This window comes from Aythya fuligula, chromosome 4 (assembly GCF_009819795.1).
Source record: "Aythya fuligula isolate bAytFul2 chromosome 4, bAytFul2.pri, whole genome shotgun sequence".
Taxonomy (NCBI): domain Eukaryota; kingdom Metazoa; phylum Chordata; class Aves; order Anseriformes; family Anatidae; genus Aythya; species Aythya fuligula.
In genome coordinates, this window is record NC_045562.1 from 50,683,778 (window position 1) to 50,755,866 (window position 72,089).

At 37.0% G+C, this 72,089-nt stretch overlaps 1 protein-coding gene across 1 annotated transcript; it reads left to right on the forward strand.

The window, feature by feature from the left end:
* The first annotated feature begins 767 nt into the window (after positions 1-767).
* On the forward strand, positions 768-58,899 carry GABRG1 (gamma-aminobutyric acid type A receptor subunit gamma1). Its single transcript, XM_032186525.1, is given in 10 exon segments — positions 768-1,068; positions 22,047-22,195; positions 30,043-30,095; positions 30,097-30,111; positions 43,030-43,250; positions 46,039-46,121; positions 47,324-47,461; positions 47,599-47,751; positions 51,294-51,505; positions 57,471-58,899. Coding segments are annotated over 10 exon segments (1,395 nt in total). The 5' UTR covers positions 768-976; the 3' UTR covers positions 57,750-58,899.
* Positions 58,900-72,089: the final 13,190 nt, after the last annotated feature.

Genomic DNA, 72,089 nt, shown 5'->3' on the forward strand with positions numbered 1-72,089 from the left:
TTTTTTTTTTTTTTTTTTTTCCCGCCTACTCTTCCCCGCAGGTCTCCCGAGAGGGGCAGGAGGAAGAAGCAACAAGGGGAAGGAGAGGTGGAAAAAAAATAAAGATAGCTCGTTTTTCATTTTATGGCAAGCCCTACGCATTTTGTAGCATCGTCGGCTTCAGCCCCCGGCCTCCCTTCCCCACCCCGGGGCGCTCTGCGGCCGCGCAGAGCCGCCTGCAGCCTCCGGGCTTGCGCGGCTCTCGTATTGGGGTGCGCACAATTACCGCGGTTGCATTTGCGCGCCGCCTGCCTCCAGCGCAGCCCTAGGGGGCCGCGGTTTAGAGGGGAGGGTCCCTGGGGACGGGCGAGGGGCTGGAGGCTGGAGGCTCCCCCGATGCCTGCAGCTGGTTGCCTCTCTCCCCCAGAATCGCGGTCGAGCTGGACCGCGCAGTTCTCGCGGGTCTCCGCGCAAGGGGACCCAGCGCATCCTCTCCCGGCCGCGAGTCTCCGTTTGCCAGGGCCGAAGTGCTGCCCCTCAGGCTAAAAAAAAGACTAACATATATATTAAAAAGCCTAATATATATTATATATAGCTTTAAATAGATATTAAATATTTTTATACATCACACACATATATATTAAAGATGTTTTATTTCCCTCTTTGGAGAAAATAGCAAATCAATGCCACCCTTTCCTCCAAGCATGTTTCCCTTCTAGTAAGGGAGGCTCCACCTCTGCTAGAGATTGATTCGCCCGGCGGTTTTTAGGATAATTTATGGAGCAACCTGATGAGCCTATTGGGCGAGTTGCTCGGTTCCTTGTAGAGTGGGTTCCTACCTGTTTGGGTGTTTTATTTATTTTTCCCCCCTTTTCCTTCCCCTCCCTTTTGCCTGCCGTGTGCCGCGAAGGGGGGGGGGGACGGTGGGATTGGCAGGGTCGCCGTTCCCCAGCCTCTCCGGAGAAAAGTCGGGGAAAGGAGAAGCTCCCGCACGCCCATGGATGCGTGGGGGGGCTCCGCGCCCCTCTGGAGCCGCCGCCGCGGGGCCCGGCTGCTGCTGCTGCTGCTGACCGTGAGGCTGGGGAGCGGGTGAGTACGGCCGGGCACCGCCCACCGCCAGCCCGTCTCCTCCCGGGGAGGGTGCCGGCCGGGCTTGGGGAAGGGAATGAGGCGTGCTGAGAAACTTAAATAAATAAATAATAATAATAATAATAAAATTTTAAAGGTGCTTCCTTTAGATGCGGGGGAAGCCGGCACCGGGAAAGTAAAAGTTCTGCCGCATCCCACTTGTTTCGTGGGAGCGTCGCATCACCCGGCCGGCGCAACAAACAGCCATCCCCGACCCGGCTGCGCTCCCACGGGTGGGGAGAATCTGCCCCGCCGCGGATGGCAGGGTGCTGGCACCGCTCGTGGTGCTGCTAGTGCTGCTACTTTTTTTTTTTTTTTTTTTCTTTTCCCCCAGCCAGTGGGGTGCTCGCAGCCGGGAGTGCCTCCTGGCCTTGATCCTGCCCAGCCCCAGCTTGCGGGATCGGGCCCACGCGTGCGGGCTGCTGCTGCTCAAGTCCGCCAAGTTGGAGATGTGCCCTCCGAGGGAGAGTTGCGAAATTTGGGCTGGAGGGTTCTCAAGACACAACAGTTTGGTGCTGTTGTGTGTTAGTAGTGCCCGTAAAAAAATAACAAAAGGCAATCTGATCGTTCAACGGCTTTAATAATTCAGAAGTAATGTGCATCTTCCACAGGTTATACTGTCCTTAAAAACAAAGCAGTATCGAAATGGTATTCAGTTGTTGCTCAGTTTCTTCATAAAGGAGACCAAAATTGTCATTCCAAGAGGCTATATCAGATATGTAGTATAAAGACTGGCTGAAAAAGAAAAAAGAATCCATAAACCTTTTTTAAAAGTCTATTAGAATGTAGACCCCTTCCTCATGTTGAATGATCATTTATCAATCGTGTGAAGTGTGTTCATCTCAGCTCATCTCTCATCTTCCGAAGGCTGCTGTGTTATCCTATTTAGAAACCCTACTGATTATACTTTTCTTATTCTGTCTTTTAAAACCTTGGCATATTATGGAAATATTTTTCAAAAGCATTGATGGAAATTATACCAGTGCAGCTGTGCATCTTCAGAATGCTTCTTAATGAACATATTGTACCTCAGGTATGAAAGAAATTATCAAGTGGTTTGAGAGAAAAGAATATGCATGCTAAATATCAGTTCAAAGGCTTGGTTACAAAGGAGAAGGACTAGCTTAAAAAAAAAAAAAAGTTTTTGTTGTTGTTGTTGTTGTTGTTTTGTTTGTCAAAGTGTGGTTGTGATTATAAGACTAGGTGTTAGATTATTATGTTTACATCTCATTAATGGTCGCATTTATAAAGAAGTTGATGAGAAGTCTTCAGTGAGAGAAAGGAGTAACTTACATGCATCTTTTTATTTTGTGCTTCAGAACATCTCAGATAAAATGCGCCCGTTGGTTTAAATAGGCACTTATCTGAATCAACGTTTTCAGCCTTGCCTTTCATCCAGAGAATACATAGGAAAACAGTGTCCTCTGTTGAGAGACTTTTTTTTTTTCTTTTTTTTTAACGTAACCACAAATGGACATGTTTTTCAGATCCCGATTCTCTGATGTGTATTGCATTACAACTCAGGGTGTTTGCAGAGAGCTTGCAAGCTCTAGCACCTTTTAGCAGCCTGCCACAAAGTATGATGGAAATACTATTTCTCTTCTCTGGCTGCCTTTCTGTAGTTTCAGCCAGAGCTTTTCATTGAAGTCCAAATGAAAAAACATAGAAGCAATGCTTTTCTCAAGAATAGACTAGGCTACACCAATTCTAGCTGGTTTTCCAAAAACATCCTACAGGAGCCAAAACATCTTTCAAGCCACGGTTTTAAAGGCTGCAAATTGCATAACTTTTCGTATGCATTTCATAGAATGGTTTGGGTTGGAAGAGACCTTAAAGACCATCTAGTTCCAACCCTCAGTATATATGTTGTTTTGTGTCGAGTGTGGGTAAAAGTTACTGCAGATATGACATGTGGAACTAAAGCCTAAGAAAGGAAATCTGAAGTTGATTTCAACCATTTTTAGTGTATTGCCCCAACGCCATAGCACACCTTCACTGAAGGAATTTGCAACAGTTGAATTCTGATCTGTAAAACAGTTGTTTTACCCTAGTTCTGCACACACACCACAAACAGACCAGAATTGTCATTGCACTCGGTGTAAGTTCATGAGCTGGTATTTTGAAGAGGGATGTCTTCAATAGCTTGTCTACCTTCTACAGAAGTGATCCTTTCCAGGTATGGGCAAGAAAAAAGTAGTTACCCAGCAGTCACCACAGTCCTACAAGTTCAGCAGTTCAGCACACTCATTATACTTAGTAATCTCAAATAAACAGATATTTCTTGGGGAGACCATAAGGGCTGATAATAAAATTAATATTGTTTTCCTAGTTCTAAATATACAGGCACAGCTAAACTGTCACTTTTTTTTTTTTTTTTTTTTTTTTTTTTTTCTACTGAGTAGAGCAAGAGTTCAGTTGGAAGGGACCTCAAAGATCATTGAGTCCAACTTCCTGACCTCTTCAGGGCTAACCAAAGATCAAGCTTATTAACGAGGACATTGTCTGAATGATATCTGTCGGTCAGCATATATAACAGTATATGTAAGGTTTACTTATTTTGCCATACATTCTCTTTAGTTTTGGCGGTGGCTGTTCTAAAAAGCAGTTATAAATGCCCCATCACAATGGGACTGTCAGCAGGTGCAAATGTCAACTAATATTTTCTTTTCCATTTCATAGCATCTCGTAGGAAAATACTTATATAATACAGCCTACATTTTCTTCTTGGATAAATTCATGGATCAGAGTTAAGCCTGTCATAACAACATGGGTTTCTTAATGCTTGATAATAGTGATTTAGTGTTTCATTTTGAACATCTGCGATGTTTATTCATTATTATCCTTACTCATATATGCTTTTTTCATGACGTGACAGTGAAGAACTTGTTATTTAGTAGAACCAGTTGTTTAAAAAGTTCTTTATTTTATTAATAGTTCATAATCTTTTTTGGCAGAGTTAATATAAAATTTAACTAGAAATAGTTAAATATCAAGAATGACTATTATTTATGCATAATTTTCTGTTCCTTATTGGATTTAAAGGAAATCTTCAAAACTATGGCAATCTGAAAATGATCTCATAGTAAATTAAACAACATTTTCATTTGCTTTTAACTTTCTGCTTGTTAAATATTGTTGCTTGCTACCAATTAAAAATTTTTTTTTTTTTTTTTTTTTTTTTTTTTAAGCTGGGTAGAAAATGTTAAAGGTGAGCACTCATTGACTTTGGTCAACTTTTTAATGGATACATGTCTGACCACGTAAATTACAAGGGGATAAAAGGACTAGTTTTTTTCTTTGAAGTTACAGAGGAACAAAATTTGGGTTTAATGCAACACCTAGTTTCTATGGACAGTATGTAGGAGTACCTTGGCATATGTGCAGTTGGAAAGTAAGTTGCACTGGTTTGTGCTATCATATATAGCTGAAGAGGTCATGTATTTGAACTCACAGAAAAAAAGATAAGAGTCTGCAAGTTGCCAAGATGAACAAACAACCTTTTTTTTTTTTTTTTTTTTGATAGTAACATTTATGAGAGAAGAGTGTCTGGGCTTTTAAATTACTTGCTTAGTCCTCTTTTGCATGGCCATACTAAATGATTATGCACTTAAATAATATCATAACGTGTGGTAAAAGTGACAGAGAGAAATTATGATTACAAACAATAGTATGTAGCACACTGACAAGAGTCTTTGAAAGGGTGGTGGATGGCAGTGGTGCTAAGCTTTATTTCTGACCAATTTCACTTAATAGTAAAATTTGTAAGGAAGAATAGCTCAAATGCAATTGATTAATCTGCTGATGACATGGAAATCCTGATTTTGCAGTTTTTACACATGTGAGTGCTTCTATTAATAAATCTAAAAATAGTGTGTGTGAGTTCAGGGCCTACTGGCCTATGTAAAAAACCTGATTCTACTATTTAGACTTAAAAAGGTAAATCATGCACTGAAAAAGATGTTGTGATAGAGGTGGCTGGAAAGACTAGATATGTCTCTCCAGTGCTCCAAGAAGTTGAACAGAATGGAATTTGCTTCAAAGAGGGAAATCCTAATGATTGGCAAAGATGAAAATAAATACTCATAAAATTGCTTTCATTGATGTATGTTCAAGTCCTGGCAGGATCTGTTATGATAATCTGGTCCAACATAAGAATAAATGAAGATGCAGAACTTAACTTCTGCATCAGGTTTGTTGCTTCAGTATAACTGTTTTTTAAGCCCCTGCACACACACTCAACAAGAAGTAAATCCAGTGAAGTATTTTTACAATATTTCTAGTCTGAGGTTTTTCTAGTTTCCAGCCACTGGATTTTCTGCCTTCTTCTGCTAGATGAAAAGTCTCTGCTCTTCCTTTCTCTTCCTCTCTTTCTCTCTCCTCTCTTCCTTTTTTTTTTTTTTTTTTTTTTTTTTTTTTTTTTTTTTTTTTTCCTCTTTCATTTACCACATGCTACAACTGTCCCAGCCACTTTTGAATCTGATGTGCTTCAGTCCATCTCTTGGGAAAACCGTGACCCTGTTTGTACCTCTGATTCTTGTACCTCTGTGAGGGCAACCTCACAGTGTGGACCCATGGCTGCAGATGCTCTTAGGGAATGGAGCATGGTCTGCAGCACCTTGAAGAAATCTCAGAGCACCTCAAATTAATCCTGAGATTCTTAAGGGAATCACTATCTTGATTATAAAACATCCAAAGGAATCACTATCTTGATTATAAAACATCCAGTTTTCTGTTTCACCATTGTCTTTCATGACATGTTTGGATTACTTCCTTGCTTCGAAAAACTTCCTCACCTCTCAGAGATGAGAAACTGATGTGCAGTTACGTCCATAGCAGTATTTATGGGGTGAGTGATCTAGTCCAAAATGAAAGTTTTATACAAATGTGTGACAATCAGAGATATTCAGCACAGGGTGGAATTTTCCATTAAATTGGATTTACCCAAGCTACAGCTGGAATTATTTCCTTGGTATATATAGTTTAAGAGGCAACTTGATAGCAGCTTACATTTTTCTCTCAGATAAGTAAACTGAGCTACTTAAATTTCTTCAGCAAATATTGAATTATTCGTTTAGACATTTTTTAAACCCTTTCAATTTTTCTTTGAAGAGCAGACCTCAAAAATGGGTAGATTATACAAATATTAGCCTCACTAATGGTATATACACACAGAATATTACTTCCCTACTCCTGCTTAATACTGCTGAGATAATATATCCCCGGATTAGCTCCAGTACTGCCCTGGTGTACTTCGTGTTCTTTTTTGATTTTGCCTTGATCTCAAATCCTTTTCAGTGCTACTGCATTCCTCATTCCTGGCCGGGTGTGAATGTCTTTCCATGGTCCTAAATTATATGCAGTCATTCTTCTTGTTTTCAAGAAGATAGACAGAAATTGCAGGTAGAAAAGATCTGAGGTAACACAAGATACATCCCCACTGGATGAAATTATTCGAAGGCTTAAAAGTAGCTGATTGCCCATATAATATGGTTTTTATTCTTATTTAAGGCAGTGTACCATGAGGGATTAAGTCTTCTTATTAATAATGTAATATTATAGTCCAATTTATCTTTCAGAATAAAGTTCAGCGGGGTGGAATTTATATTAGGAAAAGTGTAATATTAAGTATTAATTTAGGTTGCTAACTCTGGCACTGTAAGTCATGACAAATTTTTTGTTTCTCTTCATTGTGCAATGTCACATTTACATTGTAGAATAGATTATGTAGATGTTTTTAAAAATAAACTATTCCCTAAGTTTTCCTTGAGGGAGAAATGTACTTGACCTCACCAACATATAGACATTGAATAGTACCAGATTGTGTCAGACCTGCTGCAGGTGAGCTATGGAGCCATATCTTAAGATCTAGATTTTTGATGAAGATCTGATGGCCAGCAGGTTTCATCCAGCAGGGGATATTTCTGACAGTCATAAAATTTATTCACCATCTGTCAAGAGGTGGTATGCTTCTCTTGTAAAATACATGTGTTATATTTAATACACAATAAATTACACTGGGGAAGAGAGAATTTTGCTTGCAGAGACAGACAGCAAATTTATCTTGCATGGTTTAGGTATTGTCACTAGCCCTTAAAGAGCATATTTGCCTCTTTGTATGATTATTCATTAATTTCATTGACCTTTGGATTGAGTCCCACAATTGCCTAATAACAATTACACAACAATTACACAAAAAATTCAGAAGAACCCATTGACTCTCTTTCTCTTGGGTATAAGTTGTCATTGCCTAGTTATAGAAGGTGTATAGCTTTTTCTATGTTATTGAGCCAGATTCACCTATACACTGCAGTTATGGTATGCAGTTCAATACAAGTCTCTAGTTCTGTTGCTACTACAGCCCTATATATATTCTTAAACTCCCAGGGAAGAAGACTGGTGCTTGCTCAGGTGTGTGTCATTACTTGGAAGTATTTTAAGAGCTAGTTTTTGTGAAGGGCTATAGTAGATTCCTAGTTACCTGAAGATTTTGCAGGAATATGCTATGAATTGCGTTAGAACACATGTTTGCATGAGTATGCATAAATATCAGTAGCTTATATAACTGAAACTACCTCATGAAGGAGAACTTGTTTTATATATTTCTTGTGATGCAGGAGACATTTTAAAGTTGAAATCTAACACTGTTGACTTTGTGATTTGATTAATGTTATAGTGGCTGTGGGGTGCATTTAATTAGGGTAACTGCTTTTTATTAAGGTTATGGATCTCAGTATTCATTTATGTTAGGTTTGTTTTAGGTCTAGTTCTACTCTGGAAAACGTTTCTTCAATCAAAGCACTTAACACACCAAAAATACATCAGTTCATTCTGAACCTGACGATAATTAACCTTTCATCAGTCAACTGCAGATAAAGATCTGCAGTCTCTTGAACTGGGATGCTGACATGTGGCACATGGATTTATGTCTGTTTGTCTCTGTGTGATGATTCTAGTCTGAAACTCCGAGGAGGTCTGATACTGTTGTGCTTATGTGCTCCAGATATCCAGAGGTGATGCCTTTTCATCATCATGTCCTTTCTTAGTAATTTGGGAACATTTTGTCCTTTACTTAGTGCCATTTGTCTCTTTTCAGTCATATCTACTTAGACTCTATAATTTGCTATGGTTATCCTTTATCTTCTGTTCTCTGAAGCTCAATTTCTTCCCTGCTATTTGGTCTGAAGGAGCACTGGAATATGGCGTTTTATGTTGTAATTGCTTGATTGCATGGTCTGACCAAAACCCACAAAAAAGGTGAGACTTACCAAATGAGAAGGCAAAACTTAACAATGTCCATTGCTAGGTTTCATTCAATCCATCTGAAATAAATCTCCTAAGAATTTTAGTAATTTACACTTCAGTTTTCAGTCAAGGCAGTATCAATTTTCTTAAAAACTACTTTATCTTCTTGATAAGTTTTATTTTCTTTTGCATATAATGGTGGGAAGACTCTCCTTAGAAGGACAATTGGTAGGAGAACATAAATGCATATTTCTCTAAAAAAAATATAATGGCAGAATGCACTTTATGCCTAAGAGGTTTTGTTGGCCAAAACAAACACACAACACATTCTGCAAGTTGTAATCAGAACATAGAATAATTGGTGTGAAGAGGACTAGTGATAAAGTGTCCTGGTTTCTCACTTGTCTGGGGCAGAAAAAGAGCTGCTCAGAGCATCAGGAACAATGATGTTAGTATAGCCATTGCTGAAGAAAAATTATGTATTTTTAACTTGTTGAAAGATTGCTTATGTTCATATGTTTGATGGCAGTGCTGCCATTCAGAGGGCCCCAGAGATGATGGTAGAATGGTTGAGACGGAATATTATGAAATTTGTGAGGATGAATAAAAAGTTCTGCAGCTGGGCCAGAAGCCCCCCCCCCCAGGCAACAGAACAGGCTGGGGACTGCTATCTGAGGAGCAGCTTTGCCAGAAAGGACCGGAACTTGTGGTGGACATCAGGGTGCCTTAGCAGCAAAGGGGGCAGCAACATTTTGGGCTGAACAGGCACGTACTCAGGAGGTTGAGGGAAGTGACTGTCTCACTCTTGCTCAGCACCTGCCAAACCACATATAGATACTGCATCCACTTTTGGGTCTAAACAGGAGAGCAACTCAGCAGCGGGCTGTCAAGCTGGTCAGGCAGGAAACCTTTCCCTGTGATTGAGAGGTGAGAGGCTGTGGGACTGGGGCTTGTTCAGCCTGCAGAAGAAGTGGCTTTGAGGGACCCAACAGGAACCCTAGCACTTACAGGAAGGTGATTAAGAAGACAATGATAGCCTCTTCACAGTAATGAGTGGTAAGAGAATAAAGAACAATGATGAAGAATTGCAACAGGACAAGACCCAATAAGGTGTAATGAAAAAAAACACCACACTATAAGGATAGATAAGCTGTGGAACATGTCCATTAAGGCTGTGGGATTTCTGTCCTTGGAGTTTTCAAAGACCCAAATGGGTTAAGCTTTAATCATCCTTTTCTGAATTCAGTATGAGCCCTCCTTTGAGTTGATTTGACTTCCCAAGGTCTTTTCTAAAGTGTGTGATTCTGTGGGAAATAGCAAGAATTAGCAAATTACATTTTTTTTTTTTTCACCCAGTATTGTTTGCTATCTCACTCATATGAGGTTCTTGCTCTCTGTTTTATAGTGTAAAAGAAAAGGGGTGCAGAGGTGCAGAAACAGCTACTTGTCCCAATCAGATTTACAAAACTGGGAAGAGTATTTTTGTGACCACATATGAAGGTAAACTACTATTTTTACTAAGGTGGTCAAAATGCTTTTATCAAACTTAATATGTTTGAGAAACCAGTAGCTCTGAACTGGCACAGAGAATTACCTGTATGTGGATAGATAGATGTGTGGAAAAATTTTCAATTAATTTTTGGACAGTAACTTGGTAGAAGCAGAGATGGCAGTTATACTGGTTTGAACATATCAATAATTGGATGAACTTTCAATGAGAGAAAATTAACTCAGTGTTATGTGTAAGGGACTGGTGGATAAAGAATAACTGCGATGCTTTGAGTCCAGATGATAATTTCCTGTGAGAACTTTGAAGTCATTTGAATTAATAAGAACAAATTTGACAAGTGTCATTTGAAATAATATAACATTACATGAAAGTTGACATAGGAGGAGAGCAATTTGTGTTGGTCTCAGAAAAAAAATCTTCTGTATCATATCTTTAATAATACCTGTTGTTCTGAACTTCAGAAAATCATGTTTCTATAAATGTTCTTTGGAGTCAGGTAGTGCTTTTGTTAAGTGTTCAGAGTTAAGTCTAGTTGTATTGTTCATATTAGTTTTTGTTATACTAGTATACCACCGAGATGTTGAAGATCATTTTACAAGAAATGTGATAATGCTTTTAAGTGAAGGTCTTACCGAGACTAAAATTAATTGTACTGAACTTATTGTGTGTGGGAGAAAAGTTTCATATCTTTCAGAGGTGCACTTCAAAGCTGTAATGACTCAGAAAAGCTTGATCACCTGATGCTTGTGATATGCATTAAGATGCCATGAGTCTGGTAGTCTAAACACTCAAATTTGTAGCAACACTTTCGATTATATGAATTGTTGAAATGCCAGCTTTTGTTTTGTTAGGTGATTTTCTTAACACAAAACTTTACCAGTTATCAAATAGGTAAGTAAACTTACTTCTTTATTAAGTTTAACCTAAAAATTGAGTGTTTTTTTCTCTATGATAAGATCTTTTTTTTTTTTTTTTTAATTATTATTATCATTATTATTTTCCCTGATAATTTTAATGCTGGTTTCAGGGAAAATTCATCCCTTCAGTCAAAACTTGTGAAGGAGAAGGGAAAGAGGAAACAAGGCAAGAAATTATGAATAGTCAGAAACATGATACTAGAGAAAGCGAAGAACATAAGTAAGCATGTATATACAGAAGAAGAATCAGCCTAATGGTATCTGGTAGGAAAACTGCAAAAATATTTAAAAAGCTATATTAAGTAAAACAGATACTTTTTTGGGATAGAAATGGATACAGTGGGATAGAAATGCATTTTGACACACAACGAGATGCCAGACTCTGGGAAGGCAAAAAAAAAAAAAAAAAAAAATAACAACAGGAGGAAAGGAATAAATTGATAAAAGCACCTTGAGATGAAATGGACGGGGAAAAAATAAAAGAGATGTTTTTGTCAAGAGAATGTCAAACCACTTTAAGAAGAATGAAGATGAAGGAATATGCCAGTGAGTCTATATCTCACAGGATTAGAAAGAGCTAGTAACGCTTCCCAGATACATGTTTTCAGTAGCCACATTTCTTTGTTTGCAGTTCCAGTATTTTCCCAGGAATTTTCTGCCATGAATAAAGCATACCGGTGAGAAGCTGATGATGAAGTGCAAAAGAGTTCTGCAGAAACTTCATATACCAAATGAGTATGAAGTCAGTCATCAAGTTTTGAAGTTTTGGAGAGATGTCTAAAAAAATACAGTACTCGTAGAAGCAGAAGAAAAAATTCAGGAAAGTCCTTGAGGAAAAAATGTTGTTGTGTCCTATTCTAGCAGTCATTCCCCAGGGACATAGTCACTGCACCAAGCCTGTCTGAATTTAAGGAGCAATTGGACTATGCACTTAGTCACATGGTCTAAACTTTTGGGCAGACCTGTGTGGTGCCAGGAGTTGGACTGATGATCCTTATGGGTCCCTTCCAACTCGGGATATTCTACATGTATAATTCTATGATTCTATGACTATGTGGTTCTGCTGCTATTGGTATTGCTGTGAAAAAGTGATATTCCTTGTATGTGCAGGACTCAGAGTCCTGAAGGATACTGCAAATCTGTTCAGGTTCTTGTTTTATCTTAGGTAGATCCAAAAAAATATGCTATTATATATTTTAAATTGCTCAGATAAGAGCAATTATTCTTTCCTACCATGTTGAAGTTGTACATGTATTTTGCACTATTTGTAATGAAGTCTCTTCTGTCTCGGGCAATGTTTAAACTTGTCATCCTTCTACAGTTCAGATTTTCTTCTATACCTGGCCCTATGCCTTGGTCATTCATGTGAAACATATAAGAACTTGCCTTTTACCTTCAGAATTAGAACCAGCACCTGTAAAAGTGCTTGGCTCTGAATACTGGGTTGTCAATCCCATGCTTTGTTTTTTGGCAATGCTTTAGGTCTTTTTTCATAGTTGACTAGGTCATCTGACATCTGAACTCTTACTGATGGGGCCATGAAATACACTTTTGTATTGTATCCAAGCTTATCATGTTTGGTGTTCTGGAGCAAAATCATGTCTGGTTAGATGTCTGAGAGTTGGAAGCCTGACCTGGAAACCTTTGTCTGGACTAATTTATTGTGAAACATTGTCTGGTTAATTGTAGGATATTGACAGACTTCTGAAGTCGTATTTTTACCATGAGTGTATTCTTTCATGTTTGTAGTTTGGGAAACATTACCATTTGTCTGAAAGTTGAAAATCATTTATTTATTTATTTTTGAAGTACTGTAAATAGAAGTTAAATTGAATTATACTTAGAGGAGATACAACTAATATGCTGGGAAGCACATACAGTGAATAACAGCTGTCTTCAAGCATTTTTTATGATTTGTTAGTTGCTTCTTGCATTAAATATATCAAAATATATAGGCTGCTAGGACCTTACATATAAGAAGCAGAAAAGTGCTATTACTGATTGTGGAATCGTTTAAGTTTTTAAACTTTCTGTTGTGGACTTTATTATTGTCAAGATGAAGATGTCTTGTGAAGACATGGTCTTCACATTTGTGCTCTATCTATCATTATGCAACCTTTTGAAAGCTGTGCAGGCAATGTGTGCTGGGAACTTCCTTTCTCAGGTTCCAGTCACTACATCCAGTGTCAGACATCTATTAGTTGGCTGTGGTTTGTGAACACTGATTTCCTCCCCTTATCCTTTCCTTTTCCTTTGTAAAGCCTCTGCATGCATCTTTAGCTGCTGAACCAGTTCATTGTCAGCCAGAAGAGCAGACTTGAGACTGGTCTTTTAGAAATGGAAATGTTATTTCATCTGCTCATTAAAAGGAGCTTTCTCTTTCATCCTCAGCTTTGACTTCTGTTCTTCTTTAATTTGTCTCAGAGAGGTCAGATGAGTGGAATGCTCTGTGCAAGGCAGTGTGTCCAGTTTACCAACAGGAGAGAGTTAGCAGTGCTTCTAGAGTAAAATGGGATTATGCTCATTTTACTCAGAGGAAAGTGAAGGCATGAAATGTCAGTGGAGATAATACAGATTTTCTGGCCATTCTCTATTGCTTCTCCAAAAGTCTATAGGTTCCCCATAGATCAACCCTACCTGGAGGACTGTGAACCCTTGTGTGTGTTGGGTGAGAAGAAGAGCCTGGGACGTGGGTAATGAAATTGATTCTCAGCTGTGTTTAAATACCCTGTCTATGCTATCCATGTACTTCTATGTGTAATACTTTCATATGCTGATGCAAATGGCAGTAGCAGCAGTCTCACTATATCCTTTTTTTTTTTTTTTCAGTTCCTTATATAACCTGACAGATGTTAATTGCAAGTTAAAGCTCATCTGATTGTTTTTTCTCATACTTAAAGTAGAACAAAGACCTGTGATATTAATGTCTGAAGATGTGCATGCTGCCTGATGTTGAAAAGACTTATTCATTCATTATTTGCTTGTGCTGGGGGATTTATTAGTCATGGTAATGTCTCCAATTAGTTGAAGGACAGAGAGCATAATTAGGGCACTTTGTGCCTAATTACTGTTCACTGTATACATGCAGTTACTGTTAAGTTTATGAGGCTAGCTGAAATGTTATAACAACAAGCATGTTAAGAAGTTAAGACTTTCATACTTAGAGAATTATAAAAATTAGGGTCAACCTAGAAATATTTGAATGTAAAGATGTAATATATTTGCTCTGAATCTTTGTCTCTCCAGACAGTCTGAAAAAGACCTACTGAGTGAAATTTGTTGAAAAAAATATAGTTTATAGTAAATGGAGAGAGGATCAAGTGTGATGATCTGTGTACAGTGAAATAATCTTTAGGTAAACTGGGAAAGGAAAAGAACTCTTCTTTAATTAAGTTTGCCTTTCTCCCCTGGGTTATGAGAGAGAGAGGAAAGTACTATTGTTAAAGTTAGGGTGGAGTTAATTAGCATTAGTCTTCATGGGTTTGTAAGATTTATTTCAACTGCAAAGAAGTAAAATAGTGTTAAGCTGAAGTTAACTGTTGTTATATTTCAATGGCATACCTGAATTTAACACTTTATCTTTTTAGTTTGGAATTAAATTTATAACCTTCTATCTTGCTCTTTATCCCATTCCAAAAGCTGGGGAAAAAAATGGCCTTTGAAAAGTGAATTAAGAGGCACAGAGACTTACTGAGGCAATCGGCTCTGGGTCAGACGCGTTCTGCAGCAGAGTGGGGGATTGGGCAGGCAGGACTAATTTTTCCGGCACCAAGCCCACTCGAAGCAGCCGCCAAGACCCGGCAGCCCTCGTGAGGGAGGTGAATGAGGCCAGAACGAGGCATAGGCGGAGCCAGCAGCAAAGGCGGAGCCAACAGCGCCCTCCCGCCCCCCAGCCGTTCATAAGGTGCCCCTAGGAAGCGCGAGCAACCAGGAGTGTGGTGACCAGGATGGGCAAATAGGGTGTGGCATGTCAGAAGGGAGTGGTGCGGCAGCTAACAGGATGGGCAAACAGGGTGTGGCGTGGCGCAGCAGAAGGGTGAGGCACAGCAGTTGGCGCAGGCAGGGCGAGCAGGAAGAGGTAGAAAGTCTACCCAGGAGGATGCCTAGGGCGAAGAAGTCAACTCCATGCCTCAGGACCGCCTCCACCAGGACAGAAAGAAGGGTGCTTGTTGTGGGTGACTCCCTTCTCAGAGGAATAGAGGGACCTATTTGTCAGCCTGATCCTACCCGTAGGGAAGTCTGCTGCCTCCCTGGGGCCAGGATCAGGACACTGCCAGAAAGCTTCCCAACCTGGATCGCCTCTCTGACTATTATCCTTTTTTAATAGTCCAGGCTGGCAGTGATGACATTGAAGAGAGAAATCTGAAGACCATCAAACGGGACTTTAGGGGACTGGGATGGTTAGTAGATGGAGCGGGAGTACAGGTGGTATTTTTGTCCATCCCTGCGGTGGCAGGGAGGGGTACAGGGAGGACACGGAAAGCCCACCTGATAAACACGTGGCTCAGAGGCTGGTGCCAACATACAAATTTTGGGTTTTTTGATCATGAGGCACTTTACTCGGCACCCAGCCTGATGGCTGCAGATGGGTCCCTATCTCTAAGGGGAAAACAGATCCTAGGCCAGGAGCTGGCAGGGCTTATTGAGAGGGCTTTAACCTAGGTGAGAAGGGGGACAGGGCTGAAACAAGGCTTGTTAGAGCTGTGCCAGGGGGAACAATGGCAAGGCTGGGAGAGAAGGCAATGGTCCAACTGAAGTGCATCTACACTAATGCATGCAGCATGGGTAACAAACAGGAGGAGCAGGAAGCCATCGTGCGGCAGGCAGGCTACGACTTGGTTGCCATCACGGAAACGTGGTGGGACCACTCTCATGACTGGAGTGCTGCAATGACTGGTTATAGGCTCTTCAGAAGGGACAGGCAGCATGGAAGGGGTGGTGGTGTGGCTCTCTGTATCAGAGAGAGTTTTGATGTTGTGGAACTTGAGGCTGGGAATGATAAGGTTGAGTCCCTATGGGTTAGGATCAGCGGGAAGGCCAACAAGGGAAGCATCCTGGTGGGGGTCTGTTATAGACCGCTGAACCAGGATGAGGAAACTGATGAAGAATTCTACATGCAGCTGACAAAAGTTGTGAAATTGTCAGCGCTTGTTCTTGTGGGGGACTTCAACTTCCCAGATATATCCTGGAAGCACAACACAGCCCAGAGAAAGCAGTCTAGGAGGTTTCTGGAGAGCGTGGAAGATAGCTTCCTGACACAGCTGGTTAGTGAGCCTACCAGGGGAGGTGCCACGCTAGACCTTCTCTTCACAAACAGAGAAGGACTGGTGGGAGATGTGGTGGTTGGAAACTGTCTTGGGCAGAATGACCATGAAATGGTAGAGTTCTCCATTCTTGGAGAAACCAGGAAGGGGACCAGTAAAACCACTGTATTGGACTTCTGGAGGGCTGACTTTGAACTGTTCAGGACACTGGTTAGTAGATTCCCTTGGTAGGTAGTTCTGAAGGGCAGAGGAGTCCAGGAAGGCTGGGTGCTCTTGAAGAAAGAAATCTTAATGGTGCGGGAGCAGTCTGTCCCCACGTGCCCAAAGACGAGCCAGTGGGGAAGAAGACCGGCCTGGCTGAACAGAGAATTGTGGCTTGAGCTTAAGAGGAAAAAGAAGGTTTACAATCTTTGGAAAAGAGGGCAGGCCATTCAGGAGGACTATAAGGATGTTGTGAGGCAGTGCAGGGATAAAATTAGAAAGGCTCGTCTGGAGTTCAATCTGGCGACTGCCGTCAAAGACAACAAAAAATATTTTTACAAATACATTAATGCAAAACGGAGGGCTAAGGAGAATCTCCAGCCTTTACTGGATGCAGAGGGAAACCTAGTTACAAAAGATGAGGAAAAGGCGGAGGTGCTTAATGCCTTCTTTGCCTCAGTCTTTAGCGGCAAAACCGGTTGTTCTCTGGATACCCAGTACCCTGAGCTGGTGGAAGGGGATGGGGAGCAGAATGTGGCCCTCACTATCCATGAGGAAATGGTTGGTGACCTACTACGGCACTTGGATGTATGCAAGTCGATGGGGCCAGATGGGATCCACCATATGGGTGGACCAGATGGGATACTAAGAGGACTGGTGGAGGAGCTGGCCAAGCCACTTTCCATCATTTATCAGCAGTCCTGGCTATTGGGGGAGGTCCCAGTTGACTGGCGGCTAGCAAACGTGACGCCCATCTACAAGAAGGGCCGGAGGGCAGACCCAGGAAACTATAGGCCTGTCAGTTTGACCTCAGTGCCAGGGAAACTCATAGAGCAGATTATCTTGAGTGTCATCATGTGGCACTTACAGGGCAACCAGGTGATCAGGCCCAGTTAACATGGGTTTATGAAAGGCAGGTCCTGCTTGACGAACCTGATCTCCTTCTATGATAAAGTGACGCACTTGGTGGATGAGGGAAAGGCTGTGGATGTGGTCTACCTTGACTTCAGCAAGGCTTTTGACACCGTTTCCCACAGCATTCACCTCAAGAAACTGTCTGCTTGTGGCTTGGACTGGTGCACGCTTCGTTGGGTTAGAAACTGGCTGGATAGCCAGGCCCAAAGAGTCATGGTGAATGGAGTCAAATCCAGTTGGAGGCGAGTCACCAGTGGTGTTCCCCAGGGCTCAGTACTGGGGCCTGTCCTCTTTAATATCTTTATCGATGATCTGGATGAGGGGATTGAGTGCACCCTCAGTAAGTTTGCAGATGACATCAAGTTGGGTGCATGTATAGATCTGCTTGAGGGTAGGAAGGCTCTGCAGGAGGATCTGGATAGGCTGGACAGATGGGCTGAGGTCAATTGTATGAAGCTCAACAAGGCCAAGTGTCGGGTCCTGCACCTGGGGTGCAATAACCCCAAGCAGAGCTACAGGCTGGGAGATGAGTGGTTGGAAAGCTGCCAGGCGGAGAAGGACCTGGGAGTATCAGTGGATAGTCGGCTGAAGATGAGCCAGCAGTGTGCTCAGGTGGCCAAGAAGGCCAACAGCATCCTGGCTTGAAGCAATGTGGCCAGCACGACTAGGGAAGTGGTTGTCCCCCTGTCCCTGGCTCTGGTGAGGCTGCACCTCAAGTACTGTGTTCAGTTTTGGGCCCCTCGCTACAAGAAGGACATTGAGGTGCTTGAGCGAGACCAGAGAAGGGTGACGAAGCTGGTGAGGGACCTGGAGAACAAGTCCTATGAGGAGCGGCTGAGGGAGCTGGGCTTGTTCAGCCTGGAGAAGAGGAGGCTCAGGGGCGACCTTATCGCTCTCCACAGATACCTTAAAGGAGGCTGTAGAGAGGTGGGGGTTGGTCTATTCTCCCACATGCCTGGTGACAGGATGAGGGGGAATGGGCTAAAGTTGCACCAGGGGTGTTTTAGGTTGGATATTAGGAAGAACTGCTTCACTGTGAGGGTTGTTAGGCATTGGAGTGGGCTATCCAGGATAGTGGTGGAGTCACCATCCCTGGAGGTTTTTAAAAGATGTTTAGATGTAGAGCTTAGCGATATGGTTTAGTGGAGGACTTGTTAGTGTTAGGTCAGAGGTTAGACTTGATGATCTTGAGGTCTCTTCCAACCTAGACAATTCTGTGATTCTGTAATTAGGCCAAAGATGAACAGTTTTGGACCAACTTGTTCTCCTATGTGAATATTTCTTTAAATAATGTAGTGTACCAGCCTCATTTAGATCCTGGTAACATCTCAACAAATCCTGCTGACTGTAATTCTGAAGGGTTTTCTACCTTTGAAACAGAGTGGGTCAAACCAGTGTAGCATGACAAGAATTAGTAATTCTGATTCCTAGAAATTAGTGTATATCCATTGTTTGCCCTTCACGTGTCTATTTGCTCTGTGTGGGGAATTATCTGCTTTATGCAACTTTCCCCAAATCTCTGAATGTATTACTCCAGCTGGCAGGTGTTGTGTGCTCTGTTTCACTGGAACGCATACAGAAGATATTCTATATATTCTGCTCACTTCCTTTTTCCAGCCAACACCATTCCTGTCTTATCTCTCTTGTGTGACTTGCAAATCAATTGCTATGGCTTTCGAATCAAAAGTGCAGAAATGTCTGCCATTACCATTGCAGAGAGATTATAGTCTTCATTGCTTGCTCAAAGTGGTCTTGGGCACATTCTAAACAAAAATTAAAAGGATGGTGTTCTGGTAGCAAGATGTCGCAGTCAGTCATCTCTGTAAAGGCTAGTTAGATAGGACTGGAGAGAGTGAGAATGTCTCCTCTCAAATTAGGAATAGCAATAGTGCCTTTTCTTCCACATTTGGATATATTTATTTCTAATCTGCACTGGTTCCTTTGCTTGTTTAGCTAATGGATGAACAAGTCACAAGGTCTTGAGCTAGCATACTAGTATGGAAGAAAAGAAACAGTTCCTGATAAAAGAACTACCTTAAAAGGATTTATTTAGTAGTGTCTGGAAAAGCTGTTGGATGTTGGGATGGAATTTTTCCATCTCACCCTGCTATTGTATTATTAATAGCTTTCAGAAACTTATCAGTGTCCGCATCTTCATAGTACTTTATATTTCAAAGTTTTAAAAGTAGATGTCCAAAGATTTTCCATTAAGCAAAACAGGAAGTACAAATCTGATATGTACTTATATATTTCTTTTATTTTTATTAGTTTCAAATATATTTAAAGATATTACATTATAGAAAAAAGAGAAGTGGAGAGTGGATTGCTTGGAGAGGTAGTACTGTTTTTTCTCCTTGGATGTCTCCAATACCTGACTGAATCAAGCCCTGATCAACCTGGTTTGACCTTTAGGCTGGACTAGAGACTTCATGTGGTCCCTTCCCATATGAGTTGTCTTGTAAATCCATGAATAAAACGAACGCTTCAAAATGGCAGTGTATTTGAGTGGCTGTGCATGGACGTATCATGGTTGTAACTCTTTTTGCATTTAGGTCAGCATGGGCATTTGGCATGATGTCTTGTACCATTCATTTTGGCTAAATCTAGTCTACTTTTAATAATGATGATGCATAAAAGAACATTAAAGGGAGACAAAACTGTGTCCTCATCACTCTGTGTCAACTATGGAGCTCTGGTAGTTTCCTTGTACTTTCTGTTGTTTAAGGAATGGGGAACAAAAAGAATAAGACACAATGGTCAGTTTTGTAGTGAACATTTCCTTCCTTAGAGAGCTGCTCATAAGTTAAGTTTTACTCCTCATCATCTTAATGCCTCAGGGAAAGGCTGGGATTGCCTCTGCACTCTGATGAACCATAAGATAATTTATGTAGTAATTAGATGACATAAAGTACAACCAGGCCAAAAATAAATAAATAAATAAAATAGTGTGGTAATGAAACATGAAAGAGATGGCAATAGGTAGCTTTGAGGGAAAAGGAGTGTACATTTACAAAACTTCACTTCCTACTTCTTTTAGCACTCCCATTAGTGGTATCCTGCTAATGGGGAATGTTAAATATTTAATAGCTGACATTTCTATAATGTCTATGTAGTGCAGTAAAAGGTACATTTCAATTTAAGAGAATGAAAGCACTTTTCAGGTTGTTAGAGGGGAAGCTGATGGTGAACCTTGTATTTAGATTTCTTATTACTTCCAGCTATAATAGACTCTTGTGACTTGTTTGCAGCAAGCTAGGTATGAAAATCCTGATATCCAAGCAGTGCCTTTTGTTCACCTTCTGGAAACTTACTGAATTGTTGCCAGCTCCCTCTTGCACTTGCCTGACTAAGCAGGCATCCTGAAACTACTGAGCAATTACTACAATGGTGATAGTCTTGAGTTTCAGCGAGACTTAATAGCATTATGTGAGAGGTGGTGCAAGGTCTTTTGGATACAGTATATTTTGGTGCATTCCCATGAAGGACTACAATAACAACCAGGCATCTCTGTCCTTTCCTGACTTTTTCTGTTCTTTCTCTATGAAGTCGTAGTGTTGTGGAACATCCTTGTGGTCTTCATTCCTATAGGAAATTTACTGAGAAATTCCACCCTTAGCCTTGAGTGCAGTATGCTTGTAATTTAGAAGCTCTTTAAAATCCTTTTCTAATAATGTAGAAATACATTTTTAGTTTTGGTGTACAATACAAATTGGTACAAGGACAATTCTTTGATTCCTTTCCTTTACGGGAATACCTATGCTTATGGTAACATTAGAACTGATTTATATGAATTGCATACCCTCAGTAATAATTGCTATCCAGTGTCCATTTGTGAAGATTGTGTGGCTCTCAGAGTTACTGCTATCAGTCTGATGCACTTTGCTTGATTTGAAGCCCATAGCAGTTCCCTGAAATATGCTGGATGAGTAATGTAGATTGCAAACTTTAGCATTGGAGGAATACTTAAGTCCACATGCATTTGATCCAAATGGAAAGAAAACTACTTCCAGGCACTCTTTGACCTTTTGATGATATCTGAGTGACTCTGCAGACATAGCCAATGTACTGCCATTTTTTTACTAATGACTTAGCAATAAAATATATATTGCTGCTTATCTAATCAAAAGATAGGCGATGTATGAATATACAAGTGTTTTTCTTGTGCATTTGTTCCATCTTGATAAAATAGATGGCTAACAGATAATCGTAACTGGAAGGAATGGTACAGAATTTTAACTATAGCACATATACGTGCCGATATATTTTTGACACATGACTGCAGCTTCTAACTGTGAATGTTTCATAGCATATGGACACAATATTTGTTTGTTTTCTTAAAATTTGAATGGAGTCGAGTGAGTGCATTTGAGGTCTTATTGTTATAGATAGAATAAGAAGGAAATCCTGCTAATGCTTTTGACACCAATATGTGCCTATTATGATGACTAAACATCTACTAGAAACATTAATACCATGAATTGAAAATGGAGTATGTACAGCAAAAAACCCATAGGAATTCCATTTTGCGTTTTAAAACAGGAAAAGGTTGACAGAGGATGCCTACTGGTACTTTTATGAGTTTTACTCATGATTTGAGTTTTTCTGTGTATGTGATGTGTTAATGTTTCTCTTGACATATTTATTAGCTTAAAATTTCTCTGCTATAAAATAAAATGTTGGTGGTTCAAACAAAGTACTTCTCTTTCTGTTGGCACCAAAACGCATTATAAATTACTTTAAATTATATTCAGTATTTTACCATTTTTCTTCTTCACCTTGTGTATTTTGTTTAACTGTTTCTTTCTTTCTAAACTTTTTTCTTCTTCTTCTCTCTCCTCCTTTTTTTTTTTTTTTTTTTTTTTTTTTTTTTTTAAATTCAATCACCATTAGAGCCGATAAAGCAGATGATGAGGATGACGAAGATCTAACAGTGAATAAAACATGGGTCCTAGCACCAAAGATTCATGGTGGGGATGTGACTCACATACTGGACTCCTTACTTCAAGGATATGACAATAAGCTTCGGCCAGATATTGGAGGTAAGCTCTTAAAATAATTCAGTAAATAGAAGATGTGAACCAGAGATCACCTGCATTTTGCTAAAGTTGGCACAAATGTGTTTAATGTGTTATTATGCTTAATAAAGTTAAATATAACAGCAATAAAATGCAGTGGTTTTCTAGAACTGGTAAAAATAATATACCATGCATGAGTAGAATTTTTGTGTTATATTTATAATTTTTTCCTTATGCAAAGTATTGTTTTCTTGGGACAGTGATCAATAAACCATTAAAAGATAATTATATTTTGCTTTGTTACTCCAAGATAATATTACAAAAATAATTGTATATATAAACCAGCCACAATTAAATATATAGAGAGAGAGTCAGCAGGAGTTTATTAAAGTATTATTCCTAGACATTTTAATCTTACTTTAGAAAGTGAACTGTAAATGTGTATTTTAAAGGGATTGAACTCAATCCACCACTCATCTTTCCTTAGCTCAGATTTTGAAAAACTTTGTAAGAATCTATGAAGACAGTTTAGGACTTTTGAAGATTATAGGAAGGAAGATTTCATTACTGTATTTTAAACTTTGCAGTTAGTAGGAAAACAATTTTGTCTTTCAATAGTCAAAATATCAATTCAGATATAACTATTAAGTATAAATATTTAATAGGATTTGTGTTGAAAACATGGAATACATGAAAAATTCACCATCTCTTGTCTGCCACATGCATACTGGATCAAGCTAAGAAAAATAATTTTATTTCTCTGGGTCTGTTTTCTGAACTGTGGATGGAGAGGTGGAGGACAGACTTATGTGTTAAATACTTGGTGTCAAAGAAATTTAATGTAAGTCTATAAGCTGCTTATAGAATAAACAATTGTACAATCTAGACTTACTTCATTTATGTAGGAGATCAGAGAGATGCAATCCCAGACTGTTTGTTTCCTTTTAAAAGTTTCTGACAATCTTTTTTTTTCCCCTAAATTTCTTAGTTCTGTTTTGTTGCTGACTGTTTCATTGAAGACACTGAATGGCAATTTTTCTGTTTGTCATAACAGGGAATCTCATGAAGTTTGCTTTAAGTCTTTCCCTTCACCTTTATTTCATTGAACTACTGTGAAGATTTAGACAACAAAAAACTCTTCCAGTTTATTTTTCTTTAAATTCTCAATGTGTGGCAGATGTATAGCATTCCTGTTCTTTCAGACTGCTCGATGTAAGAGAATTATAAGGGAGTAATCTATCTCCACAAAAAATCCTTCAAATGGAGGGTGTAGATGAAAGAAAACAGAATTCTGTTTCTCTTCTCTCCCCTTAATATTTTGTAATAAAGAAAGGGAAAATAGAGAAAGAGAAAATTATTCTGACATATCCAACTGGTTATTCACTGGTCCTGGCAGAGCAAAAGCTCTGCCTTTCTGTGAGTAACTCTATGTGTAACTTTCTGGATTTCAAATACTAGTTTCCAAAAGAAAACACCTCCTAACTTCTACCTTCTCTCATATAAACACTCCCTTTCTTTTTCTTCTTTACTTTCTTGATGATACACTTTTATAGTAATTTGACCTTTGCTATCTGGGACTTACGTCTACCCATATATTAAAAGGCTGGTGAACATTAGCCAGTGATGAGAACAGGAGGCATTCTGGGGTATTCACATTGTTGTTAGGGGAATAAGTATTAAGGCTGATCATTCTGGATGGAGGAGAAATTGCAGAGTTCTGCCATGGGGCAGAAATTGTTCAGAATGTAAGATGAAATTTCCACCTTCAAATACAGGCATCATATTCTGTCCAGATGCTTGAGAGATGCAGCAGAGATTTATCAGAGAGAAAAACAAAATCGGCCTATTGTTCATTCATCTTAGTCTGCTTCAATTATATGGATAAAATCTAGTGTCAGATTCCACATCTTCAGAGTGTATGTCAGTACTTTTACAGCAAGGTTATTGACTGGAATTATAATTATCTTTCAAGGTAATAATCTCCCGCATAAAATCTTTACTATTGAATTACAATGCTCAGTTAAAAACACTTTTTATTTTTTTATTTTTTTATTTGTTTTGAGGCCTGCAATTTTTGAATTTAAATAGCAGAGCAGAATTTTTTCTTCCTGATGTTGACACAGAATTTCAGCATCTCAGAGTGAGATAAGGGGTTTCATTGTTAAATACTCAGAGGAAGATGATAAAGGAGAGCCAAATGAAAGTTGAAAAGTTAATGGTAATACTGAAATTTAATAGCAGAAAACCACATTCTGTCATTTTTGGTGTGTCTCACACAAGTATCCATGAGTTGTACTGATTTCTAAATTGCTAACCTTTAATATGTTTATTAAACATATTAGTCTTTAACTCACATATAACATACTTTTAGATGTTTGGAGCATAAACATATTATTAAAGTACTTCTTCTCAGTATGAAATAGTAGCGGTTACCACCTGGGATCTCTTATCTGTAGTATAAATTCCTATAATTACAGATACAATCTTGGAGTGTTGATGTATTAATGAAAAAATATTCTCCTGTATGTTTACCTTTTGGCTACTTATAACCACACTGTTTTAGCTCCAGTCCTAGATCAAATTATTTATTATTTTTCAACTTTCTAAAAGGCAAGTATTCTGGCTGCTCATTATTTCACCTTTCACAACTAATGGATACTAAAATAATTAATATTAGTTTATCAATTTATATATATTTTTTCTAGCTGTGTCTTATGCCCAGTGTTGTGTAAAACACAACTGATAATCTGAAAGTTCAATTAGAAATATTGATTAGTGACATATTACATCTCTAATGTAATGTTTTCAATCACCAAGTTAAGAAAAGTCATTACTGAAATATTTTTAAGAATGATGAGGATGATAGCTCATGGGCATAGAGAAATTTCTACCTAGAGAATTTTGTGTAGTTGTGATTGTCTGTAAGCAGAGCATGGGCAAGTAATTGCATCTCAGTCCACTAAGGTGAAAAGATGTATTCAGGGATTTAAGGGTTACATTGACAAAATGTGGGCTTTCAAGAGACTGACAGATACACTAACTCTGAAAAGATAAGGCTATAATGAGGGTATTCTCTTGAACATGTAGGTGCTCTTATTGTAGTATCGACAAAAGGTTGTTATAGGCAGGAAAGTAATAAACTTAAATAAGCACAAAAAGTAGCAGGAAAATGTAGAGAAGTATGTATTCTGATATGAAGAATATTTTACAAGAAATAAAGGAAATTAAGTACAAGAATAATGTGTAGGAGACTGTATGCAGTAAATGTTAAAAGTACTCTGGGTGTACTGCATGGAAAATGATGGAAATTATAAAAGTGTTGGGGTAGGTATTTGCTAAAGATTTTATTATTATTATTATTATTATTATTATTATTATTATCATCATCATCAATTAAATTTAATAATAAATAACAAAATAATAATAAAGGTAGAAGAGTGAAGAACAGGGCTCTGCTTTCATCAAACCTCACTGAAAAAATTATTTAGAGATGGAGCTGGAAGCCCACTGTAAACACTTGAGGACAAATTTTAATATAGATAGCCATATAGTATATTCTAGATTAGGTTGTGAAAATTGTTATTGCTATATTAAATATTTTTTACAAATTAAAGACCCCTGTTATTTCTTTATGCACCTAATTTCTTGTTGAATAACTGCTTAGCACCAAGAAGAGAAAATTCTTCAGGCTTCTTTATGCAATTAATAAAGAATTACAGAAAATTTTCTCTCAAAAAAAAAAACAAAAAAAAAAAACAAAAAAAAAACCAACTTAGATGAAGTTAGCAAAAAGTCTCTGTTTAAATTAAAATTGTGATAAATAAAAATAAAGTGCTATGCCTTCACTGTAAAATGCACATTTTTTTGATAAGGGAACAGTGAATTAACAGGAGTGAATTTAGAGGGACTAACATTCTATTGGGTAATGGTGAGGACTGAAGTAAACTAAATGGAAGAATATTCAACAAGAAAAAGGGCAACATTCTACATTTTTAAACAATTGTAATAGTTTCTGTCAGGAGATAGAGGTTTGTAAACCTAGAATAACTGGTAAAGAGAGATCTCAACAAAAAAAGCAGAGAGATTTCAAATATCAAAGGCTGAAAATGGACCTGGATAAATACAGGCTGAAACAGAGTTACTTTCAACAGCAAGAACAATTATTAAAGTAATTTGTCAATGATCAAAGTAGATTTTTGTCACTTTGATTTTTCTAATCTAGAGCGAATGTGTTCCAGAATACAGATTTTTGAACCCAAACTTGAGTTCAGAATATTCCTGGGGATTATCCAGCATCATCCCTTGCTAGTGAAGCACTGGTTCATATCTGCAAAAGAAAGACTTCTTTCCATGTCTTGTTGCTTGCTGGGAAATTCTTCTCATTCTTGAATTTTAAGCACAAGTCACTTATTTCTTTCCTGGGACAAACCTGTCCTTAGCTACATGCTTGTGTCAAATGATGCTCAGTGCCAGTCAAACTTTCTAAATAACAGAATTTAGTCTAGTAAAGAAAAGGTAGAAAAGCAGGAAATCAGGAAGTGTGAGTGCATCTCTCCAGATAAGGCTTAGCAATGGGTTCCCTCTGTCTCTTGCATGCTACAGCTAATTTGAGACCTGATGAATTCTCTCTTGTGGGCAGCTGCTTCTTGGTGTTCTTTGCTCTCCCTGTTTAATATGCAGTCTACTGTCCTCTTGCATTCTTGCTTTACTCTAACCTCTTTCGTGCTCTCTTTTCTCACTCTTTGGGAATCTCTTTTCACTCTTTAGAAGTTTCTGTAAGTCTATAATACTGTTTTTGCACTTCACTCAGGATGTGTTAAACAGCTTTCTTCCTACTCATAATGTTTTCAAGGCTGTTACTAAATTTTGTAAATAAAATAAGAAGTGTTCACTGTAGAAATATCTTCCCAAACCACGTTTCACAGTTAGCTCTTTGTGGAGAGCAGTTGAACAAAGTAATTATATGGATGTTAAATTAGTATAAATAATGTATTTTCCTCCAGCTTTTGTCATTTTAGTGGGTTCATATCAGTTCTAGTTTATGAACATGAGTAGAATGAATTCTTTCTTCTAATTCACAGAAACACTGGGATCTGTTCTATACAGAAGAACTAAGAAAAAAACAGCCCCTTTTAATGTTATTGCATCAGATATATTTCTTCTTCTTGTTTGAGTCAATTAAAATAATTCTCAACAGAGGCAGATTTTCAGACTCTTCACTGGCTCTTAATAGGTCTAATAATCTTACTCAGAGCAGTATGGAAAAGGCAACTGAACCCTGTGGCACATTACAAGAGAACCCTTGTGGCAGATCAAGTACTGCTTTCTGCAAGCTGGAATTTCATAAAATTGACACAACCCACATTAAAAACTGGCTTACTGACAGATCTCAAAATTCAGTTATTAGTAAGGGAATATCAGAGGTAGGGCTGTCTCACAGGAAAGTCTTGATCAAGAGTAGTGCTATTTTGAAAGATTTCAGCAAATTTATGTTTTTTTTTTTAAGTAGGCAAATGATACACAGATTGTTGGAGACTGTATGTGCAGAATAATTCCGTCCTTCAGTAAATTCATAGACACAAACAAAAGATAATTGTTAAAATAAAGAAAAAAGAAAAAAAAAAAAGCCTGTGGGTTATAATTCAAGGTGAGATCTGCACAGAAGAGCAATGATTTAGGGCAAAACTTGGTTATTTTGTGTAGTATGAGTTCTTAGGTATGCATCACCCAGAAGAGTAAGTCCCCTTTGAAAAGAGACACTATGAGTAGAAAACTGGAAGTATTCATGCAGCACCGATAACACCATTACAAAAAATTCCACTCTTGGTGTCCACATCTCAAGATGGGTCTGGAAACAATAGAACAAGTTTAGAAGTTAAAGCTGAACAGATTATCCATGACTAGCATTTGCAGTATGTGGCATGAACTGCTCAGGTTATGGAAGTCTGAGGTGACTTTAATCCTTGTGTGTAGATGTTTGTGTGTGAAGAAGAGGTTTGACATATGGCTAGGAATGCCAAAGTTGGAATTAAAGAACTGAACTTCAGAATAAAGCAAATTTCCTATTAATAGGAAGAATTAAATATTTCCTACAATTACAGGGCAAAAAGGACAGGATCCAGCATTTCTTGACCAATGAAGCAAGATATGCTTTGATCCAGCTCCTTATGTTCTAGTCTGGCAGTAGTTAAAATGAGGGGTTTGTTATATAGTTAAACAGGCTTTCAAAATCAAAGGGAGTACATATGTATTTATGAGACGTGGCGTGTGTAAAATACATGTACATTACAGAGGCAACATGTGTATATATACACACAAATTTATTTATTTACTATTATTTTTTCTTCCTCTGATATTTCCATCTGTGCATACTAGTTTCCAAGGGTCCATTTAAACATTCTGTGAATCACGCTCGGGACAGCAGGATGATCAAAGGATTTAGTGCTCTGTGGTCATACAGAAAATTCTTTGTGCAGCCTGACTAGGGTGTCTTGGTCTCAGGTTCAGGGCAATGGGTAGTCAGATTTGGGATCAGGGAGAATTTCCTGCCAAGTGAGACTGGCAGGGAAAAGGTATCTTTGGATATTTAGGAAATGTATCTTGCCTGTTGTCATAGCTGACAGGAGGGATGCCCTTTTTCTTTCTGTGTGCCTGTCTGAATTTTTGATTTTTAGATTTTTTTTAGTTTTAGGTTTGAAAAATCCTGTATTAATTAAGGTTTTACATTTGTTATAGAGCACTTAGGAGATCTCTGATTGTTTGCAGTATAAAGAAATCAAATCTGATGACGTAGCACCCGTGTTCTATGAAATCAAAGTACGTTTTTCCTGTACCTTCCTCCTTTTCCATCTACAAATGAGCAGAGGTGCTTCACTTTAATGTGTCAGATCATGGGAGAAAGAGCAGCAGAACTTTGTAATTAAGGGACTAGGACATATATCTTGTGTCCATACTCTTTGTCATTCACTCTCCAGTACAAGCTGGAAAAAATGCCTGGTGAATTGATGTTGTTTAAATGCAATTCTCTCCTGCACCACACCCTGACCATTTGTACCTTTTCCCCAAAAAACAGTTATGAGTTTAGAACTGATTTATCAATGACAGGTACATCAGACATGACTTTCTTTGGAAGTTGCTTAGAGTTTTTGTCTTTCTGTAAATACAATACGAGAATATATTTCTAAAACAGTTAATATTGTCAGCCCAGTGAGAGTAGTTTTACTGGTTTTCTTAGAAAATAAGTTTGAAAATGTTTAACTTTTTAAATTACTTTCTCTTAATGAACTTTCAATTTGGTGTGCGGAGCAGTATATTGATCAAGTTGATGAAAGGATATTAATAATCCTTTGGTGTCTATTATTGCATGAATTGAAGAATAATGTAATAAGTTATTTTATTTTTGTCAGACATCTTCAGTAGGAATTGACAGAGGTGCTGTATATTGATTTCTTGTAGTTGATAAACACACCTGCTCCAAGACCTTATGGTTTGCTCTACTATCATTTTTTTCTAAACATTTGTTTCTGTTTATGATTAATTTTTAATGTGGAAGAATGTTATCCCCCTGCACCCTCCTTACCTTTTTATACTTTTTTATATCTATCTTGTACCTGTTAACATGACAGATGGTGGTTGTATTAAGAATTAAAAAAATCATCTTGATAATTCTAACTTAATTCACATGGAATAAGGGAGTCAAATCTTATATGATTCTTCACGGAATGAACAAAACAAGATTTACTTTTTCTGAGTTTAATAAATGTTGTTTAATAAATGTTGTAAAATTGTTTTTTTAATACCTACATTGAAATATATTAACAGTGTAAAGAATTAATTAAATATGTAATTACTATTGTTACTATTTTGTTTAGTGAGAACTACGGTCATTGAGACAGATGTCTATGTTAACAGCATTGGCCCAGTTGGACCCAATCAATATGGTAAGTTTTGAATATTGACAGAAAGTAGTATCTGAAAGATGTTGTAGATTAATATTATGAAATAATTATAAGCTTATCAAATAAGCTTCTTTATGTCTTACTGTGTATTTCTTTGTGCTGTTAGATATAATTATGCCTATTGCAGAAACTTGTTTATACTATGTATTCCAAATTGTTTTAATTATTTCAATAAACTTATTTTTAAAAATGTGTTTTCTAAAAATACAGAAGACATTGCATCAGTGTTTATTTTGGTACACGTTGAACAATTCACTACGTTTGTTTATACTTGGTCTACCTCTGGCCCCAGTATAAAATATTTCCTGGAGATATTCTTAAGACTAGGAAAAATAACAATTTACCCAGCATTTGTGAGTAAAACCGTTTTCAGTGTAATGAGTTATTTATTTTGATAATTCATGGAAATTAAAAAAAAATAAACTCTATTGTCTTCCTTCTTCTATGTCTTATTTAGTCTTATGGGTCTTCCTCAAGTGTGTGCACATAGCTGGTTTCTTCAGAAGTTAAAGCAATGCAACGCACCTTAGTTTCAGGAGAGATATGTTGAGGTCAGATCTCATCTATTGGTACAAATACTGAAATAACAGCACTTATGAGGAAGTTCAGTCTGTGGCCTTTTCTCAAATTACTTAGATTTTCTGTCATTTCTGTCTGAAATGGTGATGCTAGAGGAATTTAGAGAGGCTTCTGTACAAGACTTTTCCTGGGCAGTGCACCCAGCACTGGCAGTGGCTCCTGTCAGTAGCTAGGATCTGAAGTACTAAGACTGAGACTGGCACTTGGGTGAGTTTGAGCTCATTGTTCTCCTGTCTTTTTCCTTTTCTACCTCCCTACAGGACTGCTCACAGTTTTGCATTTGCATACAGAAGGGCATTTTGTTTAGTTCTAGTATGCTGGGATATGCCAGAGCAGGCAATTTCTGAGCACTTGGTGAAAGCAGTTATTCCAGAAGACTGTTAAAGATTTAGTGATTTGCTTGTATGTCATCATGCTTGGGAACGGGGAATGTTGACTTTCATTGGTGTGAAGCTGGAAAGGGCAGTGGTACTTAGATACTAAGGATAAAGATGCCAAAAACAGATGATGCAGATCTATGGCAAATGACATACATTAAAGTGTAACAGTCTACCAAGTTTAGGGTTGTCATCACTTGGGCTGTGGCAGGGAATTCAATGTTTCAGGTGAGGGCTGTATGTAAATAACTGATTGAAAGAGCACAAGCAATGTGGTAGGGGATTTTTTTCACATTTTCATGCCCAATATAAGTGCTTTTTGTGGTTTCATCCCTTTTCCAAATGTAGTCTTTCTCCTCTGCTTCTCCTCTTCACATCTTCTGAAGGAACTCACAGCGGGAGCAAAATATGGGGACAGGCACTTACTGCTAATGAGAACATAGCAAACTGTAAATGTTTCCTTTACTAGTAACCAAGGTTTCCTTTATTAGTAATGAGGTCTTTCAGCCAGTGACCAGTAGGTTGCATACACGAGGACCAAAAAGGGGAAATATTTACAGCTCCAGTTTGCCAGTTATAAAGAACCAACTCTTGCCATCCTCTTATCCCTACCATGTGTTACACCTGCAGTGATTATAGGATCAGCCATAGGACTATATCATGCCACTTGGTTAGAGGTCTACCCATATCTGCTACAGTTGGGCAATGCTGCTTTTGACATAGTGCTAACAAAATGCAGTCATACTGACTTTAATCTAAGGCAAGGATATCAAATTGAAAAAGCATATTACTTCATTATAAAGTAGGATCCTACTGGTTATAATGTATATCAACATTTATCCCCCTAACCTGATTTAAAAAAGAAATAACAATGAAGCTGCTCACCAGAGGCTAATAAGGTAAAAATGTCTTTAAAACACAGAACTTTGAAAACTATTCTATGTTTTAAAAAAATGAGCAAAGAACTACTTAGCAATTCAAATTATAATCTAAGGGCACTATGGTCTTCATAAAATAGCAATTGCTTTCTCTGTGCTTGGACTCCAGGAACCTGGATCATATGAACATCTAATATCACTAGAAAAATAAATGTTTGTGAAAATAAATAAAACCATATATATGCAAATAGTTTTTATTAAGGCTTCCAACTAAGATGTCTTTAATCTAGGAAACAACATTCTCAGCAAAAAATAATTATGGATTTGACCCTGTAAGCAATTGTTATGTGAGCTCTTTCATTAGGGAAGCACTTTTCCCTGGAGTTAATATTGTTTGTGCTAGTTAACCAATATTCCAAAAATTGCTTCCATTACAAGGGTTGTCTTTAGTCCTTCATTTTATCACTTTATGTGAGAACACATATCTGTGATTCCCCATCGAATTACTCATTTGCCAAATATGTTAATTCACTCCCGCAAATGATTTCCTTTAACTATTTAGTTAGGAAACAATATGGCATGATGTAGAAAGGTTTTTTTTTTTGAAACGATGTTGAAACAGCATATCAGGGGAGTATGTTCCTCTGAAAGCTTCAAAGGACACTCATTATGAGAGGAAACTGATTTATGTTTATAATTCAGTCTATTTTCCTCTTGCTATCTGATAGACTCACTTTCATAAAAGTGAGGCTTTAGCATATGTATGACATTCATCAGAACTTGTTTTTGAAGGCTTGCATTTGGCTTTCAGTATTTAATTTAACAAAGATCTACATACATTTCTAGATGGTATAGACACCCATGCATAAATAATGTCTTCCTACAGCATGTGGTCTCTCTAGGCATCTGCAGCCTGAGTAAACATTTTTAACAAGTGTCCAGATCAATGAAGTATTTAGGCTTCTAATACTAGATTTTTGAATCTGTCGTTTAGAGCTACCCTGGGCTATGCATCCTGCAATGGTCATATAAACCATACCTAAGTGCATTTTTACGGTCAAAGTCTCGGTCCCCAATACCTCTGCAGTGGTCTAGAGGTTCTTAATGAATTTAGACATATGATGAATATTTAGAGCCTGTTTTTGTTTATGTGGAAGCTTATTCTGCTGAGCGCTTAATATATACATTCTAGGCTCTTTCCTTCCAAAGTAGGGCTAATATATATATTTTAAAAAGGCCACTGGTGGTACAGTTTTTAAGTCTGTTATATGGTCCCTGTGTAGAAATACATGTTCATCCATGCTGTCGGTGGGCCTCACAATCTTTTTTTTTTTTGCTGTGTTCATCCCCCAGTCCCTCTGTGTTCACCAACACATAAAGTTTTGTGCTACTGTTGCTCCAATGTCTCCAGGATATGCAGATGTTCTCTGCTACTGCCTGTGGCAGAACCATGCTAGTGCCTTGGCTTTTGTGGTCTGACAGCTCAGATTGGAATTCCTTTCATGTTGGAAGAAGATTGTGCAGAGCAGAACCATTGTCTGTAAGAGCTCTATGATAACCAAGTGAGAGTAAAGGCATGAGCACTTCTGGCCACGTTTGAGAATTTGAGTTTTCATAAGGTTATCATAGAATCATAGAATATCCTGAGTTGGAAGGGACCCTTAAGGATCATCAAGTCCAACTCTTGCTACCGCACAGGTCTACCCAAGTTCAGACCATGTGACTAAGTGTACAGTCCAATCTCTTCTTAAATTCAGACAGGCTCGGTGCAGTGACCACTTCCCTGGGGAGCCTGTTCCAGTGTGCAACCACCCTCTCTGTGAAGAACCCCCTCCTCATGTCAAGCCTAAATTTCCCCTGCCTCAGCTTAACCCTGTTCCCACGGGTCCTGTCACTGGTGTTAATGGAGAAAAGGTCTCCTGCCTCTCGACACCCCCTTACGAGGAAGTTGTAGACTGTGTAGGTTGTGCATGTTCATCATGCAAGCATTACAGGTTCTGTTTTATTTTGTTTTGGAGTCCATTGTATGCATTTTATGAAAGCAGCTTCCATTCTCTTTCATAGTGTAGGAATAATTGGAAATCAGAACAGAAATATCAACAAGTCTTTGAATATTACCTGTCGCTTATTGTATAGCATCCTCTTTGGACTGAACTAGAATAGCACACTTTCTTTCCCAACTTACTCTTTTATTTTGACTAAGAAAGGTAGATCCCAATCATTCTGATGCCTATCAGCACTAAAAGTGATCAGAGTTAACTGCTTCTTACTCAGAGGAGTGGTTGAGATAGATGGAGACAATGTTCATTTACAACAGCTGAGGAAATATTCACAGAATCACAGAATTGTCTAGGTTGGAAGAGACCTCAAGATCATCGAGTCCAACCTCTGACCTAATGCTAACAAGTCCCCCACTAAACCATATCGCTAAGTTCAATATCTAAACATCTTTTAAAGATCTCCAGGGATGGTGTCTCTACCACTTCCCTGGGCAACCCATTCCAATGCCTAACAACCCTCACAGTAAGCAGTTCTTCCTAAGATCCAACCTAAAACTCCCCTGGCGCAACTTTAGCCCATTCCCCCTTGTCCTGTCACCAGGCACGTGGGAGAATAGACCAACCCCCACCTCTCTACAGCCTCCTATAATGTACTTATAAAAAGCGATAAGGTCACCCCTGAGCCTCCTTTTCTCCAGGCTGAACAAACCTTCTGTAATCTTAAACATTGTTGTTTCTTGTTATAAAATAAGTATTTTTTTATAAAATATGGTATAAAATAAGTATTTTTTTATAAAATTAAAATAAGTATTAAAAGCAGCATGTCTATTAGTATTTCTTATTTTGCAAGCTGTAGGAACTTGAATAATAATTCATAAATACAATTTTATGAATTCTTTCTGTTTTTCATGGGGAAAAAAATAGCTTAAATTGATTAGTCTGGTTCTGGCAGGCAGCGAGTTTGCCTATTACTATTGCAAGGTACTTGCAGCTTATCCTACCTGGTTTCGGGGAATCAGCCAAGTACAAGCAATATTCTGCTCATACTGGCTCAGCACAACAGTCTGTATGTCACTCTCAATTTCTGTGATCATTTTGAAGGGAATGGCAAGGGATGAGGGAAAAGACAGCCTTTGTATGACAGGGAAATGTTGCAGTAGCTTTCTGAAAACCAACCAAAGAAGAGCCATCTTTTCAGCCCCCACTTTAAACAGCATTTAGTACTTGTCACTTTTTCAACTGCAGTTTGCCAGTCGTCTCTTTACAGATATGAAGTCAGAATAGGTAGTTAAGGTCCCACACATTGCACTAGAAAATCTGTGCTCTTTGATATACAATGTGCCCTAATTTGTTAGGAATCATTTAGGAATGATGTAATCTGTGAACTTTTTGTTCTGTAGCTCATTCTTTAATCTTGTGTTAGTCTAGTTCATGTTTCAGGAGATATTGTTTTTGTTTTTGTTTAGTTGCATTGTGTCACTTAAGACACAGTTGACATATTTTCAGTATAAATAATAATTAAGAAAAAAAAAAACATCTTACTTGACTTTAAATTTCTTGACTTCAGTAGAGAGTATGCCACTGGTTTAAAATCCATTTTATATCATTTTAGATTCATCATATTCACAGACAAAACAATAACTTTTTGACCACTTCCACACTTTCCTTTGCTGTGGATAATCACTGCTCTGTATGTGAAGTCTGAAGTCTGAAATCTAAAAATTTTTCGTAATGCGATGGATCACAGAACCAGGAGCAAGGCCTCAGACAACCTCACAAATTCTGATTTTCTTCTTTTTTTTTTTTTTCTTAATCTATCTGTCACAGTTAATCTCTTGTTCATGTTTCCATTGTTATGATGACAATTTTTTGTAACCTTTCCAATTGCAGTCTTGCTCCACTCATACCATTTAGAGATGTCCTACAGAGAGAACATTCCACAGTTTCTACTGAGTTATTTCTTGCTCCTGCTTCCTTTAAGGAACTTCAAAGCCTATTCTCAGCTCTCTTTTTTTTTTTTTTTTTCTTCATTTTTCCCAAGAGGCTAGCTTCTGCTTGAAAGAAACTTTTTATAAACAAATAAAAAAAGCTTCTAAGCTTCTTCCCTTTTGTTCTCATCATGATCCTGTTTAAACTTTTTTTTTTTTTTTTTTTTGTAGAGGCTACAAAATGTTGCAAGCAATTAAGCCTTTGCTGTGCTAAAATCACTATCTGTAATCTGTAATTCTGACTGGTATTGTGTTCTCTGTTTTCTGTTACTCTTGTTCCTATTGCCTTTACAGATTTATTTTATATTATTTTATTTTTTTATGTTAAATTTAAACTGTAAGTTCCTTGCAGAGGATGTGTATCCTATATAAGCACTTTTGAGCATCTGTGAAATCAGTTTTGACCTAAACCAAGAATAACAGTAATATAATTACCACATAGCATTTCACTGAAAAGATGAAGGTATCAGCTATCACTCAACCAGTGTTCCACTCCTGCTTTTACTCCAGACTGCACAGACTTCTTGGCTGCTCTGCTGTACAGTTTATTGTTACTTCTGATGCCTTAATATCTGCTCCAAACCCTTTCTGACTGCTGCTGTGGTTGTCTGTCTTGTATCTGTAGCTTAGACAAGCTACATAGAGTTCTTTGTCATGTACCTCTTATCTTTGCTTCAAATATATTATAAATATTTTGGAGAACATTGCATGTCTGTTCTTTGTTATTAATTCTTAATCTGTCTGTCTATATGGAAATTTGTGATGCTGCATTCAAATTGTGGGAGTGATTCTGCTGGCCTAGATTTGCCTAGGTTTTGGGTAGAAAGATGAGGGATGTGCTTTGACTGTTAAAACTGCTTGTAGTCATCTAGAAATTGCCCTTGGCTTTGGCTCCTACAATACAGGTTGTCATTGACTCCTTCACTATTGTGCTCCAGAGGAAAGCTGCTGTCCTTGTGAGTGCCAGGATCTATGCTGACACTATAAAATCTCAACATCTGTTAAAAGCTGAGCAGCTATAGGAACAGGATTTTTCTCCTCATAGAGCATGCTCTAGGAAGTCTACTTTGCCAAGCGAGGGAATGGTCTGCTTGCCCTTTCTACAGCCACACCTCCTAGCTTTTTACTAAGGAGGCAAACCCATTTTTGGAATAAGTGTTTGGAATAAGTGTTTGTACACTCTTAGTAGGTGTGAGAGAGCTGATAAAGTAGCTATTAAGAAATGCAGTGTTCTTTTACTAGTGAATGTAACTTCCCTGGCTGTTATCTTGGCTTTCATTATTTTTATTTTGTTGTAGTGTGCCAGCCCTTAAAAAGGACTTGGGATCAATAGTTAAATAAAGTCATTGGAAATTCTTATCATTTATTCATGCTTTTATATCTTCAGTGTAGCACACAAGTATTAGGAGGTTCCTGACTGCCTCAGGAACCAGATAGGTAAACTGGTATGACTGCTATTATTTCACATAGGATCACATATATCACGTATCATACAAGAGTTGCAGGATAGAAACCAAAAGCAGGTAAGTCTCTGTCCTGGTTTTGCTGTCAATGTTGGGATTTTGGTTTTGCCATTAATGTTGGGATTTTGAATCTTATCAGGAAAATTGTGGAATCAAAAGAGCAAAGAGTAACTTTGCTCTTTTTTAAAAGAGCAAAGAGTGCAGTTAATCTGGTGGTAAAGCAGTTGTAGTGTACTGAACAGTGAAGTGTTGTGTTTGAGACTTATTTATAAAATGAAATTGTAGAAAACCATGTATACTTGACTGATGCACAGCTTTGTTGCTAAATTTGTTCGTGGGACTAATTTTGACTACTTAAGTCTCTCTAGTTATAGAAAGGTAGATGTAGCTTCAGAATTTAGAAACTACTGTTAATGCAGTTGATAGATCACTACTGGCAGCCTTGAAGCTGAAGACTTACTCCTTATTAGCATTCACTCCTGGGTTTTATTTATATCTATGTATATATGTATGTATGTATGTCTGATTTTTGAGATCTGAGTTGTCTGCTTCTTTCTGTAGTTTAATGTTTTTGAATGGCAGTGGCTGAAATGTTCAGATTTCAACTGAAAAGCATAAAAAACCCTTTCTGTATTATTTTCAATATGCAAATGTATCCATATTGTTTACTTCCTCTTCTCATGCTTTCTTCAAAAGTCCCAAATCTAAGCTGATCATATGAAAGCAGAGATTTTGCTGAAGTATTTTAGTTATTTTTCTATCTAATCTTTTAACTAGTGGGCAAGATTTTTATTATAATCTACAAAACAAATAAATCTTGCCTTTTGTTCACATTTTGATTTGCATCTGTCACTTTACATGTTCAAAACAAGGACTGGAGAAGCACAGATGCCAAATTATGTTGTGAGGAACAGTGAGATATCTTCTGTATCATGGTTATATAGGTCTCTCTGTGCTCCCTCACCTTCTGTAGATATGATTTGCCATATTTACACTTCCCCTGTGCATATGTTGTTATAGTAACACCCTCCAGTGTGATTAGCTGCATAATTATAACAATTGGACTGGTTAAAAGAGTCTGGGAGCAGATGGTTTACACTTTTGTTTAGTGTATTTCCTGCAACCTCCACCCTTTCCACCACTGTAATATCATTGATTTAATATTAGATGTACATATCAGAATCATTGTGATTTGTCAGATCTTTTCAATCTCATTGGAGGGCCCACAAGTGAACAAACTAAAATGGCTTACTAAAATGTGGAATTTTACTTTTGCTTCAGTCCCAGACATGGGGATCAAGTTCTGAAACCATGGTTGAGTCTGATGCAGCTCAAAAACCTTATTTAAACAGCTTTTAAAGTAACCCACCAGGGAGAGCAACCGTATGTTAAAACTTTTGTTAAGAGAAGTTATACTTAAAGGATAGCTAAGTATTTGAATAAAGTACTTAAAGACACTGCATTGGTGTCCAGAGATATTTTGGTGAGGGAAAAGGTAAAGACTATGAGAGCATACTGGCTTCTCAATGACAAGGTGAAGATAAATTGACTAGTGCCTCATGGTTTTGTTGGCTCTTACCTCTTGAGAGAGCATGTGTTTGGTTGCCAGTTTGTCTATGACTCTTCATTGTCTAAACCTCTTAACCATCACACTTATCTGAGTCTTTGATATTAAATCGCATAACTTCATGTCAAAACATATAGATTGATAGAGTGTTTTCTCTAGCTTCCCTTTCTTCATTTCTTTTTCCCTGAAGAATTCCCTGCCTCATTCACATTAAATTTGACTTAAAGGAATTAGAAAACTGAATAGAATAAAGAAAATTGGTGAAAATATTATGGGTAACTAAACAAGATGAAATCGTGTCACACTCAGCGACTTAACTGAGTTCAGGCACTACCTCTGAAATAGATTTCTGAATTCGCTTGTGGCACTGCAGAAAAATCCAGGTGTGCTTCATGTAAAATTTTGAATCTAGTAGAGAAGCTAGGGTAGGTTTATTGTGAGTGAAGAAGGAATGAAAAGTAGACACTTTTATTTATTTATTTATTTATTTACTTATTTATTTATTTTTACCCCTCTGAAATTCATCAGTAATGAACTGTATTGCAGGGCTGTAGTTGGATAACACAATATTTCAGCTCCATTTTTTTTTTTTTTGTGGGGGGGGAGGGGGGCTTCTCACTGCATTGTATTTAGTCCCAGAAAGCTAGGCTACTTTTTCCAGTTGCCAAAGAAAATGTGTTGTGGTTAACACAATCCAGCCAGACATTTAGCTACTCATTGCTTGACTTTTCTACAATTTTTACTATGGAATATCAAATCACTTGTGAGACTGCCAGACAAAATAATCAAGAAAAAATGTTTTCTTCTTTGTGTAATTTTTTTAATCCTTATTGATGCTATTGTTATGTTGGAATTGGCATGTTGTAGGTACACTAAGAAATAATCTTTTAGAATGGTATTTGCCCCCCCCCCCCCCAACTTTCCAATAAAAAACATTAGCAGGCTATTTTCTTGCTTGACTATAATTGAACTGTACTTGTTCTTTTTGAGAAACTAATTTTGAGAATTCAATATATTCACATACAATAACTGTTCCTACTCTATTTGAAATAGTTGCTTTTACTTGTTTTTCTCTGAGACTACACACCTGCTTGTCAGTATTCACAGATTGTTGTGACTGCATGGCCCTTTAATAGTAATCTCTGATTTGTCACTGTATTCCCAGATTTTGGAGTTTGTTATGATCTTTTAGAGAGGAAAGAGATGGAAGAGGATTGCAGTTATCTGTAAATAATTAGGCAGGTGGGCTCTTTATGCCAGCTGCACAAAAGAGTTCAGTGATCTAATCAAATACCAAATCTGAGCTAACATGTGACATGGTTATTGAACCATGTGAGGCTAAATATGAATAAGCACACATTTTGCTATGGCTGTGACTAATGTAGGCATAGATTGATTTCATTTTATTCTGCATGGCTATTTTATCATTAGTTTCATTTGGAAGAGAAAATAGTAAACCAGTTTTTATGGTTACAGAATGGCATTGAATTGTGAGCTTTATAAGATTAATAGAGGTAGTGATAAGAGTGTTAAATTTCACTTTTTCTAAGAAAACAAGGAAAGCAAAATAGTTGCTCAGAAAGATTTGCTGCACTAAAATAAAATTATATAAATCTGATGTGCCGTTGTGCTTTTTATTATGGTATATAAACAAAGATGGGGATTTCATTCATCTCATTCTGGAAACAAAGTACTTTTAGAGAAGATACCTAAGTGCTTTATTATAGTGATTTTTCTACCACATTTTCAACATATTTTAGAGACCCCTGTTTCCCCTTTTAATGAGAAAATATGAGTTTTGTTTAAACAACTCCTGTGATACACAGTTCTGATAAAAAAAAAAAAAAAAAACTTGCACATTTAATACTGAAAAATAGTAGAATCCAAGCATCTGGGTCTACTGAGGCTGTTCCTTTGCTCTGTACATTCAAAATCATCTGTGAGATCCTCTAATTTAGGGTGGTTGGTATTCTATGGCAACCTGAGTTTCCTTGCCTTTGTGCACAGTGCCACTGTGAAGTGGTTGCTTAGGTTAGCACCTTCAAACTCAGTCAGCCTGCTCTTTTCATACATTTGGTTGTTTCTGTTGATTTCACTCACTGACTTTTTTTTTTCTCCTATTTGTACTGTTAAGGCAACAAATAAATCTTTGTTCATGCCGTTCCATTTAAGTCCATTAAAGCACTTCTTTAGTGTACTGTCTTGTGTATTCATTTACAATAGACCAAAGCAAGTTTCCTTTCCATTTGTAACCACTGTAGGTGAACACAGAAAACAGAGTTTTAAGAATAAACAAGACCTGGGTTTTCACAGCTGTCTTGAAGGACTTTCATAGAAATAAAATAATCAAGTACTTGTTCTGACCTGCAGAATCTTCCCCTGGTGGCAAAGCCCCTCAAGGAATAAACAGAATTTGAGTGAAGTTATCCCTAAAATGCATTTTTCATTACTCCTTTTGTTCCCTCTGTCCCCCTGCTGTTTGCCTCCTACACTAATCATTTGTAATCTTTGAGTGAATGAGTTACCAAAGTCCAGGTGGACCAGAGAGCAGAGGCAAGCCTCCTTCTTGAATTCTATCCCAAACCTATTCTTCTCCCACAAGAAGAGGTGGGAAAATTGAGAGAGGTTTAGGCAGTCCTAATACCTATCTTTGCACTTCTCAAGGATGGAGTGGAAAATTTCACAAGCTTTCTTGGGAGGTGGCTTTTATCATTTGGAGAACTGGGTGAGGAGTCCATTGACTATTTGCAACACACATTTTTATTGGCCAAGTAAACTCGTAGCGCATCGTTTGGCTTAAGCAGGCATTTGAACCATTGTCTCTCTCTCTCCCTTTTCCCCTCATAAATGACAGGTGACCAACAAACACAATGTGTCTAAGTCTTGTCTTCAGTACTTTTTCCCGGCAGACTGAGCTCTGAAAAGAGATGTTGAGTTGTTCATTGGAGGTGTCATGGGACAGCCATCTAGGAAAGATCTGCCACAAAATGGAGTGGCTATTGATGTTTAGATCAGAGCCATGGTCTGGAGCTGTGACAAACACAACAGAAGCTTTGATTCTTTATGTGATGTGGAGGAGCAAATGGTGGGATTCTTTGCAGATGCAATGAATTTTTTATTTCAATGCATATCTCCCTTATATCTCCCTCTTTACTGTGTCAAGAATTGCCTCATTAAAAGGCTAAGTTTATTATTGTTGTTGTTGTTATTATTATTATTATTATTATTATTATTCACCACTTTTATTTTATATCCATAAAAGTCTACTGAGGAGTTTGCTTTCTATCCAAAAAGTTTTCTTCAGGATCTAATAAGTAATGTCAAGTTCCTTTAGGGAAATTCTTTTCCTTACTATGATAATGTCACACATTTTGTGTGTATGTAGTAAATACATAAGGCAGATAGTAACAGGTAATTCTGCAATCTGAGTTGTTCACTTCCTGTATATCCAGGAATTTTTCAAAATCTGAAATTTGGCCACTGGATGATTTTTCATTATTATTTTGTTGTTGTTGTTGTTGAATGTTGAAGATGATTGTAGCTTTCTTGAAGGACCTTAAAGCATATATTGTGGAGTTTTTTGGGGAGAGGAAAAACGTAAGAATTTTTTTTTGATTTGCTTTTTAAGCAATGGAGAATCTCTGTCTGTAGTATGTAGACTATATGTAGTATGTAGTCTAGCCCAGAATTGTAAAGGCTGATCTTAAATTTCTGTCTGTGGCCCCAGAATTTGTTGTGTTTTCTGAAGACCACCAAGTTACAACAAGCTTCTATCAGGTCTCCTACTCCTTAGCTCCTCCCTTATGTTTCAGGGGAGAGGAGGTAGAGGCAGAAGGCTGTATGTGCCTTTCATCAGTCTGTAATTTCCTAGCTTGGGGCAGCCGAGTGCAACACAAATGATACAAAAGAGAATAGAAGAGGTGGCCTTGGATTTATATATGAATTACAAATTTTTGACTTGCAGGCTTTGGTAAATGTATACATAGATATGGATATTTCTCTGTTTTTTTTTTTGTTTGTTTGTTTTTTGTTTTTTTTTTTTTTTTAGGAATACACCATAGATATAATTTTTGCCCAGACTTGGTATGACAGTCGTCTAAAATTTAACAGCTCAATGAAAGTGCTTATGCTTAACAGCAATATGGTTGGAAAAATTTGGATTCCAGACACTTTCTTCCGGAACTCAAGGAAATCTGATGCTCACTGGATTACAACTCCAAATCGCTTACTTCGAATCTGGAGTGATGGAAGAGTATTATACACTCTAAGGTGGGTTCTTAATAAATAAGTAGAAAAACAAAAACAAACAAACAGAATTGTTATAGCTAAGAATATGAAAATAAAAAATATGGAGCATGTCTCTGGCAATTCTTTCTTGGACCACAGGAATTTGAAAATTTTCTAAGGAGAAAAAGAATAAACTATTTGATCATGAAAAACATAAAATAGTTAGTACTGAAATATATTGTGCAGATCATTGGGTAGATCCAATTGAAATGGATAGCAAATTTTAATTACATTTAGGTAAAGACAGGATTAAATATATATATATATATATATATATATTATGTAGCCAGTAACATATATCAATATATCAGTAACATATATAGTAACACATAATAGTGGTGGTCTGTCATTAAGCTAACACAGATCTAGTCATAAATCATTTAACAAATTTCTGTGCTAAGCAGTTCATTATTTAATTTCCACCAAATTATATTCTATCAGAAAAATATGAGTGCTTCAAAAAATAAAAATCATAAAAAGTTTAATTAATTCTAAGGACCAAGTTCTGCCTATACTACTTTACGTGTTTACCCTAAAAGGCTTTTAAACCTGTTCCTCCAAATTTGGCATAAGCAAACATGTTGGCAATTAATCTGCTTGGTAAATGGGGCATGCTTTAGATGATTTAAAGTTTTGCATCTAGGCTATCTGTACTGATCTTTTAGTCACTTATCAAAGAGTTCTTGAATAGCTTTAGTCTACAGAAAGAATTTTAGGGTCATCTCTCAGTTTTTATTTTCATTTCGCAAGAAAGTCTAAAAAATCTTGCTAGTTTTGGAGCTGTTAGTGAATGCAAAAGATGCCGTAAATCTGATTCTGCTCTCCATCAGTTATTACTATCATGATTACTATTTAAAGTAGAAAGTTTAAATTACTTTCTTTTTTTTTCATTTATGATGTTTTCATATGCAGGCTGTTAGTGTTGTATGAGTATTTTTTAAAAGTATTCTGTAACAGAAGAAAGAAGAATTGTATTGTTTTAAAGAGATTCTGTTCCCTTAATTTTTTCTTAATATGCTTCATTTGAAGGTATATGAATACCTTGGGAGAGCACTTTGTAAACAGTTTATTCTTCTGGTGTTTATAAAAATCCCTATATAGTCTCTTTTGTTAACATGATATTTATTTATTTATTTATTTTTAGCGAAAAATTCATACTTAGACTTTACCCTTCTGTCTGTTTAGTTTAACAGAGTTTAATATATCAATCAAACAAGCAAAACAAACCAAAAAATGTGAGCTCTCCCAAAGCAATAGTTTAGAGTTATTGTGCTGGAGTTTGAGCTATAAAGTGCAATAAGCTAGTAATAAAAGAGCAAAACTGTGTATTCACCTGGCACTGTAAAAAGCAAACATCTGTATAGTTGAGATTATGGTCTGAATTTAGCCTTAAGTGGAATAACAGTGAGAAATCCATAGGTTGCTGATTGAAGCAACAATAACTAAGTCTGACAGTACTCCAGATTCCCCTGCACCACCACTCTTTCCTAACTCAAGGTGTGCTGATTCTTTAATGCTCAGTTACTCTTACATTCTGGCCTACTGAGTTTACTCTGAGCTTAGACCTTACTCATTCCTTTGCACCCTTCAGTGATTCCAGATCTGGTTGCATTGCTTTTAAAGAAATCTAGTTTTGTTGTCTTTTTCTGTAAGGGCTTGATTATCCAAAGACTTAAAATGGAAAGCAAAGGCAATAAATGCATATACCATAGTTGGTAAATTTGAAAAGCATCTCCAGAGGTCTCTTCCCTCCTCCCCCCTCCTCGGCCCCCCCCCCCCCCCCCAAGGTGTGTAAAAAGAACTACACTTTCCCTTATAATCCCATATCTTTCTCTTGGTCAGGTCAGATTTTGGGAAACCTAATGACATTTTGGGTAGAATAACTACTTAATTCACAGATTTATGGTGTTTTATGGTAGTGCATGGAACAACCCTTTTCCTATCCCTTTTAGTCTGGTATGGAAGTATTGCATACAGTTCAGCACATGAGCATTTTGTTAATTTTCATGTTAATTTTCAAAGTCTTATTTTAGAAGAAATTCTGATTTTCTTCACTGTAGTACCATCAGACAAGGAGCTATTCTAAATGCAAAGAAGGCAGTTCAGAGTCAAACCCTTTAATCTAGCTTTCAAGTGAAAGTTAGTTGAACTGTTTTTCTCATTCGTTGCTTGGAAGATCTTTGGAAATCTGTAATAGTATTTTTCTAAAAGCAGCAAATGTTTCTGTTGTCCAAATAGTATGAGTTCAAAACTGCTTCTAAAATGTTTATTAGCTACCTGAATAATTTAAGTGCCTTAGACATTGGATGAGTAGAAATGTTATGAAATGCTCTTTCCAATCCATACTACTGTCTTTACCAGAGCTTCTTCCATAAGCATAGAGCAGGCCCTATGTTAAAGTTTTGGTGTAATAAACTCTCCTTGCCCTGCCTTCATCCCCACCCTTTTACCCCTTTTTCTTTAAGAGACATCTGGGAAATCCCTCAAATCACTTGACATTTTTGAAATTGACTTGATATGGCAATTGAAACAACACAGGTCCTCAGGCTGCACGTGATGATAGTTTTTGTTCTTCAAAGGTCATGGTGGATGCTTTTTGCAGATACACAGTTGGCTATCCATAAGGTCCATTAAGTGGCAAAACTGATTTCAGTGCATGCTTTTTACTATCTAGTCTGAAGTTTCTGGATGTCTGGATGCTTGAATATAATCTCCCTTGTCTTTTTATTTTTTCCTTTTTTTTTTTTTTTTAATTTCATTTTCTAATTAGACTGACAATTAATGCTGAATGTTATCTTCAGCTTCATAACTTTCCTATGGATGAACACTCCTGTCCACTGGAATTTTCAAGCTGTAGGTGGTACAATACTTTGTTTTCTTCTCTTTCTACATTCAGGCTTTAAATTTCCCTAAGTTCTGGCAACAAGAGAGCAAGTAATTACTTTTTAACGCCTTGCACTGAAGGAAAAATAACAGACTTGTTTATAATTTGCTTTGATTTATTGTATTATTTATTGCACTATTAAATGCAATAATGAATGAGTTGAATTACATGCGTTTCATTTAGTTGCAGCTTTAAAAATAATCATATTGCTTAGGAATGCGATGCAGTGCCCATTCCAGTTAACAGGGATCTATTTTCCTGGAAGAACTTTATTTTTTAATGCCTGCCATACTTGCCAGCTTTGAATTGGTTCCATGTGGTATACTTAAGAGCAAAAAGACCTGCTCTCTTCAGCCTGTTCTTGTAAATGCTAAATCAGTATGACTCCTTATACTTTCAGTCGAACTTACTTATATGAGCAACAAATACAACATACAGACTTATTTTTTTAATATAAACTATGTTAAACATATATATACTGTTCCTAAGGGAATTGTTCTATTACTGGCAAAAGAATCCTAAACAACCTGAACACAGCTAAACAATTTATTCCTAAATGTGAAATCTAATAGGCAATGAAATCAAACTTCAGTGATTCTTCTTAAATGAATATTTTCATTTAGCACTTTCTTTTTTAATATCTCTAGCTAAATTAACTTTGGTAGCTCTGATGTTTAAATACAATTTGGATAATTTGGAACAACATGTGAAACACATGAAAATCAAGAAAGTTGCAGTTCCAGTTGGATTACTGAACAGTGACTCCAGTCACAAAAATCCATGCTAGGGAACTGAAATTTTAGCAAAGTATAAACTAGCAAGTGTATATACTTTTAAGCTCTTTGTAGTCTATTAAACTTAATGTATATTACATATTGATACATAGCGATGACTCTGAGACAGTTTTTCATGTCAGAGTTCCAAAATTTTGTGTAGGTATTTCCTAACGAGTTGTATTTGTACCGTTTTTGGTTGATCATACTAGCTAGACTTTAAAGTTAGGCTAGATATTTTTTCATTGTTAGGTGTATCAGGTGGAGTACAGATTTTCTCACTTTCTGATGCACTTTATATATTGCCCTAGTTTAGTTTATAAACAACTTCAGAAATCACAAAACATGCTTTGATATATACCATGGCTGAACACTTGATTTGCTCTGTTTTGTTCTAGATGGATATCCCAGAAATGAAATAGAATACAAATGGAAGAAAACCTCTGTTGAAGTAGCAGATCCAAAATACTGGAGATTGTACCAGTTTGCATTTGTAGGGTTACGAAATACAACTGAAATTTCTCATACTCTGTCTGGTAAGGCAAAGTGTGAAGTTTTATTGCATGTAATGTCAATGTAGAACAAATATAATAGAAGAAGATATAACTAAAACCCATTTTAAATGTCATCCAAGAATGCATTATTTATTTATTTATTTATTTTTAATTTGTAGGTGATTATATTATTATGACAATCTTCTTTGATCTCAGCAGACGTATGGGATATTTCACTATCCAGACATACATTCCTTGTATTCTCACAGTTGTTCTTTCATGGGTGTCATTTTGGATCAATAAGGATGCAGTTCCTGCAAGGACATCTCTGGGTAAGGATGTATTTTGTCACCTCCGAAGGTTCTGGTACTCCGCAGGAATACAAAACTGCAGAGGGCACTGAATTAACCACAGTTTATTCCCCTTCAGGTTATGACCGTTGCTTACCCTTTCTCTTGAACTGCAAGGTATGAGGATCCAGCTGTAGCAGCACAGCACAAGGAGGGAGTGTTGAGAATGGAAATCTGGAAACATTGACCCAGGCCTTGTGGACATGCTGCTGTTCACATAAATATATATTTTTCTTTTTTATGTTTTTTTTTTTTTTTTTTTTTTTTTTTGTCATCTTCATTCTCCAGAAAACTGTGAAGATATGTTTTTATTTTATTTTATTTTATTTTATTTTATTTTATTTTATTTTATTTTATTTTATTTTATTTTATTTTATTTTATTTTATTTTATTTTATTTTATTTTATTTTATTTTATGTGTGTGTTTGGTGAATTTATTTTGTTTATTTGTTTGTTTTAATAATGAAAACAAATGGCTCTCTTAAGTCCAAGATAAGAGAGAAAATTTGCAACCAAAGTTGAACTTCAACCATTTAAGCACATTAAATTGCAAATTTTCTGTTTCCATCCTTTGGGACATTGATTTTTTTACAGATATTACTTAAACGTTGCAAGTTCACTACAGTTTTAGTTCTGTGTTAATGTTATCATGGCTGAACTGATTGGTGTGGCACTAGCCTCCTACATGTGATCATTTGGGATTCATACACTGCCTTGTAGAAGTGTCGTAGTCCCCATATATTCATAATAGATGGAGATGCATGGAAGGCATAGGATGCACATTAACAATTCACAGCTTAGCACTGGTGGGTGATTATAGTAAAACTGGTAATGACAGTATGACCCCTTCTTTTTGGAAAGGCCAAGAGTTGAGAGTGTATCTTAGGATGTGAGAGATCTTCATCATTTTAAAGGGTTTTGAATACACCATTCCCACCTGGTAGGAGCATTTCCTACTAGAAGTAGGAAAGTCCAGGCTTTAACTCCCTGCCTTTCCACTGAAAATGGACTACAGTCCAGTCGGGACTGGAAGATTCAAGAGTCAAGAAAGAAATTAAGCAAAAATGAGCATGGCTTAGTAGCCTAATAAAAAGGTAAGGGAAGAAAATCCAAGTCTTGGATCTTACATATGTGCTATTCAAAAGTTCTGTGATAAGTTTCTGAGCATAAAATCTTGAATAAATAAGTGAAATTATCTCTTGATATTAATAAATGTATTATAAAATTTCTTTTACTTTGTAATCATTGGGCATCATTTTGGGGACAGTCCAAGAGTATTCTAGCTGTAACGAAAAAAAAACTGTCGTATTGGTGTCCTGCTAGTATCTAATTTGTTCTTTTTACAGAGTGCTTTTTGTGTACCACTAACTCAGCAAATTTGCTTTGGATCTCATGTTGAAACTAGAGTTTTCATGCTGTCACTTCAGCAGTACTGTCTTTCATCTACTTGAGATGTACTACAAATGTTTGCCATATCATATTTATGGCTCCCTGCAGTTAACTCTGAGTTCCTTTTGTGTGAATACTCAAAAGCCAATATTTGGCAGATTGTAGGATGACTTTTCTCAAATGCAGGCGTCCTGATGAAATTAAAAAAAAAAAAAAAAAAAAGAGTTAAAGAGTTTAGAAGTTAAACAGATGTAATTTTAAAGGGAAAAAAAATAAAATAAGGACTGATAAATTAAGAAAAGAAATCCAAAACTAAGTAAGGTGCATCATGGCAAGTAGTTGTGATGCTGTGGAAGGTTTGCTTCCTTCCAGAGAGCGGAGAGGACTGGAAAAGTCCATGTCATCTTTCATCCTTTTGGAACAGAAGCCAGCAGAGGGAATAGTGGGTGTCACTTCCAACCTGGAGTCTGTGCTGGGGTCTATATAAAATGGTATATATAAATGGGGTATATATAAACTGCTTGGTAATTTTTCTTGCATACATGCTGGAAGATCCTGGCAGATTGGGGTTTCCCAAAGCAGAAGGATTGTAATGATTAAAGGCCTTTGGATACATAATTTTGTAGAGTAATGTCTAATTGATTCTCAAAAACATCTACTGGGAGCAAAGCACACTACTGAAAAACTGTGTGGTTGTCTGTGTGCCCTTTTAGGCAAGTAATTTCTTTGAAAAATTTGTTGTAAAATCACCTCTGCTTCCCTCCTGCATCATCAGTCAATAGCAACTCCTGATTCCATGCTTAGATTGAAAAGCCATAGAAAGCCCTAGACTGGTATAGCACTTAAAAACAAACAAACAAACAAACAAACAAAAACTTTTAACTTTTTTTTTTTTTTTTCTTTTTCAATAAGCCTGCACATGTAAGTAACAAATTATGTGTGTGTTCAAGTATTGCTCTCCAAAGTAAAGGTCACATCTTAATTTTGGACTACTATGAAAAAGCTTTGCATCTCCCTGAAGCATCACATATAAGAAGAAAGTGTTAACACCTTCTAAATGTTAAACCAGTGAAAGGGGTATTGTTGAGATACTAAGCAAATTGGTACCTAGGACAGCTTGTTCATTTAATTAACCTATATATATAAGTAAATAAAGGGAAACATTTTCTATTACTAAAGACAAAGTGTTGAAAAAATATCTAGTAACAAAGAATGAGACCAGAAAGGCTAAGAGAGTCATCTAATTTGACCTACTACAAATCAGAAGCAAATAGTTGTAAACATTATTCATATAATCATAGAATCATAGAATAGCTTGGGTTGGAAGGTACCTCATAGATCTTACAGTTCCAACCCCCCTGCTTAGGCAGGAACGTCACCCACTAGATCAGTTGCTCAGGGCCTCATCTAACCTGGTCTTGGGACATCCACAACCTCTCTCGGCAACCTGTTCCAGTGCCTCACCACCCTCTGAGCAAAGAATTTCCTCCTAACTTCTTATCTAAATCTCCTCTCTTTTAGTTTAAATCCACTTCCCCTCATTCTGTAATTATCCGATTGAGCAAAGAGTTGCTCCCCATCTTTTTTATAAGTCCCCTTCAAGTACTGAATTCCTTTTTCTGATGCTTTCTGAAAGTTTATTGTTTCTGTTTTTGTTGTTGTTGTTATTATTTTTAATTATTGATATATAATGCACCTTTATTTTATCTGTGTGTGTTTTTAGACATTTTAAACTATCAAGAACCAAGGGTCTTTTACCTGTTTATAAAATGTGTGCTTATTTGTACCACTTTGCCTATTGTACTTCTTTTGCACATGCATTCTGTAACATTTATAAAATTATACAAACTTTATCAGTGTCTTGTTTTCTTTGATGTGTGTTGAATATGGGAAGGATTTAAATTAAAGGTGAAATGTGCTACCTTCTGAATGATCCCCTGGTGGGCACTGGATCCACAGTGTGTATGAACGTGATCTAGGATGAATCCTGTTGTGGCTCAGTTCTTGTATGCCTCATGAATGAATTAAGGGCTAATTTGTGTAGTGTATTTATATATATATAGTAACAATATGATCAAATTACTCACATATATCCTTACTTTTCTGTTGTCTTTCTTACTTTCGTTATCAAACAGGCATTACAACGGTGCTGACCATGACAACATTGAGTACAATTGCCAGGAAGTCACTCCCAAAGGTTTCCTATGTGACAGCAATGGACCTTTTTGTCTCAGTTTGCTTCATTTTTGTGTTTGCTGCCTTGATGGAATATGGCACCTTGCATTATTTTACCAGCAACAGAAAAGGGGACAAAGGAAAAGATAAGAAGGCAAAATCTAAGCCATCAGTAAGTTTAACCAAATGATTAAGAAGGAAAAAAAATGGTTCTTGATTTTATTATCATATTAATTTTGAGGTACTTTTTCAAAGACAGCTTATTTATTTATTTATTTATTTATTTTTATATAAGTGGGGGGTTGTATTCGTTTTCTGTAAATACTACTAAAAAGCAAACTTTTGATCATTCCACTCATATGTGAGTGAGAACACAAGTCTAAAACACCCTAGAGGGTTGTTTTGATGTAATTTTCCATGCTATACCCATGGTGCTTCTACAGCTGCCCATGGAGCTTGTGCCTATGGAGAGTTCTGTAGGGGCAAAGCATTTCTGGAAACAACATCTGTCAAAGAGCCACAGGTGAGATTTTAGCAACAAAGATAATGTAAATGGACTGAAGCTGTGAGGAGTTGTTAGGGTCTGTATCACCTAATGTCATTTGGGTCTTACCTTGCTAACACTGCAGAGGAAAAACTGCTTATTATCAGTTAGAATTCTGACCCTCTTTCACTTCATAAACAGTACTTTAAGTAATTTTTTCATTTACTTCCATGTTTCTTTCTGGTAAAATGAATCTTCTGTTTTTTTTTTTACCAGTTGAGGTTTTTCTTGTATGAATGCCCAGATATCATAGGAGTAAATACTATTCTATTTTAAGAGAATTTCTGTTCACATGGTTAGAATATTGGAATTTCTGAAAAAAAACATTGTTGGAAGACAGTACAAATATTTAAAACTAATCTTTAAATTACTAAAATATTTAGGAAAAGGAATTAAATTGCTTATTCATTAGAAAAGTAGTCCTATTAGTTGAGGCTTTATTCTAGTCTTCTTTGGGACTGAATAAAAGGAAGGACAAAGTTGTAAAGCCCACTTTTGGATCATTTCATCCAAACAAGTTGTAGCATAGACAAATCAGTTGTCTTTCCTGGGAGAGGGCTGAATGACACCTGTGTAAGATCAAACAGAAGATGAAATGAAATTACAGAAGCCCAGATATGGAATTGCAGAAATCCTGGTATGAACCACATCTGATTTGTGACTCCCATCAGTAAGTGCTGGTGCACCTGTTTTGAGCAGTGCTATTGTGGGAAATTGTTTTATGGCAGCTCTGTGGAACTGCTGTGGCTTAATAGCAGGGAAGTGAGAGTCTGTTTGTTTCATATGGACAACTAATAATGGTGACAAGACTAGCGGTGAAAGGTTAGTACTACATTATCCTGCCTTTGTCGTGTATCACCATGATCCTCAGGAAATCCCAGACAAGAAAATTGGAAGTCAATTGGAAAATGTAGATGTAAAACCTCCTCGCTGTTAGTGGTAAGAGCAACTGCATGGAAGGTAGGTGTTAGCAAGGGCCACAGCTAAACTTACTGTGTTTGCTTAATGATAGAGGCTGCAGAATTTGGGGTACATCCCAGTGTTAGTATAGTTTCAGTTCAGTTTGAGATTATTGTGGCAACAAAGTCTCAACAACACTTAGGGATCAGGGATCAGAAATGGGTGTATTCACAGCATGTGCAACAAGGAAAAAGTGAAGAGAGGAGGATTACTGCATATTCAAACCAGTGAGAAATTAAAGATCAGCTGGTGGCAAATCAGCAGACATTGAAGTGGTTTGAAAGTATGCTCTCAAGAAATGGAGCACTGAGACCTTCCAGAACTCATCTTCCTATATCAGCCATTTGTGCAATAATCTGACAAGTGCTTTGAGATTTTCCACACATAAAATAATGCAAAATATAGAAGAATAGTGAAATATAAACTAAGACACGTCGAATAAACAGCTGACATTTGGACTAAGATTAGAAGTAGTAATTTAATTCTCAAAACACTTTTCAGTTGTGTTTTACTTTGTTCTTAAAACATGCCTTTTATTTCTAAGGAGTGAAAAAAAAATATTTTCATGTACAGTTCTTTAAACATGCTGCAGCACATTATGGCTTTAAGAGCATACTAGATAAGAAATGGCTAAAAAAACGGAGGGTGTCAAATTGAATATATTTAAATGTAAAGGATTTTCATTCAATAAATAAAGTTTTTATTAAAATTTAAGAAAATCTAAAATTTCTTGCTCCAAACAGAGCAATTAAACAAAATATCTGGTTAATCAATAGGAAGTCACACACTTACAAATCTGGATTTATTTCCTCTTTCTTTCTTTCTTTCTTTCTTTCTTTCTTTCTTTCTTTCTTTCTTTCTTTCTTTCTTTCTTTCTTTCTTTCTTTCTTTCTTTCTTTCTTTCTTTCTTTTCTTTTTTTTTCTTTCTTTCTTTCTTTCTTTCTTTCTTTCTTTCTTTCTTTGTCAGAGACTACTATTCATTCTTTCTTGCAATTATGGATGTGCAATTAAAAAAGAAAAGTCAATTTAGTTAATTTAATTCAAATAGTCATTTTATTTTTTTCTGAAAAGTTCTTATTCACAGGTGTGTTTTCCTAAGAAAAATTGCTTTGCATAAGTTTTATTTCTATTTCAAAATGCAATAAAATATTATTCCAAGAACTGATGCCGAAAAGGTGTAACAAAAGATCTTGTGAAGTAATGGTGAGATTTTACAAATGATTACTGCAATATTATCTTAAAAAATATGTGCTGGCATAAATCAAGAAAGGTACTATGAATTGGCTTATGCAAATCCACATTAGTAATGATAATGAGTTTGGGCAGGAAAGATTAAACTTAATAAGTTGTGGATCTTGTTCTGGTTTCCATTTCACCTGAAGTGAATGTATCGCCTATGTTATGAGCTCCACAGATGATGGCTGTCTTTTGTACATGTGCTATTGTTAATTCAAACTAATTTGGTTTTCATCTTACTGCAGAGTATTATAAATGCTTGTCACTGTATGTAGAATTTTATCTGCAGTATTAATAGTTATGTACATGCACAGTACATGTATAGTACTCTATATACATTTTTTTTTTTTAAAGTCCCTGCCAGTCCCTGCCAATAACATGAGTTTATGTTATTGTGAAGTATTGCATTCTACTTTGCCACACACCATAAACTCACTTATACCAAAAATGGAAAAAAAAAAAAAAGGTTAAATGATTTTTTGTTTGTTTGTTTGTTCAAGTTACCAGTTGTCACTACAAGTTTCTTTCTGGACTATTCACCTTTCTGATGATTTGAGCTCTGCTTTGTAATCTCTAAATTCATAGGTTATGGATCCTAGATCTGTTTTCTCTCATTGATGTGGATCCATGTTGGGCTCAGTAGGCCAAATTGCTAAGGAATTTATTTTAGTTTTGTCCTTTCCTGATCTCCAGGTTTACCTTAAAGATTTCATTTGATATTTTGAAAAATATAACTTTTTCACATCTTATCCCCTCACCCCACCTCCTTTACCTTATTACATTGTTTTATGTACATGTTATGTACTCCCTGTAAGGAGCTAGGCCTGTAAGATGGCACTCTTTCTGCCTCTCTCAGGGCACCTCTACAAAATTCTACATGTACATCAGAAGCTAGTTTCAATCAACTATGGTGGTATAACATAGGATTTGTTGAACAGATGGCAGGGAGAATGCTGGTAATATTTCCAGCAACAGAAGAAACTCTAGAGCAAACAATCACTGAGTGCTGGAGAATCCTGCTGGGATTCTGAAGGTACAAGCTATTGAAAAGTAAGGATTTCCTTGGCTGCTCTTCTTATAGGACTGTTTTAGTTTTTCTTCCGTTTTGCTGTGGAATGGACTATTTCCTTGTTTCCCTTCTCTGAATGTCTTCCTGTGATATGTCAGTAATTCTTGAGAGCAGGTGACTACTATAGTAATCTGAGTGGTGAGTTAGGTCATGTGATCAATGTACCATTGAAATATAAAACATTCCTTCCCCTTTGGTGTTGAATTAACACATTGATTATGAAGTCTCACTGCATTCTTTACTGTGGTCTTAATCTCGTGTAATGCATAATGACTGGTTTTGATTGCAAAAAAAAACATTTTTATAATCTATATCTATTCTGGGGGAGAGATGTTCTCCAGATTAGGCACAGATAAAGATGAGGTATCAATTCTCAGAAAATTAGAAATCATTTGTCCCGTCAACAATAAAAAGTTGTACCATCATTTTTTCTTCCTACCATGATGTTTCTGAGTTGGGAATTCCTATTTTATTTCATGAATGAAAATGAATCTTTCCATCAGTCTTACATTGGTGGAACCAGCAGTCAGAAAATTCTTGTAAAGTCAGAAATAGGCATGCCTATATTAAATAGACATATTTCCCTATATATATTTCAAAAAAGTAATGATTTTGTAAGTTCAAAACAAATTTAATGTTACATTTTACAAAAATAAGATCTGTTTGTAATGTCTCATATGTAGCTGCTGTTTTATTGTTGTCAGTATTTTATCATAACTGAAAAGAATAATGAGGTCCTTTAGGATGATAATTACCTCCCTAGGTCATAATGTCTAAAAAGTGTTGAAGCAGCAGTCTGTATTAATCTTCCTCTGGTAAAAATGCTTATTAGTAAAGTTACAAAGGCTATTAAAAATATAGAGGATACTACACAGTTTTAACACTGTCCCCTTGGGATATGGTAGTAAAATGTCCCTGCAGCAATAAAGTTCCTCCTTTAACAATGTATAGACATCTGTGTACTGGCCAAAGTAATTTCCTGGAAGTGGGACAATTGGACTCTAAAGCATCAGAACAATTGATATGATGTGGCTTCTTGCTTTTCATACATTTCTCATACTTTCCTATAATGTATACTTTCATACTTTCCTATCATGTATAAATTATAAGAAGGATTCTTTTATATGTTTCAGTAGAGAGAGTTGCTAATTACTTCATTGTAAATTCAGTTAATGACTGCATTATTTCCTGTTTTGATTCCTTGTATGACAAGAAGAAAAAAAAAGTAAGAGCAGTATCGATGTAACCACCATATTCAGTCTGAAAATTTTAGGAGATACCAGAAGTGGGATGGGACTGAAAGAATGAGTGAACAAGATGACTATAGAATAGTGTAAAAAGGCTATGGGATTTAGAAATTAAAATAAGGACAGACAGAGAAAGGGAGAATGTATTTTGGAATATTTGGGAAAACAAGGATAAGGAGCGAAGAGCTACATGGAAACAAAATAATAAAAAGAGGAAAGATGGGCAGTGGTAGTGCAAGTATAAGGAAGGTGGAAAGTCACAAGAAAGGTAATAGCAAACAACATATATAATAGGTAATAAGGCACACAGGTTATTTCTGTGAAAGTTATTTATGAATCTTAACACCTGTTACACTCAGTTTTAATGAGAATGCAAGAAGGTTGAGTTATGCACATGGAAAGTAGAAGTAAGAATTAAGAACTAAATTAATCATTTTCACTGACTTCATGGCATTCTCCTAAGGAGCCTTATGTCTTGGTTTCTTTCAGCGTGGCATATTTAGGGATTTAGCATCAGAGGGTTAGATGACATAACCTGGCCTTGTGTGTATCAGCCTGCAAAAATCCAACAGTAATGCTGTTCTGATCCCACTATCTTCCTTTAGTGAAAATCCAGAAACAAGCCCAGTCCAGTACTAAAGATTCCAAATGATAGTAAAGCCATCATTCCCTTGGTAGTGGTGCTTATATCCTGACCATGGTTTTGTTTATGACCCAGTCACCAAGCTGTGGCTGACTTCAAAATGTCCTTCTGTGTAGAAGAACAGTGTTGTGTAGATGGGATCAGCTAACCCTATCTGTGTAACTCAGTATTCCCAGATCCCATCAAAACCCAGTTTTCACTGTGGCAGGTAAAAAACATTTATGATCTTTTGCCTGCCTGAGCTAATTATATAGAGCAGTTCATAATTTGCAAAGCTCCCAAAACTGTTTTCTGCAATATTTGAATTTCTTTATATTGTGCTAATGTGCTTATAGTGGCCCTTGCTGTGGGAAGCATATGGAATTATTTGACGAGAAAGTAGAACAAAAACAAACACTGTATTTTTCTTTTCTTTTTTTTTTTTTTTTTTCTCTTAAGAAACCACCTGCAATTGCTGTTCGACCTGGATCAACACTGATTCCAATTAATAACATTAATCATCTCCCCGAACGTGATGATGATTATGGATATGAGTGCCTAGAAGGGAAAGACTGTGCTAGCTTCTTTTGTTGTTTTGAAGACTGCCGCACAGGATCTTGGAGAGAAGGAAGGATACACATTCGTATTGCAAAAATTGACTCCTATTCTCGAATCTTCTTTCCAACAGCCTTTGCATTGTTCAATCTTGTTTATTGGATTGGCTATCTTTATCTATAAAATTCAGTGGTTGGACAAACTCAGAAAAAAAAAGTTAGTTACCTGTCAATGCTTTTCAGTGAATGACCATGGAATGACTAAAGAATAGAGCTGGTCCAAAATGATTCAGATTGGATGTTTTTAAAATCTGAAACAATGAGGGAAAATATGATGATGTAGTCTCCCTCTTGTGATCAACTATAGAACATATTTTGAAGAGGAAATTTAAAAATAAAACTTCTTATGATTTAGGTTATCTGAAAACAAACCTATTTTTGTCCAGCTCTAACAAAATGCACAGACAAAAGGCTATATTATTGAACTGAACATTTCTACATAACCTTTGAATTTCAATTCTAAATGATAATGCAGATGAATTCTGTAGCATCTCTTACACCTTAACAAATAAAGCCTTAATAATATGAGATTAGTTATTCTCATTCATTTCATCTATAAGATGATGATATTTATTAACTCCTGACTTTAAAAAGTTGAAGTGGAACATTTCTATTTTTCAACTAGACATTTGTTCTCTGCTGTATGTTAAGAAGAATAGTTAAGTCATGATTAATCACATTCATATTTATACAAAACACAGAGACAAGAGCAGCAAGAAATGCGTATATTGCAAAAAATCCACAAGGGTAATTCTGAGCTTGTCTTATCCTGACCATTGGTATAGGCTTTTGGCTTTCAGCCTTTGATTACATGTATGTCTGTGCTCCATCTGCTGTTATTTCACTATTGCAGGTTTCCCAGAGTTCTCCAAGAGGGCTACAAATTTGATAAATTCCTACCTAGCTGCCATTGATCTAATTTCATGGAATCCAGACTGGTGTTGGCTAACGTATTATGTTGGCCCTTCAACATAATACTCTACACATCCTCCCCATCTCCATCTCCTTTGTCTTATCCATACTCAGGGGCAGAGAAAGAGTTAAAGAGTTTAGTAGAATTTGTATAATCAGAGTTTGGAAAAACCCTATAATAGTACTATAGACTTTGTATTCAAAGCCATTTATCCATCCTATCCATTCATGAGTAAAATACAGGACCTGGTCTGCTTCACATACAGTATAGTTTTGTATATTCTGTTTGTTACTGCTTATGCTTCTCACTGAGCCAAAGCCAGATTTACTGATACTGTGTTACGGATTGCTGTGTAATTACCTCCTTGATATATATATATCCTTGATATATATACTTTTTTTTTTTTTTTTTTTCTTAATGAAAAAGCGTTTTCATAAGAGGAAAAAATAAACATAATTCTTATGTATTACAGATCCTTCTTCAAGATGGGATGTATCCCCCCAAAATCACAGGACCAGTACTCTAACCTTTCTATGGTCAGAGCTTCTGTTCCCTTTAGTAGGAATTCTTCAGTGGTAGTCTTTCTGGACTAACTTCTATGTGTTGACTATTGCTGGCTGGCAGCATTTACTGTCTAAATTCTATTTTTAAATCCATTGTCTTCATTATAGAAAAATGCAGTCTTTCCTCCTTTCTCAGAAAGAAACTGGTCTCAAGTGAGCTTGCAAAAATCACTGTAAAATTAAGATATGCATTAAGTAGAAGTCAGAATTACACAGAAAACCTTACAGATCTTTAAAGAGGATTAATGGGATTAACATTTGGCTGTAGGTGAGGATGCTCGGTACTAGAGATAAAGACATGATTAATGGTTAATTATAGAAAATGATACATGGAAGAAGCCACCTTCCCACCCCCTCCCCCATATTTCTGAATGTGCTACCTCCTCTGAATTTTTATCAGAAATAAAGTAATGGATTTTCATAGGCTAGTTGGTACCAGAATTAATAAGATGTTCAGTACGTATGTGAACAGTTACTGCAGTGTTCAGCCCTAAAGTTTAATAAAGAATGCCAGACTATGTGCGGTGAATCTGGAAGTAAGTGTGACTGAGAAGATCACATTTTAGTTCAAGCTTTATTTCTTTATTTAGCCAAACATCATCTGTTGTATGACCTTTCTGAGCACAAACTTCCTCTGACTGGTAGACTGAGGGTAGAAGTGCAGCATCATTAACAATGTTATTGTTTCTTTAGATTCTCATTTTCAGAAAATGTTCAGTACAATGGAAATATGTCAGTTTTAATTCCATAGTGCAGTGTGATTTTTGACAGCACACTAAACATATTCCTCTGTAGGAGGGATGAAGGTGGCTTCAGTAACAGTATGTTAGATGCATATTTGAAAGTCATTCTACTTGCTACTCAATACAGGTCCAAATTTTTGTGAGCTCCTGCTTGTCATTCATTTATCTTTAAACAACAAGGACTTGAAAGAACTTGTCACTTTGCAAGGGGAAATACAAATTTCACAGCACATCCAGTTAGTTTTTTTATTTGGTTGTCAGTTGCCAATCAACCTCCAGTGATTTACCTGGGCAACAGAAAACATCCTGAATAAAGGAGGGATGGATAAAAAGTCTTTCATCGTTAATTTCTATAAAACAATGTAATGAAATATTAAATCTATGGAATGTTATGACTTTTGTTTAGAGATGCACTTGCTTCTGTCTGTTGACAAATTTTTCTGTGTATTTCATCTGTTTCTGATGAAATCATTTCAGTTTCCCGTAGTACTGTGAGTTCAAATTGAAATGGGAATGCAGTGAACTGTAACTTAGCATGTAATAAATGTGTTATTTTAGTCCTCTGTGTTTTTTTTTTTCCAGTTTGCATGTAAATTAATATATAAATTACATTAATATATTACAAGAATATATTATTATTTTATTATATATATATATAATTATATATATATATAATTATATATATATATAATAAAAATATATATAAATTACAAGAACTCTAAGCATTGGTCAAAAAAAAAATAAAAATGCAAGAAACAGAGACAACGGTTACCTAGGCTTAGATGCTGTGACCATTTTTGAAATCTACCTGGAAAAAAACTCATTTACTGATAGGTGGGATTGCAATATTTGGAGTCCTATTATTCTGACCACTACTGCTTAAAGACATGCTTAAACCTATTCCTAATCAGTACAGTAATTAGTCCAGAATTTAGAAAAGCATGTGCTTATGTACTGACATAAAGAGTGATGCTATCCTGAATTGATGCCATTAAGACATGCTTAATTTGCATTAATTTCAATAATGAGTGTTCAGTAGCTCAAATCATTGAGCATTAAGGATGGGAGCCAAAGCCTCTTCAGTAAAACATTTTCTCATTGAAAGAAAGGGACACAGAGGAGAATTTGCCAGAAAGGCAGAGAGGGGACAAACAAATCTGTGCAAACTGTTTGCACCCATGGTGAACATCTCCTGAAATGTATTTTTCAAAACAGAGACATTTATTTTCTGCATTTGTGTTTACCACTTGTAAAGTAAGTACAGGTCAAAGTGTTACTTTTTCGTAAGGTTTTGTCTGTGATCGTACTTCCTGATCTTCAGTGCGTGTCTTCTGTGTTTGAATGCATGTGTTTAATGTAGTAGCAGTAAGAGTGCAACCAACGCATGAGCTCTGGGTAGTGTATTTTATATTCACATGTTGATGTCCTTCAAAGGCTTTAACCTTATCCAGTTTTCTGACATTCAGAGACATAGGATTGTGGAAGGCTTTGAAGGAGAATCACCTCCAACACAGTTTCTATAATTTTCTGTTGCTTATTTGTAATGGTAGTAAAAGATTTGTTTAAAATTGTTATCTGAACTGTACTTTGCAATTTATAATTTGTGAGCGCCTTTGGCCTTTCAATTGAAAGCTCAACAGGAGGAATCTGGATTTAAATTGCCATGATGTAAGAGATATATTTTATTTAATTGTATCAGTTATCATTTCAGTTTACTGTTTCCATAAAACTGAGGATTAATGTTAATACTTCTAATTTGCATTATTAAAATCATTGCTTTCATAACTTTTTTTTTTTTTTAAATTTATTGCAGTTCTCAGCTTAGTTATACATTAAAGACATTATTTTATGTTTGTAAAATAAAACTGTATTTTGTGGTGTTTATAATAGAGAGAATAGCAACTAAAGTAAAATTTCTTAGCTAGACTAGAGTTTAGAATATGAAACAAGGAATTAGAAAGAAATGTTGTGCTTGTGAATTTCCACAATGAACATGCCATGGGGGAAATTGACTCAATGACAAAGGTTTTTCAGGTTGAGAAAACACCTGTGCCGGTTCACACCACGTACTTCTTACCCAAGTGGTTTAAGTCAACAAAAATCAGTATGTCCTTTGGTGGTCTCTTGCTTCTGCTTCAATTGTTCCAGCAATTGCAGTTGGAAAGCCATGTTGCCAGATGACTCAAAACCTGAAAAAAAAAAAGAAAAAGAAAAAAAAAAGATATTATTATACTCTTGTCTAAGATAATGTTACAATCAGATGGAAGGGATCATCCGACTGATGATGCACCAGTATGGCCCCCTAGATCACTAAGTTTCTTTCTCTTTCAGAGGTTGGAAAGGTGGATTATGATCATGTCAGGCATAAACCAGTGTCCTCCAAGGATTCTGGTAACAGTTTTTGTTTTGTTTTGTTTTGTTTTTAAAAAAGATGATTTCTGCCTGTTCTGCCTGCTGGTCTATGATTTCAAACAGGCTACATGATTTTGTTTAGAAGATGGATCAGAGCTATTACTTCCAGAATAATGGAAAAGCATCCCTGTACATCTGTCTGCACATGTACAGTTTCGTTGTGTTGACTGTCCTGTTACAAGGCACTGGATTTTTATTTTATTTTATTTTATTTTATTTTATTTTATTTTATTTTATTTTATTTTATTTTATTTTATTTTATTATTTTATTTTATTATTTTATTTTATTTTATTTTATTTTATTTTATTTTATTTTATTTTATTTTATTTTATTTTATTTTATTTTATTTTATTTTATTTTATTTTATTTTTTTGCATATGTGGGATAATTTGGTTTGCACTCCTGGGCAAGATGTCCAAAACTTGTTACAGGTTGTGGGTTCTGAGACCTGTTCTAGATCAGTGAATACTAAATTTTTGAGGTTATATATTAGCAAATCTCACCGAGAGAACTGGAACATTACAAAGGCTTTAGAGGAAACTTCAGGCTGCCATTGCAGGTAAGCAGTTAAAGTTTAAAACTGTAACAGAAAAAAGAATCTCCACCTTTTATCTATAGGCAGGTGTTTTTGCCCACTAAAAAATCTGCAATATGTATTAAAAAATATATTAAAAGTTTCATGGTATTTTAAGGAAGAAATTATATCTGTAAAATTGCTGAGCAATCTCATTTCCCTTCACAGTGACAAATCTTGCTTTGCCTACAAATTTTGCTTATGGTAAATCAACATAATATGAGCTGGGTGAGGGAGCCACGGGGGATGTTAAGACCTATAAACTGTTCTATGTTCTTCATCCCTGTTCTTAGTCAAGAAAGTACTAGAAAGTGTATGAAATGTATACACTTAAAGTACTAGAAAGTGTATGAAATGTATAAATGAGGACAATTTTTCTACTGAAAACAGGGCTTGAGTTTCACTAACTGATAGGATCCAGAAAGAGACAGGAGTCTGCTCACAGTAATAAGTCTTCCCTTTTGTAATTCTTTGTGGTAGCTGCTTTTCCATACATCTCTGCATGCCTACCTGAAACTCAAAGATTACCCAGGCTGGAAGTAATTTGTTTGCATTTCTGGCTTCACAGAATGATCTTTATCATCATGGTTTAAGTCTTGCTGAATTCAAAAGAAAGGTTTCCTCTTCAAGCTTCCCTGAACTGAATTCATTCAGGGAATGTATGAGAGGTCTACCCATTGGAAAAGCGATTTTCTTTTGATCCAGCTGAGGAGGCAGACTGGCTCTGTAGGGTGGCATTAAGACTACTTTGTCATTTAGATTTGAAAATGTTAAACACTCTTAACAACAATGACCAGTACTGTCCCCACAGAGAGTATAATATTTTTTGCCAATTCAATATTTAAAAACAAAACCCCCAAATGGCTTCTGTTGGTGGGAAGTAAGGATGAGTCATTGTTTACTGCAGAAGTCAATTTCCCTTTAAATTGTTTTTCCCTCCTGAGAAAAACAGCAAATACAAACCTTTTGGTTTGCGAAGTCTGCAGAAAGCAGGTCACAGTCATTTTAAACAGGTAATGTCATGTTTGTCCCTCTGCCTCTGATGGTATAGGAGCAGGAAAACTGAAGGGACCTGAAGGGTTCGGAATACTCAAGACAGGTAAATGTAGACATCTGTGTATTCACAGGCTCAACATAAATACACCATCCATGTTCACACTATAGTCACCCAAAAAATCTTAGTGATTGTTGTGTCTTCACAACATTTGCTTTTCTCACTGTTGCCCACCATGAATGACCAGAATGTTCTTCATGGACATTGAGGGTTGCATTATGATATATTTGTTTATAGTTTAAATTATAATATAACATAAATACTTCCTTAAATGAAACCAAGGGATCAGAATCTGTTAATCTTATGTTGATTCCTATATTGAAAAATATAATACTTGTTTATAATTCCTATTCCAATTAATTAAACAATAATGCTATAATTTGTATTCCTCTCTAATGAATTTTTATAAACAGTGGTTTTGTTTTGTTTTGTTTTTCTATATATTATTTTTACAGTTTATTTTATAGTGTTTCATCTGAAGACTAAGTTTATGGTAATTGTTCAAAAGTAACACCTGGTAATTTATTGTATGACGTCTCTATTATATTGAGGTTTCATTATAATAGCTGCTTCAAACGTGCATACACCCTTATTGAAGGTCTTTGTCTCAACATTTATAGGTCACATAATGTTTCACAGATTCACAATTTGTTTCTTACTAATACATATTAATACACCCTTTTTTTTTTTTTTTTATTTTTTTATTTTTTCTCTGTTTTTAAAAAAATCTGTCATTTTTAAGCTACGTAATTGAACATTCATATTTGAATGTTCAATGTATTCAATTTGATAGAGTTTTGGCAGCAGTGGACAATATTGCAATATTATGCATCAATGTTACTTTTAAAATGATATATGAAAGCCTTTGTTATACCTTCCTGAGCAAAAATACAGAACTTACAGAAGATAAATTAAATAATTTTCAGTGCTCCTTCTAAGGAGTATATATAAAATACATAATACTAATGCAAATCTGCTATCCTATTTCAGTTTTACATTCAGAAGCCTCCTCAGTTGGGTTAATATTGTATGTGCTGATACTTACAGTTCTGCTCAGTTATTTGGTACTTCTCCAAAAACCTTGTTGTGCAGTTGTCCATTATTATATTCAGTTGCCCAGAAACATCAAAGTATCCTCACAGGCTTTTAATGTGATTAAACCATGACTTCTTCAGCCCCTCTTAAAATACCGTAACTTTTTGTGTGCAATGCCAAAATTAAAGCATTTTCAGATATTAAATTGAATATTATTTGCTTCTCTGCTTTGATAAAGTCTGTGTGCCAGGTTAGAGTAAAACATTGATATGACCATTTTAGTATTTGACAACATTATTAAAGAGCACAATGGAACAGAAAACTTCATAGACGACAAGATGCTCTTGGCTAAGTCCCATACAACTAAGATTTTGCAAATGTAGTAGAAATTATATTAGCAATGGAAAGACATTTTCATATATAGATTAGAGAGCATATTCTTAAACCTTTTTATATACATCAAGCTCTGATTGTCATTTTCAGAAACATTTTTTTCTATAAAAATTTTGTTCTAAGCATAAAAAAATATGTTTTATTATTTATTTTGTTTCCCCAGTTAGAATGCAGAAATATTTCAGAAGTTTAAAATAATTCTGGATTTATTTGATGAGTTTTGTGGATTCACATTAATTTATTTTTACTAAAAAACAAAAACAAAGCAACAGAATGGAGAACATAAATGTTGGTATCACTGAAGACAAACATGAAAATTCTGCTTCTGGTGAAAAGTTGATTTACTGATAGGAAAGAATTTCGTCAGTACTGAGGGAGGTGCTGTGATTGCATTCATGGAACAGATGGATTCCAGTTTTCATTGTATGAATTCTATTGCTGTCAAGGTAAAAGATGTACTCAGAGTTTATTTTTTTTATAAGCTTCATTTTCCAGTGTGTAATTTAAATACTGTTTTAATTTAAAATCTGTTAAATACTAGCTTTCTAGAGAGTGGTGAGTGTTTATCCCTTTCTGTCTTTCCTTAAGCTTGCTTTTAAAGCAATCCAAAAGCAAGGGACTCAAACTAACTAGGTATCACAGACAGTTTTAAATAAATATAAAATTTAGATTTCTGTAGAATATTGCAGAAAGTTCAAGGTTATATATAGTTTTTTAGCCTTTTGTTCTCTCTTGCCTGTGGGATTTTTATTATTATTACTGATTTGTTATTTTATTTTATTTTATTTTATTTTATTTTATTTTATTTTATTTTATTTTATTTTATTTATTATTTTATTTTTATTTTATTTTTTCTGAGGTCTGAGGAGAGATGAAAGCAAATAGAAGGATTTCACCCAGTGTCTTTTTGACAACAGAATACCTCATGCAGAATAGTACATTTTCTGCTAAAATCTGATTTTGAGTACTCCTTTGAGACTGATGGAAGGAATAATGCTAACAAGCTCAGAAAGGTGGAGCTTGCAGCCCTCATTATCAGAAGGTGTTTAGCTGCTCAAAGCATTGAAAGCAGAATTTCTGTATTAAGGTTATAGGAGAAAAACTAGCGTAGAAGGACTTCTTAAAAAAAAAAAGTCAGAAATCTGTTGCCCAGAGAAGACTGACATTAGTTTGAAGGATAGGTGTTACAACTCATGACTGTATTGTAAATGTTAATATGTTAATGTCTACAGAATTTTCATATAGATGTTGCACTAGTCCTTGTGCATTGAGTGGAAATGTGCTTGCACCCTGATGCATGGTTCATACTGGCGTCTCTAAGACATAGCTTGTAATATTTTTAATGTAAAACTCTGAAAGCCATAGTCTTAAAAGTAAAAGTAAAAATAGTAAAAGCCACCACTGAATACCATGTGTTCTGTGCAAAATGAACAAATTAGATGTTTGTGCTCTGATGTCTCTAAACTGGTAAGAATTAAGAGAGTTTCAACACTGAACTTTGTAAGAGAGTTGTAATGCATTGTTGGCACTGTATCTGCTGTGAAGTGCATTGGTTACACTGTGAAAAAAAAAAAAAAATTAAATAGTGCCTGGGTTCTTACTTTTAAATGCTATTTATTTTCTATGTGGCATACATTCTTTTCTCTTTAGGAATGAATAAAGACCAACCAAACGTCTGGAGCCAAAATTCCACTTTACCAGTCATTTTGTTTGGGACCAGTTTGATAGCACAGACCTAATGAAAGATTTCCTGTTACTGCCAAAAGGAATGGTCCTGTAATGGTGATTGGATAATCCCACTCTCCTTCCTCTTCCAGGATCCCTCATGGCCATGATGTTTGTCTCCATTTTCATTGTTTTGCTTGTTATTTTATAAAAGCTTGTACTTTTCTATTAGTTGTGTCAGGGGGCAAGGAGCAGAGTTCATGCTGAAAGCAGATGCCTGGGGGAAAATCACTCTTTATTTTCCTCAATCCTCAAATAGTTTTTACTCTTTGATCTGGATGGCACACTGGAATATCTGCCTGTAAACACCAGATTCCTCTTGTGATCTGTTCCAGGAAATATTTTTAAGTCATTCTAAATAGACTGTGGAAAGTTGATGAAAGGGGCATACAGTCAACATAAAAAAACAAAACAAAACAAAACAAAAAACTCTGGGAAAGGAGTCAGAGATGTTCTAAGCCACTGTGGGCATTCAGAGTTCTGAAGGATGCCATAGATTTCTGCAGCCACTTATACATTTACATTAAAAACAGGAATCTCAGCAATGTCTAGGTTCCTTTCAACACTGTATGTTCTTCTTTCGCTGGTAACTACCTCCAGTATTATGACTTGCAAGGTGTTGCTTAAGTTATTAGGGTTACTTAAACTAAAGGATGGTTGATACTAATAAGAAGGGGGAGATGTGGGAGTGTGGCCATGGGGGTCAGAAAGCCCCGTGGTTGGTGATAACATCAAACTCTTAACGATGAGGCCATCAGGAATGTAAAAGAGTTTAGAAGAAACAAAGAAGGGTGATTCAGGAGAATCCATGCAGTCTCCGGTTGCTTGTTCTCCAGCCATTAAGGCATGGAAGTTTCTGGGTGTTTGCTGTTGCTGTTGTATTCAGAGTTGTTTGACCAATGAAAAGTTGTTTTTGAAAAGGACTGCTGTGGGGAGAAGGGTATAAGAGGGGAGCCTGCCCTCAAGATAAAAAAAGGCAACACGATGAAGTTATGTCATCAATAAAGAAGCAGGAAAGAGGAATGAAAAGGAACAGGCCAGCAGAACGGAGACTAGGATGGGAACAGGCACATTGATCGCCCCATGAAGACAGGTTTGGCCAAACTCAGCAAACCACTCAAAGAAGCTCGCACAGAAAGTCACTGGAAATAGCCGCACCGGAGCTGGAGAGAAGCTCGAGCTGAGAGAAGCAGACCTGCGCACACAACTGCCCCTCGCTGGTAAGCAGTTGCGCATCACGGGGAATCATACATCCTTAGAAACAAAGACTGTCCTGGTAACCTTACAGCTTATTCTCCTTATTAACAATCAGTCAGTTTATGATCCTGAAATATGGGACCAAATTGAGGTCAAGGTGGGGGACTCTGCTACTAAAAACGACAAGGTTGCAGTGGGATTGCTCAGCACCTGGCAAGCAGTCTCTGAGGCCTTAAAGAGCCACGTGGGACCACAGTCAGAAACGTGGTTTGCCAGACAGTGAGGGAGCTGTGGGCTCGTTTACTGATCCTTCTGCTACGCCATGGGCCCCTCTGCTGCTACAGCCATCGAAGGCTTTTGCTGTTCCGCCCCCTGTTGGCCTGGACGTGCCTTTTGATCCAGACCCTATTGGCCTTGAAAAGGAGATGGATATGTTTTTCTTCGATCCGGGAAGATTAGGATACATAAGGCCCGAAGACTGGGTTGCTTAACAACTTAAAGCGAGACATATTGTTCCCACGACTAGCCCTGGAATTCTCTGGTGTTTTTAATCAAGAAAAGGAATGGAAAAAGGAGACTGTCATGGAAGATATGGGAACACTTCAACGAGGCCAACTATGCTCCCCCAGTCATGGACATTAATAGTAATAGACTTAAAGGACTGTTTGTTACCTTTTCTGATTGTACATATGTATAGGCATACTCGGGTTTAGTATGTAAAAGCAATGTTTTTTATATTTAGAAGGTTCTATGTTTGTGTGTGTGTGTTGGTAGAGCATAGACTCCCCGTGCACCCAACGCTGTTTACTTGTCTTTTATAAATATTACTAAATTCAGGTTGAGTTGAGACTCTATTTATAACAGGTCAGAAGAGTCAAACCTCTAGCTTTCACAGTAATGAAGCAGCTGATGAATAAGGAAACTAGGCAAAGCCCTTATGTACGGACTTCAAAGTAAATTCTGTCATCTATATTTTAAGGTAAACATTTTTCATTATGACTGTCAACATGCTGATTTTCAACAATACATGCCTGCAAGAGACTAATGACTTCTAATTGAAAAAAAAAAAAAACAAAAACAAAAAAAAACCAAAATAAATTATTATTAATTTTTTTTAAACAAAAGTGAGGCTGCTAAGACTTGAGTGAGGACCACTCTTGCTGATTAATTTTATGAAATGTCATTGAATCACAGAATCACAGAATCACAGAATTTCTAGGTTGGAAGAGACCTCAAGATCATCGAGTCCAACCTCTGACCTAACGCTAACAGTCCCCACTAAACCATATCCCTAAGCTCTACATCTAAACGTCTTTTAAAGACTTCCAGGGATGGTGACTCCACCACTTCCCTGGGCAGCCTGTTCCAATGCCTAACAACCCTTTCGGTAAAGAAGTTCTTCCTAACATCTAACCTAAAACTCCCCTGGCTCAACTTAAGCCCATTCCCCCTCGTCCTGTCACCAGGCACGTAGGAGAACAGGCCAACCCCCACCTCACTACAGCCTCCTTTAAGGTATCTGTAGAGAGCGATAAGGTCGCCCCTGAGCCTCCTTTTCTCCAGGCTGAACAAGCCCAGCTCCCTCAGCCGCTCCTCGTAGGACTTGTTCTCCAGGCCTCTCACCAGCTTTGTCGCCCTTCTCTGGACCCGCTCAAGCACCTCAATGTCCTTCTTGTAGCGAGGGGCCCAAAACTGAACACAGTACTCGAGGTGCGGCCTCACCAGAGCTGAGTACAGGGGGACGATCACCTCCCTAGCCCTGCTGGTCACACTGTTTCTGATACAAGCCAGGATGCCGTTGGCCTTCTTGGCCACCTGAGCACACTGCTGGCTCATCTTCAGCCGACTATCCACCATCACTCCCAGGTCCTTCTCTGCCTGGCAGCTCTCCAACCATTCCTCTCCCAGTCTGTAGCTCTGCTTGGGGTTATTGCGCCCCAGGTGCAGTACCCGGCACTTGGTCTTGTTGAACTTCATGCAGTTGACCTCAGCCCATCGGTGCAGCCTATCCACATCCTCCTGCAGAGCCTTCCTACCCTCAAGCAGATTGACACACGCATCTAACTTGGTGTCATCTGCGAACTTACTGAGGGTGCACTCAATGCCCTCGTCCAGATCATCGATGAAGATATTAAAGAGGACCGGCCCCAGCACCGAGCCCTGGGGGACGCCACTAGTGACTGGCCTCCAACTGGACTTCACTCCATTTACCACAACTCTTTGGGCCCGGCTATCCAGCCAGTTTCTAACCCAACGAAGCGTGCGCCAGTCCAAGCCAAGAGCAGCCAGTTTCTTGAGGAGAATGCTGTGGGAGACGGTGTCAAAAGCCTTGCTGAAGTCAAGGTAGACCACATCCACAGCCTTTCCCTCATCCACCCAGCGCGTCACTTTGTCATAGAAGGAGATCAGGTTCGTCAAGCAGGACCTGCCTTTCATAAACCCATGCTGACTGGGCCTGATCGCCTGCTTGCCCTGCAAGTGCTGCGTGATGACTCTCAGGAGGATCTGCTCCATGAGCTTCCCTGGTACTGAGGTCAAACTGACAGGCCTGTAATTTCCCGGGTCTGCCCTCCGGCCCTTCTTGTAGATGGGCGTCACATTTGCTAGCCGCCAGTCAACTGGGACCTCCCCCGATCGCCAGGACTGCTGATAAATGATGGACAGTGGCTTGGCCAGCTCCTCTGCCAGTTCTCTCAGTACCCTTGGGTGGATCCCATCCGGCCCCATCGACTTCATCGACTTCATGGATGAAGAATCAGAATAAGACAGAATCACAGAATCACAGAATTTCTAGGTTGGAAGAGACCTCAAGATCATCGAGTCCAACCTCTGACCTAACGCTAACAGTCCCCACTAAACCATATCCCTAAGCTCTACATCTAAACATCTTTTAAAGACTTCCAGGGATGGTGACTCCACCACTTCCCTGGGCAGCCTGTTCCAATGTCTAACAACCCTTTCGGTAAAGAAGTTCTTCCTAAGATCCAACCTAAAACTCCCCTGGCTCAACTTAAGCCCATTCCCCCTCGTCCTGTCACCAGGCACGTGGGAGAATAGACCAACTCCCACCTCTCTACAGCCTCCTTTAAGGTACCTGTAGAGAGCAATAAGGTCGCCCCTGAGCCTCCTTTTCTCCAGGCTGAACAAGCCCAGCTCCCTCAGCCGCTCCTCGTAGGACTTGTTCTCCAGACAGCCACGTTCTCTTAATAATATCTTAGATATCAATTTGTAATGATTAGTAGAGCAATTGCTAAAATTAGTAAAATAATTTCATAATAATAATAAAAAAATCTTTTTAATAGCAAATATGTGGCCTGACAGTTTTCTATTAATAATATCTACAGTAGAAATTGAACTCTTTTAAAATGTGCACTTAGAGTCCAAATGCTACCTATGGATGTTTTAAAATCTGTGTTGAAAAGAAGCAGAAACTAAACACAGTAGTAGGTTAAACTGTCTTTATGCTCCCTGTCTTGCCATGAGGTCCTGCACTTTGGCTTGTGGGACCAGTCTGCGGGACCTGTGACTGAGAACGGTGTTCCTTTGCTAAGAGTGAGGTCTGTGATGTTCTCACCTCTCTTTTGGGAAAGGGACTGTGAGCACTGAAATCATTCCATAGTTCAGTGAACAGCCAATTTATGGTAATGAATTTCACTCAACCAGCTATTGTTAGGTAAATGTTAGTAATGGAAAGTTTTCACATCTCATTGGCAGTCCCTGGTGCATAGTGTCAGGTTAGCTGCAGCTCTTCTATTTTCTCATCTATTTTCTCCTGCAAGAAACACTGCCTCAGGTTTCCCCCTCACCTTTTCTCCTTGTTCAGAGCCATCACCTTCAGTCTTCTCAAGCCTTGC